Genomic DNA, 60,728 nt, shown 5'->3' on the forward strand with positions numbered 1-60,728 from the left:
GATTCCCTGTTAAGAGGAACAGAGGCCGCTATCTGCAGACCAGACATAACCTCAAGAGAAATGTGCTGTCTTCCAGGAGCAAAAATTAAAGATGTGTCTGACAGGATATCAAGACTCTTCAGACCTACAGATCACTACCCATTCCTGCTAATACATGTGGGGACAAATGACACCGCAAGAAAGGACCTGGAAACCATCTGCAGTGACTTTGAAGACTTAGGCAAGAAAGTGAAAGAATTGGGAGCGCAGGTGGTCTTCTCATCCATCCTCCCAGTGGATGGCCATGGAACAATGAGGTGGAATAAGATTCTACAGGTGAACAACTGGCTACGTCGATGGTGCCGTCAACAAGGATTTGGATTTCTGGATCATGGAATGAATTACCTATACGATGGACTACTTGCTAGAGATGGGGTGCACCTTACGAAGACTGGAAAACATGTATTTGGAAGTCGCCTTGCTACACTCATCAGAAGAGCTTTAAACTAGAACAATGTGGGAAGGGAAGCAAAAGGCCAGAAAAAGCCATACAGCTGACAAATACTATTGAGATCTCTGCTACTGGAAATGGAAAAGAAGAACAAAGACAAAAAAATCTAAATAATAAAAATATGGGAGGAAGAGAAACCAATCACAAACTAAAATGTTTTTATACAAATGCACAAAGCATGGGCAACAAACAAGGAGAATTGGAACTACTAATGCAGGAAAAGGAATATGATGTCATTGGAATCACTGAAACTTGGTGGGACGATACACATGATTGGAATAAAAGGCTAAAAGGATACAACTTATTTGCAAGAAACAGACTTGATAAATGAGGAGGAGGTGTTGCATTGTATGTTAGAAAAGCGTATATCTGCACAGAGATTGAAGCTTCAGAGACTGGGAGTTCTGTGGAAACTGTTTGGGTAAGAATACAAGGAGAGAACAACGGAAAGGACACCATTGTAGGCATTTACTACAGGCCACCTGGGCAAGCTGAAGATATGGATGAACTCTTTATGTATCAAATGACCAAGTTCTCCAAAAAATATGACGTAGTGGTCATGGGAGATTTCAACTATCCAGACATTTGTTGGGAATCTCTCTCAAGTAAAACTAACAGGTCAAGCAAATTCTTATCCTCTCTTGCTGACAACTTTATCTTCCAAAAGGTAGGGGAGAAAACAAGGGGATCTGCTACTTTGGATCTAATCCTTATAAACAGGGAGGAAATGGTTGAGGAGGTAAAGGTGGCTGGGACCCTAGGAGGCAGCGATCATGCTATTATAGAATTTTGGATAACTAGAGGAGGAAGACATGTGAAGACTCAAACTTCAAGGTTAGATTTTAGAAAGGCAGATTTTAAGAGACTCAGAAAGAGAATAGGAGGGATCCAATGGCTGGATGTCCTTAAGGACAAAAATGTCCAGGAAGGATGGGAAATTTTTAAAAATGAGATTCTCAAAGCACAATCGTTAACAATCCCGAAAAGTAGGAAGAATGGGAAGCATTTAAGGAAACCAGGATGGATGAACACAGAACTTAAACACATGCTAAAAAGAAAGAAAGAAATGTTTATTAAATGGAAAGAGGGAGGCATATCTAAAGAAGATTATAATGCAGTCTGCAGATCCTGCAGGGCACGTATCAGGTTAGCTAAAGCTGACAATGAATTAAGGCTTGCAAGAGATGTCAAAAGCAATAAAAAAGGATTTTGGGGGTATGTCAAAAGTAAAAGAAAAGTCAAAGATGCTATAGGATTTTTACAGGATGAAAATGGAGAAATGGTAAGAGAGGATGTTGAGAAGGCCGAACTTTTTAATTCCTATTTTGCATCTCTTTTCTCTCAGAAAGAAAATGTAACATCAACTGATCTTCACTGTCCTTTTAAAGGAATAGAGGAATCCAAGTTATCAGTAAACAGAAAGATTGTGAGGGAATATTTAGCTAACATAAATGAGTTCAAGTCTCCAGGTCCAGATGAATTACACCCCAGAGTACTGAAGGAGATTGTAGAAGAAATTTTAGAACCACTCTCCATAATCTTTGAAAATTCTTGGAGAACAGGAGAAGTCCCAGAAGACTGGAGAAGAGCAAATGTTGTTCCTATCTTCAAAAAGGGGAAGAAGGTGGACCCAGGGAACTATAGGCCGGTGAGTCTGACTTCTATACCAGGAAAGATCTTTGAACAAATTATTAAACAACATGTATGTAAGTACATGGATAAGAATGAAGTGATTAACCAGTCAGCATGGGTTTGTAACTAACAAGTCATGTCAGACTAACTTAATTTCCTTCTATGACAGAATCACTGACTGGGTGGATCAGGGAAATGCTGTAGATATAGTATATCTTGACTTCAGCAAAGCATTTGACAAAGTATCTCACATCATCCTTATTGAAAAAATGACCAAGTATGCAATGGACCAGGCAACTGTTAGGTGGATTCATAACTGGCTTAGTGATCGGACTCAAAGGGTGGTTGTAAATGGCTTCACATCCAGCTGGATGAATGTCTCAAGTGGGGTACCACAGGGCTCCGTCCTGGGACCTGTATTGTTCAACATCTTTATCAATGATTTAGATGAAGGAATTGAGGGTAAACTGATTAAATTTGCTGATGACACAAAGCTAGGAGGGATAGCTAATACTAGAGAAGAGAGAGAGAGGATTCAAAAAGACCTAAATAAACTGGAGCAGTGGGCAGCAACCAACAGAATGGTTTTTAACAGGGAAAAATGCAAAGTACTACATCTGGGCAATAAAAATGAAAAAAGCATATACAGAATGGGAGGAATAGAGCTAAGCAACAGTACATGTGAAAAAGACTTAGGTATACTAATAGATCATAGACTGAACATGAGTCAACAGTGTGATGCAGCAGCAAAAAAGGCAAATACAATTCTGGGATGTATTAACAGAAGCATACAGTCTAGATCACGTGAAGTCATTATCGGTCTTTACTCCTCTTTGGTCAGACCTCATCTGGAATACTGTGTACAGTTTTGGGCACCACATTTTAAAAAAGACATCGACAAACTGGAGCAAGTTCAGAGAAGAGCAACCAGAATGGTGACTGGTCTGCAAACCATGTCCTATGAGGAACGGTTGCAGGATTTGGGAATGTTTAGCTTGCAAAAAAGAAGACTGAGAGGAGACTTAATAGCTGTCTACAAATATGTCAAGGGCTGTCACATTGTAGAAGGATCATCTTTATTCTCATTTGCACAAGGAAAGACTAGAAGCAATGGGATGAAACTAAATGGGAGGAGACACAGATTAGATATTAGAAAAAACTTTTTGACAGTTAGGGTGATTAATGAGTGGAACAGGCTGCCACGAGAGGTGGTGAGTTCCCCTTCAATGGACGTCTTCAAACAGAGGCTGGACAGACATCTGTCTGAGATGATCTAGTGAATCCTGCTTTGAGCAGGGGGTTGGACCAGATGACCCAGGAGGTCCCTTCCAACTCTACCATTCTATGATTCTATGATTCTATACAATGCATTGGAAAAACGCATGGCAAATTGGCAAGTAAAAACGCTTAAAACACGCTTCAAAAACGCATCAAAAACACGTGTAAAATCCGCATGCGTTTTTTCTACCAAGGACATGCAAAAATGCTCCGGAAAATTTCTGCTTCATTTCTGCTTCGTGGGCACATAGCCTTAAGTGGAAGTTTGAACCGTTCTCTAAGAGTCTGGAAAGGAAGAATATTCCTGTTAAAGGGGTCAACAATGTCCGCGTAATAAAATAGTTGTGCTTGAAGCCATGGTTCCGTCATAGCTGCAATAAGACTATCAGGTATGGAGGGTGTAAAAAGGAAGGAGCTCATGGGGACCTGGGAGAGATCAATGGGAAGGCCCTGCTGCCCATCCTCCAAATTTTCATTGTAAATGACATAAAGCCCCGCAGAGGCACCGAGGGGCATGAACTCCCATCTCTCCATAGCGCTGACGTAAAGTAGACATGTGGGAAATGTTATTTATTAACTATTTTGTGTGACATATCTCTTTGATTTAAGGGCCTGAAAATTAAAATTTTGAAAATTGCAGAATTTTTGCCAAATTTCCGATTTGTCACATATAAACACAAGTCATCTCAAATAAATTTTACCACTACCATGAAGTACAATATGTCACGAAAAAAACATTCTCACAATCAGTGGGATCCGTTGAAGCGTTACAGAGTTATTACCTCTGTAATGCAGCTGCTTGCGGCATTACTGTAATGGTCCAGGGTGTGTTCTGGCTGACCATGTACCTCTCCCTCAGGTGACTGATCACATGACTGTGACATCAGCACAGGTCCTGTGTGCACTGGAGGATATATAAATCTTGGTGCTTTTGAAACCGTGTGAAAAAGGCGTGAGGCCTATTCCCTGCGTGTGGGACACCATCAGCCTGGAGAGGCTTAGTGAGGCCTAGAGAGGCCTGGTGAAGCCTGAAAGGCAGAGGCTGGATCCCTGTTTGTGTGGGGGATCCCAGTAGCTTTGGAAGGCAAGAGTCCTGAAAGGAAGAGGCTGGATCCTTGTGTGTAAGAGATGGCAGTAGCCTTGGAGGGCAAGAGGCTTTGAAGACAAGAGTCCTGAAAGGCAGAGGATGGATCCCTGTGTGTGTAAGAGATGCCAGTAGCCTTGGAAGGTACGAGGGCTGGAGACCCCCATCTGGGAAGTCGTAAAGCCACAGCTGTGGAAGAACAAATCTGATGGAAGTCGCTAGACCCGGCAAAAGGTAAAAGCGGTGCGTTATATGGACATTGATATAGTTACTTTGCTGAAGGCTGTAACTGGAGCCAAGTGGGCCTGTCTGCCACTTGAAAGGCTCTGGGATGTTATGTGTGTAAACATGCCGGTGAGCCACTGAGATGGACTATGTTATGAGCGGTTTATGATAAGTAATAAACTGCTGGATTGTGAAATATCGGAAAGATGTTGCATATGTGCTTTAATTGACCCGGTGAAGCGAGTGCACCTCAGCATGATGAATAGCGCTGCCTCACACCTCATAAAGTGACAGTGGTCAGAATTGTAAAAATTGGCCTGGTCATTAACGTCCAAACCACCTTTGGAGGTAAAGGGGTTAAAATCTGCTTTTCTGAAGTCCAACCTTAAATTCTGACTCTTCAGGGGTCTTCCTCCTCTAGTTATCCAAAATTCTATGATAGCATAATCGCTGCCTCCTAGGGTCCCAGCCACCCTTACCGCCTCAACCATTTCTTCCCTGTTTATGAGGATTAGATCCAAGGTAGCTGATCCCCTTGTTCTCTCTTCTACCTTTAGGAAGATAAAGTTGTCAGCAAGAGAGGATAAGAATTTGCTAGACCTGTCCCTTTTGCTTGAGAGAGATTCCCAACAAATGTTTGGATAGTTGAAATGATCACTTCTTCATTTTTTTGATAACTTGGCCATCTGATGCATAAAAAGTTCATCCATATCTTTAGCTTGCCCAGGTGGCCTATAGTAAATGCCTACATTGTTGTCTTTTCCAATGTTCTCTCCTTGTATTCTTACCCAAACAGTTTCTACAGAATTCTCAGTCTCTGAAGCTTCAATCTCTGTGCAGATATACGCTTTTCTAACATGCAATGCGACACCTCCTCCTCGTTTATCAAGTCTGTTTCTTGCAAATAAGTTGTATCCTTCCAGCCTTGTATTCCAATCACGTGTATCGTCCCACCAAGTTTCAGTGATGCCAATGACATATTTCTTTTCCTGTGTTTGTGGCTCCAATTCTCCTTGTTTGTTGTCCATGTTCAGTGCATTTGTATAGAAACATATTAGTTTTTTTTTATCGGTTTCTGTTTCTCCAATATTTTTATTATTCTGACTATTTTGTCTTTGTTCTTCCTTTCCAGTTCTAATAGCAGGGCTTTCAATAGTATTTGTCAGCTGTATAGCTTTTTCTGGCCTTTTGCTTCCCTTCCCCCACTGTTCTAGTTTAAAGCTCTCCTGATGAGTGTAGAAAGGCGACTTCCAAATATGTGTTTTCCAGTCTTGGTAAGGTGCAGTCCATCTCTAGCAAGTAGTCCATCGCATAAGTAATTCACTTTGTGATCCAGAAGTCCAAATCCTTGCTGATGGCACCATCGATGTAGCCAGTTGTTTACCTGCAGAATCTTGTTCCTCCTCCTTGTCCCATGGCCATCCATTGGGAGGATGGATGAGACGACCACCTGCGTTCCCAGTTCTTTCACTTTTTTGCCTAAGTCTTCAAAGTCACTGCAGATGGTTTCCAGGTCCTTTCATGCGGTGTCATTTGTCCCCACATGTATAAGCAGGAAAGGGTAGTCATCTGTAGGTCTGAAGAGTCTTGATATCCTGTCAGACACATCTTTGATTGCTGCACCTGTAAGACTGCATATTTCTCTTGAGGTTATATCTGTCTTATATAAGATATATATGTCTTATGTCTGCAGATAGTGGCCTCTGTTCCTCTCAACAGGGAATCCCCCATGACCACAACTCTCCGTTTCTTCTTCACAACATTTTTCTTTCTCCATCCAAGAGGACTCTAAGTGTTTATAAGGTTATTTTTTGTTGGCAAAGTCTTATCTTGATGTATTTGATTATCGTTCTCCTGCGTGAGAGCCTGGTACTGGTTCCTGAGTAGTATGGGTGCAGACTGCCTCCCTATCCTCCTGCATCTGTGGGTCACATGCCTCCATGTTTCTTCAGGTGCACTACAAATTTCTTCTCTTTCTTTATTCTGAAGAGATACTTCTGCTCTGTCTAAGAATTCCTCACCTTCCTTAATTATTTTCAATGTAGCTATTCTCTCTTCTAGACGTTGCAACTTTTCCTCCAACAGGGACACAAGCTTGCATTTCTGGCAAGTGAAGTTTGGCTTTTCCACTGGTAAATCTGTGAACATGTAGCATGCAATGCAGCTCACCAAATGGCTACTGGCCTCTTCCATGTTCTTAATCTCTATATCATATGAAAGGGGTGAAGATCATGCCAAAATGCACACGGTTTTTCGATGTATTTCTTTCCGCTGCAACTGCCAGAATCCAATGTTCCTTGAGTTCTTGGGAACTCCTCCCATGTTGAACAAAACAAATTTATGTGGATTAATGGTAAAGATTCGCTTGCCTGATGGCACGCGGTTTGATGATTCCCTTCAAGCAGCTCGATCCAGCTACACCCAAAGATCTTCTGACTCGCGGAGACTCTCCACTCTTCCCAGAATGCAAATTATCCAGGATTATGCAAATTATCTTCCACATGCTTCAATTCAATTTCCTGTCCAGGTTCGCAGCGCACCCAGGATCGTTACGTTTCCTTCAGAGGGTTCTGCGTCCCTCTTTCCCGGTGCGCCAGAGGACACGAGGCACCCTTTAGCTCCTATGCCGGGTCTTGACCTTCTGACATTGCCAGACTGTCCGTTATGGGATTCTAGTGCAGCCTCCCACTGCCTTGCACAATAGGTACGTGCTAGCCCTAGCAGCCCACTGCACTTCTTTCTGTATTTCCCTATCTGAATCACTTCCGGGAAGTGCCTGCTTTTCACTAGCACTTTTTCACTCCCACTGTGAGCTAGCCCCCAAACATTAACTGAATCTTATCTTGTACCTTCAGCTAACTACAGTTAGCATCTTATAACAGTATGTACTAAGCCTATTGCCATTATCTTATGTCCTATCCCTATACTGTACACTATCAGCATTATACATTACCAACATGTCCTATATAACCTTACCATTCACTATGCATATTATACTTCACATTACTATATTAACAGTACTAATACTACCCCATGTCACATTACACATTAGATGCACAGAAATGCATGACACTATTCACATTACACAATATTGACGCAATTGGGGTCTTCATGGGTAGTAACAAAGCAGCACAGTCCATCGCCCTGTACACTTCATACACACATGGCTCCGTTACCCTACATGTCCTACAGACATGGCTCCGCTCCCTACACCTCGTACACACATGGCATCTACATACAGCTCGTACACACACGGCTCTGCTCCTTACACATTGTACACACACTGCTCCACTCCGTACACGTCATACACACGCGGCTCCAGTCCGTACACACATGGCTCTGCTCCGTACACCTCGTACACTGCGTGGCTCCGCTCCGTACACCGTGTACACACGCGGCTCCTCTCCGTACACCTCGTACACACGCGGCTCCGCTCCGTACACCTCGTACACACGCGGCTCCGCTCCGTACACCTCGTACACACGCGGCTCCGCTCCGTACACCTCGTACACACGCGGCTCCGCTCCGTACACCTCGTACACACGCGGCTCCGCTCCGTACACCTCGTACACACGCGGCTCTGCTCCGTACACCTCGTACACACGCGGCTCTGCTCCGTACACCTCGTACACACGCGGCTCCGCTCCGTACACCTCGTACACACGCGGCTCCGCTCCGTACACCTCGTACACACGCGGCTCCGCTCCGTACACCTCGTACACACGTGGCTCTGCTCCGTACACCTCGTACACACACGGCTCTGCTCCGTACACCTCGTACACACACGGCTCTGCTCCGTACACCTCGTACACACACGGCTCCGCTCCGTACACCTCGTACACACGCGGCTCTGCTCCGTACACCTCGTACACATGCGGCTCTGCTCCGTACACCTCGTACACACGCGGCTCTGCTCCGTACACCTCGTACACACGCGGCTCCGCTCCGTACACCTCGTACACACGCGGCTCCGCTCCGTACACCTCGTACACACGCGGCTCCGCTCCGTACACCTCGTACACGCGCGGCTCTGCTACATCCACACTGTAAACCCCTCCTGACCCCACACATAAACTTCACCTCATCCAGCACCATGACAACCAGCACAGCAGAGTCCTGCATCCACTGAGGCCCCTGATCATGTGACCCCTGACTCCTCCCCTCCTGTGACCTCATCACAGGTCCTGTGCGCACAGAACAGCCATATATGTGGTGGTGGCTCTGCAGGTGGAGGTATGTGGAGATCCCCCATTACTGGGCCAGGGGGCATTAACCCCTTCAGCGGTGAGACTCTTCTGAGGTTGTTGTCTTTCTGTACCTCAGATAATAAGGAGGAGGCTTTATCTTTCTGTCACATTGTTCTGCCGTTATACCAGGTTCTGTAATAATAATCTTTTTATTTATTTAGCGCCAACATATTCCGCAGCGCTTTACAATTCTGTACTGGAGAACATAGTCATCGTCTTATAGTGAATACTTTTCTTTCCTTCTGCCAATTACCATATGAAATAAATAACACAACAGTATAAAAGAGTTTATATGGACGTGATTTCACCAACATTGTGCAAGGAGTTTGTTTACCCTATAATTAAGGATATTTCTTATTGCTAAGATGGTCTTTTCTTTTTTCACTTAAAACATCTTATAAAACTTTTCCACAACCCTCATTAGTGCGATCATACAACATACACGCCTCTGATTTCTGCGGTGATGCCCTGTACTACTGTAGTGCTGTGTATTATCCCTGCCTGTCAGTGTAATTCTAATGGCCCCATACACGTGACATAACTGTTGGCTGAATAATTACTCAGCCAATGTCTATTTCTCCTGACTCCCCCACACGCAAACATCAGGCTAGGCCGAGCTTTCCTGTGGTCTTGTATAAGAGAGCTATTAGCAGACTCCTCTAGTTGAGGATTATTTCCTTGGAGAACAAAAGGATCGGCTTGTGAAATTCAGCATCAATTACATTGTTTGTCTGGAGGCCTCCATATAAATTATACATTCACCAATGCTCCCGAAATCAGCAGTTTCAACCAGGGCTGGGAGTCGGAGTCGGTATAAAATGGACCGACTTTGACTCCTAAAATATATAATAAATTGAGTAGTTCAATGCAGTTTGTGGGGAATATTTTTCCATAAGAATTTGGGAAAGTTATGAAATGTCCTATAAATGTCTGCCCTATTCCTGATCTAAGGGTCTAGACTTTTAGCTGAGATGAATCTGTGCTACAGTAAACTTATCACTTAAACATGAGCCATGTATGAGGGCGTCTGAGTCGGAGTTGGAGTCGGTATCATGGAAATTGAGTAGTCTGAGTCAGAGGTTTGGCTTACCGACTCCACAGCCCTGGTTTCAGCTAACTTTAGTCTAATGTGTTTTGGGGGCCTAAGAGCTTATTGACTGCTGTACTGGCTCAGCGTAATAGAGTTTTATATATTTCAGACAACCACACATTACAAAGATTTCAAAACTAAAACACAGTAAATGTTGACATTTTAATTTACAATAAGTGATGGTGATGTAGTCAGTGACGGACTCTGGATACATATTTTTATAGATCTGTAGTAGAAGATGGAGATGTCGTCCTCATCATGAAGTAGTTATTTCTCATGTCACATGTAATGAATATCTCCTGCAGTATTGCTAATGCCGATTCCAGTGTCGGTAAATGAGACGAGAATTAGTTTTATGGAAGATGAGTCTATGACAGTGATTGCGAACCTTTTAGAGACCGAGTTCCCATACTGCAATCCAAAACCCACTTATTTATAACAAAGTGCCAACACGGCAATTTAACCTGAATACTGAGGTGTTAGTTTAGAAAAACAACTCGTACATTAGCTCGATATAGAGTCTATTGCAAAGAGCTTGTAAGCACTGCACTCCAAGCCTAAGATACTAGCCACCGATTGCAGTGGAGGTCTGTTCTTGAGAATGGAGAGAATTTTTAATCAAAAGTAAAATTGGAAAATTGATTGTTTTTATAACCTCTCTGAAATTGTAAATTGTTATGAGAATAACCCTTTAAGCCAGGGATGTCAAACTCAAATACACAGAGGGACAAAGTTAAAAGCTTGGACAAAGTCGCGGGCCAACCTTGATATTTGTTAAAAAAAAATTCTACAATTGAGGAAGTTTTTCCTTATCAAATAATTTTGGAATTATAGTGGTATAATATAATATGTTATGTAAGAGCAGTAAAAAGCATATTGCCTAATTTAAATATGTAGTAACATAGGATAAAAAACCTTGCATAAAACAGATAATAAACTATGTTGCAACCAAAGTGCCCCCAAGCACAGTATGATACCCCCACAGTGAATTTCTCCACACGCTCAGTATGATGACCCTACTGTACCTCCCTCAATTCCCCAACAAAGAATGGTGATCCCATCACAGTATGATTCTCCAACTGTAATCTCCACACAGCCCTCCATACAGTATAGTGAGCACAAAAAGTCCTCCATACAGTATAATGGCCCCAACATGGTGCTCAATATAGTATAATGCCCCGCATGGATCTCCATACTGTATAATGGCCCTACATGGTGCTCCATACAGTATAATGACCCCACATGGTGCTCCATACAGTATAATGGCCCCACATAGTGCTCCATACAGTATAATGGGCACCACATAGACCTCCATACAGTATAATGGCCCCACATAGTCCTCCATACAGTATAATGGCCCTACATGATGCTCCATACTGTATAATGGTCCCACATTGAAAAAAGAAAGCTACTCACCTCTGCCTGTTCCACTGCTGTTCTGGTCTCTACACATATCACAGTCCTACCTGTGGGCATGCACGCCATCCCCTCAGCACTAATGCCACCACCCTCACCCTCCTCAGCATGCGCGCAGCCTGATGGGAGGGAGTGGGCGCAGTGCTAGTGATGGGGGGGATGGCGCTCAGGCTGAGGAGAGTGGTGATGGTGCTAGTGCTGAGGGGATGGCGTGTATGCCCACTAGGAGGCCTCTGCGTGACCCCTCTGGCACGCATGCCATAGGTTCACCACCACTGGTCTATGAGAAACGTATTCAGATGCAGACTCAGAGGAAGAAACTGTTTGTTGTGTGTGTCATCTAAAATATATAGGTTTTATTAGTAGATATAAATAGGAAACTGACTACTGTAAAATAATAATACATTAACTATCCTCCCCACTGCTCCTGTGCCACCACTAATTGGGTCACCCCCAGTCTCTGTATTTTCTGGTCAGTGCTGACAAACATGTGATTAATACAGCCAATCAATGGCTGAAGCAGTGACCAAAATAACCAGTGATTAGGAGCATGGGTGAGCTTTTCTTAGACAGTAATTATACAAAACAAGATCATACATCATCTACACATTCTATCTCCTCATATATTTCCCCTTATTATCTCAAGTAATTTTTATATTATACAGGATTCTTTATGATGTTACATCGGCTCATCTTCACATTCAGGTCCCTACAATATCAGATCCTGTCAGTGGAGATCTTCTATATAAGAGAATTTTACTGATTGACTCATCAAGGATGGATAAGGGCAAGAACAAAATGGTGGAGAAGCTATTACAACTCACCCTAGAGATTTTCCTCCAACTTACTGGAAAGGTGAGAGATTCTGATGATGTCACATTACATTATTCTTACCTATGGGAATAACTGATGGACAGAACTGGAGAGGTGAGGACTCTGGAAATGTCCGTAGTGAGATTTATTAATGTGTCTCTCCATAACCAGGATTACACAATAGTGAAGAAGACCTCTAGTGAGCACTGTCAGGCCCCTGTGTCTGAGGGATGGGGAAGACCCCTGAGCCCAATCACGAGATCTCCACATCACCCACTGATACATGAGAACATCAATGAGCAGAAGATCCTAGAACTCACCTACAAGATGATTGAGCTGCTGACTGGAGAGGTGACACTGCTGGGAATGCTGGGACTTTAAACAGTATTGCTATGAAAGGATCAGGGGGATGACGGTATCATTGTATGTGTCAGGTTCCTATAAGGTGTCAGGACGTCACCGTCTATTTCTCCATGGAGGAGTGGGAGTATTTAGAAGGACACAAAGATCTGTACGAGGACGTCATGATGGAGGTTCCCCAGCTCCTCACATCACCAGGTAATAAACAGGACTAAATACACACGGCCTATAATTGTATGTGAAGAATGAAATCAGTCCCTGTATGTGTTTCCTCCAGTTGTATCCAGTAAGAGGACAACACCAGAGAGATGTCCCCGTCCTCTTCTTCCACTGGACTGTAAACAAGAAGATCCCAGTGTTCCTCAGGACCATCAGGTAGATGGAGAGAAGGTGTCATGAGATCTCCCCTATGATGTGTAGATGGCTGTGAAGGTCTTGTGCTAAGTCTTTTTTTATCCACCAGTATTATATGTTTTATACTTGTGTAATGAGAACGGTGGAGATGGCAGGATTAGAGCTGATCATAGATGTGACTTTTACAATACTTGTTTCAGGGTGAAGATCTAACCCATATTAATACTACAGAGACATATGTGAGAGATGATGGGCCGTGCGAAGAGGAGATTCTTATGGATAACCTCAAAGGTGAGTAGTAACCACTAAATGCAGAGAAGTCATAGAGTCTTCTCAGTCACTGCCTGTAGCTGTTTTATCAGCAGTAAAGTCCCACCATATCAAGTGGTCACCATTCGTCTGCTAAATCAATAAATGCTCCTTCACTCAAAACTGGCCCCATTATTTTGACAATTGGAATTCCTTCTGTTGGAATGAGACATGGAACTAGAAGATGCTGAATCTTACCTTCCCAGATCTCTAAACTGTAAAGCCAAATGACAGCGGATGTAGAATATGTACAGCTCGGATAATCATGTGAAGAATATTATTATCTGTATGGTGAACCCCTTAGAGAAAGCGGAGGGTAATGATACTGTTGCCTTCCTAGAATCCTGATACCTTATTAGATAAATCTACCCTCTCTCCCTTCAATGCTGCTCGACTCACTCGCCTTACAAATAATAACATTGAAGTAATTAGATCCTTAGTAAGACAATCTATCTTGAATCCTATAAAGTAATAAAATGATTAAAAAAAAAGAATGAAATGACAAAACGATATTCAGCCTCTCAGCATCAAATCTGATAACCGATTTCTAATATGACCTCATTCCCTGCTGTCTCAATACGTATGAAATAGATCTGCCGCCTCTGATTTATACTTGGGACAGTTAGAATATTTAATATATCCGATCTTCTGCATAAAAGCCGGGGACGGTACAACCTGTAAATAACCATATATTGGACCATTCTCTCATATGACGTAGAGAAGAACTTTAGCAGAATTTACAATTATTTCCCATTGTTTAAGATAAACTTAAGAAATGAGGGCGATTAGTGTTATCTCACAGTGAGTACTTGGAGGTCGACAGCCCACCTACATGAACTTCTTAAAAACCTTCCAAAATTGAATTTGGAAAAAAAAATGATGGACAATAGTGAATACATAAAGGTCTGATATTTTTAACTTCAACAGCCTGAAAGATATTTTCTTTGAGAATTCTACAAATGTCCTTTATATAAGAACTTGTACTGGATCTGTCCATGGTTGAGTCTGAGAGACCAGAAAAGAAAGTCTCCCGTATTACAACAGTAAATGTTGTTAATAATTTTTAACATTGGCCAATTGTTAATTTACAGTGGGGAGAAAAAGTATTTAGCCAGCCACCAATTGTGCAAGTTCTCCCACTTAAAAACATGAGAGAGGCCTGTAATTGACATCATAGGTAGACCTTAACTATGAGAGACAAAATGAGAAAACAAATCCTGAAAATCACATTGTCTGATTTGAAAAGAAATTTTTTTTAAATTTTGGTGGAAAATAAGTATTTGGTCAATTACAAACAAGCAAGATTTCTGGCTCTCACAGACCTGTAACTTCTTTAAATGGCTCCTCTGTCCTCCACTCATTATCTGTAGTACTGGCACCTGTTTGAACTAGTTGTTATCAGTATAAAAGACACCTGTCTGCAACCTCAAACAGTCACACTCCAAACTCCACTATGGTGAAGACCAAAGAGCTGTCTAAGGACACCAGAAACAAAATTGTAGCCCTGCACCAGGCTTGGAAAACTGAATCTGCAATAGGCAAGCAGCTTAGTGTGAAGAAATCAACTGTGGGAGCAATAATTAGAAAATGGAAGACATACAAGACCACTGATAATCTTCCTCCATCTGGGGCTCCACACAAGATCTCATCCCGTGGGGTCAAAATGATCTCAAGAACGGTGAGCAAAAGTCCCAGAATCACACTTGGGGGACCTAGTGAATTACCTGCAGAGAGTTGGGACCAACATTACACAGGCTACCATCAGTAACGCACTATGCCGCCAGGGACTCAGATCCTGAAGTGCCAGACGTGTCTCCCTGCTTAAGCCATTACATGTCCGGGCCCGTCCGAAGTTTGCTAGAGAGCATTTGGATGATCCAGAAGAGTATTGGGAGAATGTCATATGGTCAGATGAAACCAAAGTAGAACTGTTTGGTAGAAACACAACTCAGTGTGTTTGGAGGAGAAAGAATGCTGAGTTGCATCCAAAGAACACCATACCTACTGTAAAGCATGGGGTGGCAACATCATGCTTTGGGGCTGTTTCTCTGCCAAGGGACCAGGACGACTGATCCGTGTACATGAAAGAATGAATGGGGCCATGTATCGTGAGATTTTGAGTGCAAACCTCCTTCCATCAGCAAGGGCATTGAAGATGAAAAGTGACTGGGTCTGTCAGCATGACAATGATCCCAAGCACACCGCCAGGGTAGAAAAGGAGTGGCTTCGTAAGAAGCATTTCAAGGTCCTGGAGTGGCCTAGCCAGTCTCCAGATCTAAACCCTATAGAAAACCTTGGAGGGAGTTGAAAGTCTGTGTTGCCCAGCGACAGCCCCAAAACATCACTGCTCTAGAGGCGATCTGCATGGAGGAATGGGCCAACATACCAGCAACAGTGTGTGCCAACCTTGTGAAGACTTACAGAAAACGTTTGACCTCTGTCATTGCCAACAAAGGATATATAACAAAGTATTGAGATGAACTTTTGTAATTGACCAAATACTTATTTTCCACCAAAATTTGAAAAAAATTTCTTTCCAAATCAGACAATGTGATTTTCAGGATTTGTTTTCTCATTTTGTCTCTCATAGTTGAGGTCTACCTATGATGCCAATTACAGGCCTCTCTCATCTTTTTAAGTGGGAGAACTTGCACAATTCGTGGCTGACTAAAATACTTTTTTTACCCACTGTATGTACAATAACAGCAGAGTCTCCATTTACCCTGACTTTTTAGTTTCTGTGAGAAAAGAACGGACTAATTTCAAAGAGGATTGCAATAAACTACACAAAAAAACATTACACCTGTGCCATGATATACTGTATCTCTAAGCTGTGCATGGCTGATGGGTGAAATATTAATTTGTTCATGCCTGTAGGAGATGTGTTGGCATGGCTCGAGCGCTGGCATCACTCTGTCATTATTTCCATTATGTTTTCGATCCTAAATAATTCAGATTACTGCACAATCTCTCCGGTAATATGCAGCACTAATACCTTCTCTGCTCTTCTGGTCAGAACTCTTAGTAGCTGCAATAGTCCATCATAATTGAGGGCAATTCCAGTTAGGTGGACTATGCTAAAAAGTTCTCTCTAAATGTCTAATATTGCTTCAAGAAAATCATCTGACAGAAAATATTGTCCCCTATGATAGAAATCTATACTAAGAGCCCCCAAGCCACATACTCTAATTACTCCAGAGATCTCTAGTTACTAAATTATTGATGATGAAGACTTCGGGAAAGAGAGCGATCATTTTAGTAGATATGTTACGGTCTATAGTCATAATTTTTGCCTACAGTAGATAGTGCCCAAAATACTCTGATTTAATCACTTTCTGCCTCAGATAGTTTTGTTCCTAACCAGGTTCCGTTTTTTAAATCTTACATGTGTCAATTTACATGGTAATAACTATGTAATGCTTTATCTGATCTCAGTTTTTCTGAGATTGCTGGTTTGTTTTTTTGCATAACACATTGTACTTTGTTAGTGGTAAAATTAAGTTGATTTGTTTTGCGTTTATTTTAGAGAGAATCTGTAATCTACCAACAATTTAGAAGACTTAGAAGTGTTTAAACGTTGATTTTGACAGGAGGCAAAAATGAGGAGAGGGAGGAGGCACTGGGGGACGGAGGAGAGAATTGAAGGTGTTGAATAGTTGTTTGGGGTTGTGAGACAGGGAGGATATGAGGGATGCGAAGTATGTTTGTTTTGCTGCAGTGAGTGTGGACTTGAAGGTAGTGAGGGATTGTTTGAATGCAATGAAGTGCTCATTGGAGTGGGACTTTTTACATCTACGCTCGGCAACCCTGGAGGCCCGTCGCAGTTCTTTAGTTAGGCTGGTGTGCCAGGGTTGTCTGTTGATTGTGCAAGCTTTGATATGTGTGAGGGGGGCGACCGAATCTAGAGCTGCAGCTGTTGTGGTGTTGTATAAAGTGGCAGCAACATCTGCATCATGTAAGGAACTAATGTCTGTAAGAGGGAGGAGGGATTCAGAGAGTGAGTGTAGGTCAAGGTGTCTGAGATTTCTGCGAGGGTATGCAAGTTTGTGGAGTGGGGATTGTTGACCTGGAGAGGAGAGGTAAGAGAATGTAAGTAGGTTGTGGTCAGAGAGAGGGAGAGGTGAGTTAGAACTGTTAAATAGGGAACAGAGGCGGGTGAAGATGAGGTCCAGCGTGTGGCCGTCTTTGTGGGTGGGTGTGGAAGACCACTGGGTAAGAACTTAGGAGGAAGTGAGGGATAGAAGCTTAGAGGCAGCTGAGAGGGAAGTGTCAATGGGGATGTTAAAGTCACCCATGAGGATAGTGGGGATGTCAACGGAGAGGAAATTAAATAGCCAAGTGGTGAAGTGGTCAAAGAAAGTGGTGGTTGGTCCTGGGGGGCGGTAAATGACAGCCAGTTGGAGGTTGGAGGGGGAGTAGATTCGCACGGAGTGCACTTCAAAAGAGGGGAGAGTAATTGAGGGCGGCAGTGGGATATGGGTGAAGGAGCAGTTATCTGAGAGGAGGAAACCTATTCCTCCACCGTGCTTGCTGGTGGGGCGGGGGGTATGGGAGAGGTGGAATCCACCGTACGAAAGTGCAGCAGGAGAGGCCGTGTCAGAGGGGGTGAGCCAGGTTTCAGTGATGCCGAGGAAGGAAAGTTTGTTAGTGATGAAGAGGTCGTGAATGTAGGAAAGTTTGTTGCAGACAGAGCGAGCGTTCCATAGAGCTCCTGATAGTGGGACTGGGGAAGCAGGGGCTGGGCGTATAGGTATAAGGTTAGAAGGGTTACGAGAGTTGGGTAGGAGGTGGAAGTGATTGTAGGGATGTGTTGAGGAGGGCCAGGATTTGGAGAGATGTCGCCAGCAGTAAGGAGGAGCAGAGAAAGCGTTAGCAGGTGGAAGCAGGAGAGGGCATGAGGTGGCTGTCTGTGTTTGGAGACAAAGGATTCTATGTTGAGGAATAGCTCTGAGGAGGAGGTGAGGTGGGTAGGGAGAATGGAGGGAGAGATGAAGAGTTCATTACTAGGTGTAGGGATTAGGGGTGGTTGTAAGAAGTGAAGGATTAAGGGGGTGAGAGTGAAAACAAAGAAAACATTGTTGATGAAGGTCCAATTTTTTTTTCATTTTCACAAAAAGTAATAGAAGAAAATGGACCCCACAATTTATTATGCAACTTCTCCTGAATCCGACAACATCTGTGTCCTTCTGATTAAAATTGCCTAATACATAGTGCCCAGCTTGTGCTTCTGGAGGCACGCACTCTGTACATTTTTATGTAGGTTCTTCCGGCTTCATCAATGTTAAACTTGTGTTTGAAAAACTGCAAGGCTCAGAAGCAAGCAGTACATTTGGCTTTGAAAGCATGGCTGTTTGCTGGATTAGATTATGAAGCCATGTTGCTTTTCAATAGTCTTTCAGCTACTAGATATGTCGAAACCTTCTATTTTTCCATTGACGGAGCAGAATTTTTTGGGGTTTAATTTTTGCTCGCATAACATTATTTGGTGGTGTCAGGGCGACCCCTGAAAGATCATGCAGAATCCCACCGCTGCCACCAATTCATTTAGATCCCAAATATCACAGAGACCATCAGCTGTGAACTTTGTAGCGAACAGCTCTCTGCTGCCCCTTATCATCCGGACAATTACACGATTGGCCATCATTCAACAGAAGAGGTCACATGCTGTTCTCACTAATTAGTTATCGGAAAGCTAACAGCGAGCGAATGGCATATACACCTCCGGATTCTTACACATGGAACATGTGTATATACCCCAGTACGATCAATGTTAACTCCATGATAACCCCAGAAGGATTATTAGCTGCCTCCACCTGTCCGTTTTCTGGCTGATCGGACGCCTTATAGGTAGCATATGGCTTAGGGGTGAGGCACAATTACAGAACAAAAGAAACAGAACTATTACATTTTATATTTAATCCAAAGGGACGCAGTGTTTATGAAAAAATATACAAAATATTTTACAAAGGGGACAAAACAATACAGCATGTACAGTCACAGAAAAAAAAGGGATTAACAGAAGAACTTACTATACCAATCGCAGAGACTATTCAGTTTAGCCAAAGGAGAGCACTTTGATCGGTCGTTTCGTGAATGGGGGCCCTGCATACAAGAAAAATGTATCTCTCAGCACGAACACAGATCATAATTTGGCTTGATCTTTTATCAGTCCCTGAGTCCCACCCACACACTACCCTGTGATGACCTCACAGTATCTTCATCAGGGGGTGTCCTGATAAAGATAATGGGCGAAACGTGCATTGGGGCAGGGAGGTAAACAACAGACTGGCACAGGCTATTTACTTGTAAGTAATTATCTGTCCAAAACCTTGAAAGTGTTGATCTGAGTCCCATAGATTATTCATATGCTAGGCACAAAGCACTTTACTTCTAAGCAGTGGTAAAGTCAGTTTGTACACATATCATGAACATGCTTTGCACACAGCACTTTACTTCCATCTGGTGGTGAAACTCTGTCAACACAGACAGATTCACTACATAAGTCAAATCAGTGTCAGAAGTTTGGACAGTATATTAATCCTGTGCATACATATATTTTCAGCACAATACAGATCAAATTAGATAATATTCTTTATTCTAATTGATTAATATGTATGAAACCTAGCTAACAATTATTAGTTTCTTTACGTTTAAATCTTAGTGTTTCATAGTAGCACTTCATGGTTATTTATAAATGTTTTTAATTTTAATCAAAATATTTAATAAAAATTATTTAGGTAAAAAACTCTGTGGTAATGTAATATATTGTTATTCGAATTACCCCATTCCATAATTTAGACTCCATATGGGAATATAATTGTATTGTCTCTCTGAAAAGACTTCTCCTGTCTCAATTACCTGCCAATTGTATAGCTCTTTGTCTATGCACAATATGCATCCTCATGGTCTTTATCCTACAAGAAGCTCTTGCATGTTAGTTAATTAGGGTTGGCACTTCTCTTTGTACACTGCCATTTTGCATAAAGGCAGCTTTTAGATTGCTAGTTCCTGCAATTTCATGTGGCGTAGAGACGTTATTATCTTCTACAACACATATTTCTATGACAGGTGGCTTATCATTCCAATATTTGGGAAGCAAAATGAACAAAGAGAGCTGCTTTGAGATCTACTGTTAGATTGTGAAATCTTTTTGTTTTTGCAAATAATTACATGTTGCTACATAACTTTATTTTTTTAGATATTTTAGAACTTGTATCCTTAAATTATATTTGTATACATTATTAAAAATAATTTTTAATCTTGGCAGATGACTGTATTTGGAGATCAAAGAGACAACTGACATCTTCAATTTTGAAATCAGATGACCTTGAGATCACACAGGATACAATTGAAGTGAATGCCATTATTCCAGATATACCATCATCAATTCACAGCAAAGATCTATCATCTGATCCTTTTAAACAGGTCCTATCTTCTGATTCATTACAGACTAATAAAAAAATTAAAAGTCACAAAATGGATATTAAATATCAAAATGCTCTTACAGCAACGGAACCATTTCCAACTTTAGAATATGGAAAAATTGATAAAAAACTTCACACAGAGGAGAAAAGATTTCCTTCAGAGTCTGTTAGTTATCACAGAACTCACACAGGGGAGAAGCCGTATTCATGTTCAGAATGTGGAATATGTTTTGCACATAAAGTAACACTTGTTATACACCAGAGAACTCACACAGGGGAGAAGCCTTTTTCGTGTTCAGAATGTGGAAAATGTTTTGCATGGAAATCACACCTTGTTATACACCGGAGAACTCACACAGGGGAGAAGCGTTTTTCATGTTCAGAATGTGGAAAATGTTATTCAAATAAATCACATCTTGTTATACATCAGAGAACTCACACAGGGGAGAAGCCATATTCATGTTCCGAATGTGGGAAATGTTTTCACCGGAAATCATATCTTGTTGGTCACCAGAGAACCCACACAGGGGAGAAGCCATTTATATGTTCAGAATGTGGGAAATCTTATGTATATAAATCACATCTTTTTACACATCAGAGAACTCACACAGGGGAGAAGCCATTTTCATGTTCAGAATGTGGGAAACATTTTTACAGGAAATCGTACCTTGTTAGTCACCAGAGAACTCACACAGGTGAGAAGCCATTTTCATGTTCAGAATGTGGAAAATCGTATGCACATAAATCACATCTATTTACACACCAGAGAATTCACATTGGAGAGAAGCCATATTCATGTTCAGAATGTGGGAAATGTTTTGCAACTTAGTCAATTCTTGTTGAACATCAGAAATTTCATATAAGGAAGAAGCCATTTTCCTTTTCAAAATGTGGGAAATATTATGCATATACCATATTTTGCGGCTATAAGATGCACTGGACCATAAATGCACCCCAAATTTTGGGGAGGAAAATAGTAAAAAAGTGTTTTAAATACAACGGTGATGCATCTTGTAGTCCGATTTTACAGTATCCTACCGGGGGTGGGGACGACAGGGTCACAGGAGGCAGGGTCGCTGCTGCAGGAGGAGATCTCAATCTGCATATGCGCTGCCTCTGGTGGCCATTTTCCTGAAGCCCACTGTAGGGAAATCAATGGGAAGGGGACTCCGCTCACTGCCGACATTTTATGAAAATCCAGGGCCCGCAGCCTCGCAACGCTGGTACACCTCTTCCTCCCAGCACAGGGCCCGCATCATTGCCCCATTCCTGCCGCCGATGGTCTCCTGCAGCAACGACCCTGCCTCCTGTGACCCCACTCCATCAAAGCTACCTCTTCTTTGTAAGCTACATTCAGATTATAAGGCGCAACCCCATTTTCCTCCCAAATTTGGGGGGAAAAAGTGCGTCTTATAATCTGAAAATACAGTAAATCACATTTTGTCACACATAAGAGAACTCACTCCAGAAGAATCCATTTTTATGTTTAGAATGTGGTAAACATTTTAACAGGAATTCATATCTTGCTAGTCTCTATACTACAATAATAAATATGTTGATATTACTAGTTACATCTACGATCCATTCTTTCTTTCTTGAAACATCTACTGTGATACTTTTATTAAATCTCTTTCCCTGCTAAGTATATTAGTTTTTCCCTTCACCATGACAGCACCGTACCGAGAGTGAGCGGATCCGCCCCAAGGAACAGGAAACCTACTGAAATAAAAAGAGCGGTACCTCTCCATTTGCCCAACTGTGGTTTACTGTTCCTAGAAGAGAATACCTACGGTCTGAGAGAAAGAGGAACATACCTGGGGAGATTTCTCCTAGTGATGGTGCGAACCCCATGATGACCTGGTGGCTGGAGGGCTGTCCTATGGTTTTGGGCATTACTCTCCCGAGGACCTTCCACCTGGAAAGATTACGAATTAAAACACCAGTAGCCATAGCTCTTCCCACACCTACTTAGATAAAAAGAGTAGAAGGAGTGGGTATTTTGTCAAGTGGATGTACAGCTACAAGTGCAGCATGGAAAATCCAAGTTTGCTTGGTTATGGAGATGATCTAAAACCTACTCCTGGAGCCGTAGTTCTGGGGCCTAGGTTTGGGTGAGTGATTTCTGTTTAAACACATGCTGATTATTATTACCTGTTTTCAAAATACGCCCATGAAAGCTGTGACAAAAACAAAAAACAAAAAATGTGCAGGGAAGCATCACACAAATCCTACACTAAAGACTTTGCCACTCATGTATAGAAAAAAATTAATGGAAGAGTCTCCTTCCCTATTTCAAGAAATTAAAACATTGATTAAAGATGAAGTTAAGAGTACGGTGAAAGGAAAAATTTGTCATACCCGAGGCTCTTCCACCTCCGGGTTAGCAGCATAAACCTTCAGAGGTTAGTTCGGAAAAAGAAAAAGTGGAGTCCGGGGAATTGATTGACTCAGATTGTTCAGATTCATCATCATCTGATGGTGAATTTGGTCAACCGTGTTTTCTGGTAGAAGAAACAGGAAAGCTACTAAAAATCATCAGGTCTACTATGGGGGAGTAGAGACTCCTAAAGAACGTAGATCAGTACAGGATTCCATGTTTAGTAACTTGGAAGAGCAAAAACATCAAGTGTTTTCAAGCCCATAAAATTTGCTTTCCCTTATCAAAAAAACAATGGAAGAGACCTGTTAAGAGGATGTCGGTTCCTAGAACTCTTAAAAGGAAATACCCGTTTGACAAAGATCTGCGCAATATATGGGAAAAATCCCTGAAAATTGATGTTGCTATTGCCAGAGTTTCCAAAAATGTGGCCCTATCCTGGGATATTTGGGATCTGAAAGATCCATTAGATAGGAAGGCTGACATATTCCTCAGGGGAACATTGGAGGCAGTGTCCGTATCATTTAAGCCAAGTATAGTGGCCACCTGTACAGCCAGATCCGTGGTTAAATGGCTTCAAGAGCTAGATTCCCAGCTAAGAAATAAAAGAACAACTTTTAGGAGCATTATCCACTATTCAAAAGCAGCTGACTTCCTGGCAGATGCATCAGTGGGATAGTATTAGATTTGCTGCCCGGGCCTGTGGTCTTTCAAACTCAGCACGTAGAGCTCTCTGGCTTAAAAATTGGTCAGCAGACTTCCAGTCAAAAATGAAACTGTACTCCATTCCTTGTCAGAGTGACTATTTGGTACGGTCTTTGATCAGATCTTGGAGAATGCGGCAGATAAGATGAAAAATTCCCCCCCTCCTCTTCATAGATCCTTTCAGGGTTCAGCAACCAGAGGAAGTGGCCAGAGAGAAGACAGTGGAAGGGGTGGACGGGCTTGGGGAAGAGAAAGAGGACAAAGTAGAGGATTCATATTTAATTAGCCCAGCACCTAAAAAGGAGGATCCAAACAACACTGACGCCAGGCTTCCAGTAGGGAGAAGATTGAAAATTTGTCATCAATGGGCTTTACTTCCCACTACCTGATGAGTAGTGGATACTCTTTACATAGGCCTCAAACTAAGTTTGTCTTTCTATCCTCCACGCCGGATGATAGAGACTTGGGTAGGAATAAAGAACCAGATCTTGTTAGAAAAAGCAGTTAATAAAGAAACGGGTGTTAGAGTTCCAGAGTCAGAAAAGGAACAAGGGTTTTACAGAAATCTATTTATAATAAAAAAAACTGATGGTTCCTACAGAAACCTAATCAGTTTAAAAGCCCTGAATTGCTACATAAAAATGGAAAATTCAAAATGGAAACCTAAGATCTACAGTGAAGCTTCTGTACCCATTTTGTTTCATGGCAGTAATAGACTTAAAAGATGCGTATTACCACATCCCGATCCACCCAGACCACCAAAATATCTCAGAGCGGCGTTGAGTTTCAAAGGCGCCCTTATGCATCTACAATTCCTGTGCCTACCCTTCGGGGCGTCTTTAACTCCCAGAATCTTTACCAAAATAGTGGCAGAAATGACATCTTGTATAAGGGAAAAAAGGCATTTTAATAGTGCCATATTTAGATGATTTTCTAGTACTAGGAGCAGAAAAGGACTGTTCAATAGCAGTCAAACAAACAAGTTTTATCCATCCTGACAAGGTTAGGGTGGATAATAAAAAGAGAAAAGTCAAAATTGAAGCCCCTTCAAGTTCAGGTTTTTCTGGGCATTGGCTTAGACACTATTCAGCAACGATGGTTTCTTCCACCAGAAAAAGTTCAAAAGATCAGACTACAGTTCCTAAAAGTTGAGGAAGAACAAGTCATCTCCGTAAGAGAAGCAGTGTCCTCATTAAGATTCCTAACTGTCACGATTCCAGCGCTTCAATGGGCTCAGTTCCACCTATGATGTCTACAGTGGGAGATCCTGGCAATACACTTCACGAGAAGAGATCATCTGGATCAAAAATTTCGGCTGTCTACGAAGGTTCTAAACTAACTAGAGTGGTGGACAGATAAGTAAAACCTCTTAAAAGGGGTTCCATGGACAGTTCAAAGACCAGTGGTAATTAACACGGATGCGAGTCCAGTAGGTTGGGGTGCCCACCTAAATGATTTTTGTTTTCGAGGAGTTTGGGATTCCAATATAAAAAACTATTCCTCCAACCTAAAAGAGCTGACCGCAGTCAGGAAATCCATACGTGAAACCTTGAAATGGCGTAGAGGTAAGAACGTGTTAATTCTGTCCGACAACAATACAGCAGTGGCCTACTTAAATCACCAGGGGGAACCAGGTCAGATGCCTTAATGACAGATGTAGAGAACATTTTCTGTATAGCAGAACAGACGTTTTTATTCTAATCAGGACGACTACCCATCATTGCCGACTACCCAAGTCGCCATTCTCTCTCTGAAGGGGAATGGTCTTTAAACATGAGAATTTTCGATCAAATTTGTATGGCATGGGGTCTTCTGGAAATAGATTTATTTGCTACCAGAAAAAAATTGGAAAAAATTTCTTCAATAAACCCGAGGGAGTTCCCGAATGCGGTGGATGCACTTCTACAAAACTGGAATTTTCATCTGAGCTATGTCTTCACACCTTTTCCCATAATACCAATAGTATTGAAAAAATATGAAAGGACAAAGCCAGGGTCATATTAATTGCCCCCTTCTCAGGATACTACCTGACGATCCAGACCTACTGTCCCAGGGGCCAGTAATCCAACCTCAGGTTCCCAACTTACACCTGATGGCCTGAAATTTGAAATGGGATGGTTATCAGCCAGGGGGTTCTTGCAGAATTTGATTTCCACTCTCCTGTTAAGTAGAAAAAAAGTTACCTCTCTTAAATACACTAAATTCTGGAATAAGTTTTTAGAATTTTCTGGTCGGGTTATCACTACCAAAACACAAGTTCCTGTTTTGGAAGTATTAGAATTCCTCCAAAAAGGTCTTGAGAGGGGCCTATCCACTAGCACTTTAAAAGTTCAGATATCAGCCTTGGGAGCATTATTTGATCAGAAAATCGCTGACCACCCATGGATGCATAGATTTATTCCATTATTTTTTTTCATCTAGACCAGTAGCTCGTCCTCGGGTAGACCACTTGGGACTTGAATTTGGTTTTGAATGCTCTTACAAAAGCTCTTTTAAAACCTATATCATCTGCTACTATTAGGGTGCTTACACTAAAAATAATACTCTTGGCAGAACTAACTTCACCTAGACGGGTGAGAGAGTTACAGGCTATTTCAGTCAACCCCCCCATTTATAAAAATCTTAGAGGATAGGGTGATATTAAAATTTGACCAAGCATTTCTCCCAAAAGTGAATTCAAGGTTTCACAGGCGTCAGGAAATAGTTCTTCCTTCTTTTTGTGATAAGGTGAAATTGAATTTCACTTCCTGGATTTCAGAAGGTGTATCCTAAAATACCTGGAGGTAACAAGTCACTGGAGAAAGTCCTCAGCCATGTTTATTCTTTTCCAAGGCTCAAATAAGGGTAGAGGGGCCACTAAATCCACAATCGCTAGATGGGTTACAATGGGCCATAATCTTGTCCTATTCTGCCTCTGACTAGAATCTACATCATGGAATTAGAGCACACTCTACAAGGGTCATTGCTACTTCTTGGGCAGAAAGGGCTAATGCCTCTGTTGATCAAATTTGCAAGGCTGCAGTCTGGTCAACACCTTCCACCTTCTTTTAGCACTACAGGTTGGATCTGGGGCTTTCTGATCTTTCTTTTGGAAGAAAGGTTCTTTCAGCGATGGTTGCTCCATAGTGTTTTCTTCTATTTTAATGTCTCGGTACAGTACTGTCATGGTGAAGGGAAAAGATAATTACTCACCGGTAATTTTATTTTCCAGAACCATGACAGCACCGTGCTGATTCCCTCTCTTATATTTCTGGTGATAGGCTTTCCTCATAAAAAAAAAGTGTATATACAGGTGCTCCTCACTAAATTAGAATATCATCAAAAAATTAATTTACTTCAATTCTTCAGCCTGTGGCACTGCTGAGGTGTTATGGAAGCCCAGATTGCTTTGATAGCAGCCTTCAGCTCATCTGCATTGTTGGGTCTGGTGTCTCTCATATTCCTCTTGACAATACCCCATAGATTCTCTATGGGGTTAAGGTCAGGCGAGTTTGCTGGCCAACCAAGCACAGTGATACTTTTGCTTTTAAACCAGGTATTGGTACTTTTGTCAGTGTGGACAGGTGCCAAGTCCTGCTGGAGTATGAAATTTCCATCTCCAAAAAGCTTGTCGGCAGAGGGAAGCATGAAGTTCTCTAAAATTTCCTGGTAGACGGCTGCGCTGACTTTGATCTTGATAAAACACACTGGATCTACACCAGCAGATGACATGGCTCCCCACACCATCACTGATTGTGGAAACTTCACACTAGACCTAAAGCAGCTTGGATTGTGGCCTCTTCACTCTTCCTCCAGACTCTGGGACCTTGATTTACAAATGAAATGCAAAATTTTCTTTCATCTGAAAATAACACCTTGGACCACTGAGCAACAGTCCAGGTCTTTTTCTCCTTGGCCCGGGTAAGACGCTTCTGGCGTTGTCTATTGGTCATGAGTGGCGTGACACAAGGAATGCGACACTTGTAGCCCATGTCCTGGATACGTCTGTGTGTGGTGGCTCTTGAAGCAATGACTCCAGCAGCAGTCCACTCCTTGTGAAGCTCCCCCAGATTTTTGAATAAATAGCAGGGAAGAAGGAGAGGGAAAAAAATATCAGCTCACCCGTTAGTAGACAGCTGGAGGCTCTGTGTTAGAGGTGATCCGACAGCGGAATAGCCTTGGTTCCAGGCAATCACTTGGAATATAGAGCAAGGAAAAAGAGAGAGCACCAGGTATCCAGCGGATCTTCATTAAATCCACAGAGCATGGTAGTCCCAACTCGTTTCAGCTAGGTGTTAGCCTTAATCATGATTAATCCCATGATTAAGGCTAACACCTAGCTGAAACGCGTTGGGACTACCATGCTCTGTGGATTTGTACTCCGTGTGTTGTCCTTGTGACATGGCTGCTTTAATATGTTTCCAATAAAAGCTATATTTTAATGAAGATCCGCTGGATACCTGGTGCTCTCTCTTTTTCCTTGCTCTATATTCTAGATTTTTGAATGGCCTGTTCTTAACAATCCTTTCAAGGCTGCGGTTATCCCAGTTGCTTGTGTACCTTTTCCTACCACACTTTTTCCTTCCGCTCAACTTTCCATTAATGTGCTTGGATACAGCACTCTGTGAACAGCCAGCTTCTTTAGCAATAACGTTTTGTGGCTTACCCTCCTTGTGGAGTGAGTCAATGACTGTCCTCTGGACATCTGTCAAGTTAGCAGTCTTCCCCATGATTGTGGAGCCTACTAAAACAGACTAAGGGACTTTTTTAAATGCTTAGAAAGCCTTTGCATGTGCTTTTTTGTTAATTATTCTGATTTACTGAGATAATGACTTTTGTCAACATTAACAGAAATAAACACTTGAAATAGATCACTATTTGTAATAACTATATAATATGAGTTTCACTTTTTGTATTGAAGAATTTTAATTAACTTTTTGATGATACTGTAATTTAGTGAAAAGCACCTGTATATTAGTACTGTATATGGTGAAGGTTAATAGCTATTTTGTGTGTGTGTGTGTGTGTGTGTGTATATATATATATATATATATATATATATATATATATATATATACACACACAAAATAGCTATTAACCTTCACCATATACAGTACTAATATACTGTATATATATATATACACACACACACACACACATATTTATACACTCCCTGACAGAAGTTATGTCGCTTATCCATGTTATTTAAATAAAAGCTTATAATCTGACGTTAAATTCACCCATTGGTTTTATAAATTACTCTTTTGAAACCCGAAACCCTCTCAAATTTGGTATAGGTTAAGAAAATAAGTTGGCATCAATGCTGAAATATTGATCATTTAATGAACACAGAAAGGTCAGATTTTGGCAAGACAAAAGTTTTGTCACCCACAGAAAGTAATGTGATATTCAAACAAATAATTATCTTAAAATACAAATATATGTGGCATAACATTGGTGAATGAAGTTGTGGTGCTATTAGAGTCATATTTAATATTTTGTGTGACTTCCATGAGCTTGAAGGACTGCATCCATGCGGTTCAACAATGATTCATACAATTTATTAATGAAGTCATCAGGAATAGCAAAGAATGCCGTCTTACATGCCTCCCAGAGTTCATCTAGATTCTTTGGTTTTGTCTTCCAAGCTTCTTCTTTCATCCTACCCCAAACATGCTCAATGATGTTCATGTCTGGAGACTGGGCTGGCCGGTCCTTGAGCACCTTGATCTTTTTTGCCTGGAGGAACTTTGTTGTAGAGATGGATGTATGAGATGGAGCACCATCCTGCTGCAGAATTTGACCCCTTTTATGATTTGGAATGTAAGAGGTAGCTAATACTTCTTGATATTTTAGGCTATTGATATTGCCTTCCACCTTGCAAATGGTTCGCACACCCCCATACTGAATGTAACCCCAGACCATGATCTTTCCACCACCAAATTTAACTGTTTTCTGGGTGTATTTTGGATCCATACAGGCTCCAGTAGGTCTCCTGCAGTATTTGCAGCAGCTTTGGTGTAATTCTACTGAAGATTCATCAGAGAAATCCACCTTCTGCCACTTATTCAGCGTCCATCTGTTTAGCAGGCTGTGGGACTTTGCAAATGCCTCACTGTTTTTTATTTGCCTTTTGTTTATTGCTGGCTTCTGGGCACTGATTCAACCATGGAGGCCATTTCGAGACAGAATCCTACAAACTGTTCTAGTTGACACAGGGACTTGAGGTGACCAGGCCTGTTGGAGCTCTGTTGCAGTGGAAGAGGGGCTTGCTTTGGATTTTCTAACCAACAAACGTTCCTCCTGAGCAGTTGTCTTGCGGGGTCTGCCGGACCTGGGCTTGTCAAACACATCTCCAGTCTCTTCAAATCTTTTTTTAATTCTTTGTACTTGAAGCTGAGACACATTAAAGATGCCAGCCACTTCTGCAGTGGCTCTGGTCTTCAGCCTCTTGATAATCAAGGCTTTGGTCGCAGGGTGGATTTTTGGCATGTCGTCAGAGCTCAAGTTGCAGTTCAAGTGAAGGTTTGGGGTGCTGGGTTTCTTTTTATACACACCCACTAATTAACCGATAATTTACTGAGCACTGGTGAGGATGTCAACTAGGATTGGGTGCATTATATGACCAGATGACTAAACTTTTGTCTTGCCAAAATCTGACCATTCTGTGTTCATTAAATGATCAATATTTCAGCATTGCTGCCAATTTATTTTCTTTACCTAAACCAAATTTGGGAGGGTTTCAGCTTTCAAAAGAGTAATTTATAAAACCAATGGATGAATTTAACGTCAGGTTATAAGCTTTTATTTACATAACATGGATAAGCGACATAACTTCTGTCAGGGAGTGTATATATATGTCCTAATAAGGCTCTTATACTCTATAAACACACTGAGGCAAATGGAGAGGTATCGCCCCTGTTATTTCGGTAGGCTTCCTGTTTCTGGGGGCGATCACTCTCGCACACTCTCTCTCTCTCTCTCTCTCTCTCTGAACTGTGATGGCATGGTTCTGGAAAATCAAATTATCATCTTTTTCAGAATCATTGAAAATCGATTCCCGTCTCTATTCACAAATTCGCATATTATTTGATCTAAGGGGACTTTGATTTTAAATAATTACTCAATTGTTAGTTGTCCCAATAATCTGACACCAAAAAATTTGCACTTTAAGAAGAACCTGCCATCAAGATTTATACTCCAAACTAATGGCCTCTATATAAAGGTGCTTTAATGCTGATAAAATCCTAACCTCTCGTATGCAAATTGCCTCTTCAGAGAAAAAGAGGACTTGAACTCTATAGTGCCACCTATTGTAAGCAGCAATTCTACAATTAAATCAGCCATCATCTCTAGGGAAAGATGCAGGCTCAGTATAGAAGCCCTCATCAAAGTCAGGAAGTCAGCATATGACATAGTAATACATTATATATAGGTAAGGGGGTTAATAATACTCCACTGTTATCCAATTTTTAACTTTTAAAATATCATGAACTCCAACACAATATAAAACCTACAGGCATTTTCCTGCAATTATCAAACACCTAGAAATTGGAAAAGGAATGTTAATTTATATACTAACCTTGAAATTAGAATCAAATACTGAGGTAAAGGTAAAAAACTCACTAGAATGCTGAACGTGTGCACGTGGCCTAGTAGTTAAGATTTAGAAAACAATAATGTTAACCCCAAAAAAACAGAAAAAAACTAATTAGTTGTGATAAAAAACAACACTATCAACACCGAATAACAAACACGAAATATGTTTAATAACATAACTAATTAGTTGTGATGAAATATAAAAACAAACACCGAATAAAGTAAAATCTTCATAAAATATGTTTAGTCAATAATTTGACTTGCAAAAGATTGAAACCTTGGATTATCCCCAAAATCTCCAGTTGACTAATCTAAATTTTGAAGATGTTGTGGATGATCTTAAATGATGGGAGATAGTGGTGCAACACCTTCAAAAATAGTCAACATCTATATTTTTGAATAGTTCAGTCTTTATGTGGAGGTTTCTTTTTAAGAGGAGAAGTTAGGTCTATATTTCGGTTCATAAGTGTCGTGGATATCAGAATTATCAATACTATGTGTAACTGGCTCTTCGAAAGCATAGGTGGGGGGGTTAAAAATGACCTTCATAATGATTTCAGAGTTCAGTAGTGTGTACTCTGTCTGAGTCTCAATGGAATGAAACCCTGGTTTGGTGAAGTAATCTGGTTCAAGTACTTTTTCCATGGAGGGTTCTCTGACACTTGCGGGAATACTTAAAGTAGCCATGAATGCTCTCTTTCTTGTTCTATTTAGATCCTTCTTCAAATTTTCTGAGATTATTTTTTCACCTTCAGCCACAACAGGAAATATAGACGGTACAGCATCCTTATGTAGAATTCTTGTTTTTAGTTCGAAATAATAGCAATCATCCGTGAAATGAACAGAACAGATTCCATGCTTGTTGAGTTTTCTTTCATCAAGAATTCTCTGTGCTAATGTGTCAATATCTTCAAACTGTTGACCGGTAGCCTGTAGCCAAAGCTTAATTTTTGCAACATCACTGGGAAATCTGTGCATGATTATTTCCGCACTTTGTCCCTTTCTCCCTGATTTGTTTGAACACTGGTTCACCAAACAGGTAGGCATTTTTCTTTTTCACCTAAAGAAAACAATTAGAAAATTATTTTACAGCAGTTATTAGACAATATTTTTCATAATGCACCGTAAGAAAAAAAATTATGGTAACAGATTACATGATTAGACTGACTCGCATAAAAGGAAAAATTACGGAAAAGAGGAAAATAATAAAGAAAAAAAAATTACAAACGGTCCAAGTTAAACTGGGGCATGCTGTTTTTTTTACTCTGAATGAAAAACAGAATATTATTTTTTAATTACCAATAATGATATTTAATAAAGTATGTTTTGATTCTTTATGAAGGACAAAACTTTGTTGAGTAGAATTACAATTAGTATAATTTTGAGCAACCGCTCACCACTTTAATGAAAAAAATCTTCTATCCGAACATATACATATTGCTTTTGTAGAATGCATGCATGCAGGACATTGTACCTACCAGGCTAAGTTCAAGGGCAGGTATCGGCATCGAGGAAAATGCAGCTTTCCTCACAGACTGCACAGCTCTCCAGTCCATACGATGGCTGCTGGTTGAGGAACATGTGACCAGACCTGTGAATCAGCTTTGTCCAATTGAAGACTTCAGATGAGAAAACTGCTCTTTTATTGGAGGAGACTGATGGACAGGTCTGGTCACCTGCTCTTCCACCGGAAGCCATTGTATTGACTAGAGAGCTGTGTAGTCTTTGAGGAAAGCTGCACTAACAAGTGTAGGAGGAGAACATGTCATACCCGTATAATAGTAAGTACCACAAAGTCATGTCCTCAACACATTTCCAAAAGACATACTGATAGGGAATCTAGATTGTGAGCCCCAATGGGTACAATGCTGATGTCTGTAAAGCGCGGTGGAATTGATGGCGCTATGTAAAGGGAGTAAAATAAATCTGTAAAAATACAGAAGAAATGGCCTGCTAGGTTAACTAATTCTGCAGCCAACAATAGACCGTTTAATACACAGGCTATAGGAAGGAACAATACAAATTTTTTTAATTAAACCACAATTTTTTTTTCTGCCCCAATTGCATGCATTTAAGTAAGAAAAAAAAATGGCACCAAAGATGGACGGCCCCTTTTGGTAAGATATGACAAAATAATAGTTTTAACTTACCTGGTTGAATAGTATCTTTAATATACTGAACCTAAATTCAGACTCTGTAAATGTTAGATTCCAAACCTGTTAAATAAACATTTCCAACATTTTTTTTATTAGCAAACATAAAATAGTAAAAGATCGAAATAAAATAATTTATAATTAGATATGTAGCTTACCAGACTGGTTGCGTAGCAAAATCTCAAGAGTAAGCAATAGCCTAAAGGAACAACACTTCAAACTGAAAAAAATAGAGTAAGAACATTAAATATATTTATTTTTTAATATAGTTACAAATTTAAAAAATAATTTTCAAACCTAGAGAAAACTGGTATTTCTAATACATTACATCTAGTAAACTGACTAATTAATTGAATGCCATCCTTTTCTACAAAACTGTATCATAAGAAGGTTGTCCATGTCAATTATGTTAATTACAAATTTCTAAGGATGGCCTTGAACATTTTCTTTGGTTCTAGCCATGCTTGAAAGGGTCAAAAAAAATAGCTCTTGATTATAAAATTATCAAAATCAGGTACAACCTAGACACATTTCAATGGCCAGGCAACTTTGACTACAATATACCCTTCTCATGTTCCCACAAGTAAAAATGAAATAATGTAAAGTCTTGAATCCAGCTACGCTCTTGCCATTGGATTCGAAAGTGAGGAAAAATGCAGAAGGTAAATTATTTTTTGAAGTGAAAGAGGTTCACATTTTTCCAGAGGAGAGGTCATGAGGGAGATTTTGCAGTCTCTGGGAATGAATCCATAGAGCTGTGGGAAGGTGGAAAGGCTGAATGGGACATTAAAATTAAAAATCCAGAAGGCAAAGGAGACCGGCAAGCCATGGACCGAATGCTTGCTTTTAGCTCTTTCCTCAATAAGATACACTCCAGGTAGAAAAAAACAGGTCTCTATCCATATGAGATACTTTTTGGTTCAATACAGGTGTATTCTTCCATTTCTGACCCTGAATCAGTGTAAGGAACACATGATCGCAAGCCGGTATACTGGGTAGTCCTAAAACTACATGTGAGAAAGAGCTGTGAGCCAAGATTGGGTGGGCCATTTCAGTTTCTCGTAACTAAGGCAACTTTGGTGAAGCTTGAGGAAAATCCCACTTGAATTCAGGCCAGCCAGTTTAAAAGAGTCACAAAACTAGAAGAGTGATGGTCTTAGCTAATTGAAGTCACTAACCACAATTTTACAGAAAATAGCCGAAATAAGAGAGAAATGATTACAGGAACCTGACACAAAGAATCATTGTAGGGAGAAACATTTTCGTTCCTGAACCAGCCAATTGGATCTAAGGGGGTGGGTCTCAGAGATCATACAAACCTGTATGCAATTAGTATTGTTTTGTTTGTTAGTACATGTAGCCGTAAAAGCGCTAATCTATCTTATACCCAAGGTAATCAAGTCCATGTATAAGGGAAACCTTGTCAAAGGACTCCTGTTTGTATATTACGGGCCCCAAACAAGAAATTATCCACCGTTGTGATACAATTATAGGTATTCAGGTAGGGAACGAAGATGAAGAAAGCAGGAAAGTCCGGAGGACGCAGCTATCGCACTCCTACATACCTTCTGAAATTCCCCTCTTTTGTGACCAATTTTGGGCATGTGAAAGAACATACTCCGTTTTGTCTGTGTGTATCCATCTTCTCGTTACTCCTATTTTTTGGTGATTAAATAGCTAACAATCCTGGGAGAAGAAGTGTCACATTTCTATTCACGCTAAATTTCTTTTGACGGGAAGTTTCCTATGTTTGTAACACTATTTAAGTCTCTGCCTGGGCCAGGGTTGTGCTGCATTGATTTCCCGAGCACTCGTAAAACATATGTCTTATTATTTGGAGTTCAAAAGGCATAAAAGAGAATGGATTTAATTCAAAAGGTGCTGGTGAAGTCACAACTAAACATTGCAGCCAAAACATGTGTGCGATCAGCAGGGGTCATGAATGTCTGTTGTTAATTAGAAAATTACATGTGCATGATAACCTGCTGACTGTACATTTGTCCCAGCAGGTGTGTGCGGTCGTAATGTCACTGGTACTGCTTACCCTTGAAGCAGAAGTGAGTGATCACCCCTCTAACAGTCCAGAGGTGAAGCATTCAAATAAGTTAAAATTTGGGTCCATCAAACCCACGTCAGAAACTAAACAGTCTACAAAAAGAGAAAGATCAATCATTGAAATTTGCTGCTGAACTTATCCTTGCCAGTAGTGAGGAACAAATAATACTGTAAAAGTGACCAAGAGTCAGTGTAAGAGAAGAGTCAGACGGCCGTATAACTCGGACAAGGATCGCAATGCATTGCTTGGACTGGCCGTCAACTCTCCTGGCCCGAATGTGACAGCACGTATTTCTATGCAGTTGACACACTCGGGACAAGAGAGATGACAGCCAGTCCGAGGATTGCCATGTGATCCATGTCCAAGTTATACGGTTGTCTGACTCTTCTCTAAGCAAGATAGAAAAGTGGTAAATTTGCTGAATAAGTGAGATTTAATGAAACTCCGACCAAAGGGGACACAGAACAGAATCCGTTTCGGCCAATTTGTGGCCTTTGTCAAGGTTATCTGTCAATATTACATATAGAAAAATAATTCAATATACACTGTGTGCAGAATTATTAGACAAGTTGTATTTTAGAGGATTATTTTTATTATTGATCAACAACTATGTTCTCAATCAACCGAAAAGACTCATAAATATCCAAGCTCAATATTTTTGGAAGTTGGAGTGTTTTTTTTTTTTAGATATGACTATTTTAGGAGGATATCTGTTTGTGCAGGTAACTCTTACTGTGCAGAATTATTAGGCAACTTAATAAAAACCAAATATAATCCCATCTCACTTGTTTATTTTCACCAGGTAAACCAATATCAGACAAAATTTAGAAATAAACATTTCTGACATGCAAAAACAAAAAAAATTAGTGATCAATATAGCCACCTTTCTTTATGATGACACTCAGCAGTCTTCCATCCATAGATTGTCAGTTGCTTGATCTGTTTTCGATCAACATTGAATGCAGCAGTCACCACAGCCTCCCAGACACTGTTGCGAGAGGTGTACTGTTTTCCCTCCCTGTAGATCTCACATTTTATGATGGGCCACAGGTTCTCTATGGGGTTCAGATCAGGTGAACAAGGGGGCCATGTCATTATTTTTTCTTCTTTTAGACCTTTACTGGCCAGCCACGCTGTGGAGTAGTTGGATGCATGTGATGGAGCATTGTCCTGCATGAAAATCATGTTTTTCTTGAATGATACCGACGTCTTCCTGTACCACTGCTTGAAGAAGTGGTCTTCCAGAAACTGGCAGCAGGTCTGGGAGTTGAGCTTCACTCCATCCTCAACCCGAAAAGGTCCAACAAGTTCATCTTTGATGATACCAGCCCATACCAGTACCCCACCTCCACCTTGCTGGCATCTGAGTCCGAGTGGAGCTCTCTGCCCTTTATTGATTCAGCCTCTAGCCCATCCATCTGGCCCATCAAGAGTCATGCTCATTTCATCAGTCCATAAAACCGTTGAAAAATCAGTCTTAAGATATTTCTTGAACCATTCTTGATGTTTTATCTTATGTTTCTTGTTCAAAGGTGGTCGTTTTTCAGCCTTCCTTACCTTGGCCATGTCCCTGAGTATCGCACACCTTGTGCTTTTTAATACTCCAGTAACGTTGCAGCTCTGAAATATGGCAAAACTGGTGGCGAACGGCATCTTGGCACCTTCATGCTTGATTTTCCTCAATTCATGGGCAGTTATTTTGCGCCAACACGCTTCTTGCGACCCTGTTGGCTATTTGCTATGAAACGCTTGATTGTTCGGTGATCACGCTTCAAATGTTTGGAAATTTCAAGACTGCTGCATCCCTCTGCAAGACATCTCACAATTTTGGACTTTTCAGAGCCTGTCAAATCTCTCTTCTGACCCATTTTGCCAAAGGAAAGGAAGTTGCCTAATAATTAAGCACACCTTATATAGAGTGTTGATGTCATTAGTCAACACCCCTCCTCATTACAGAGATGCACATCACCAGATTTACTTAATTGGTAGTTGGCTCTCAAGCCTATGCAGCTTAGAGTAGGACAACATGTATAAAAAGTATCAAAGTGATCAAAATACGCATTTGCCTAATAATTCTGCACGCGGTGTATATGGAAAAAGAAGGCAATGTAAAAAACTAGTAACGGGACGGTGACATAATGAAATAATATATAACGTACTACCCAAGAACAAATATGATAATAGTCATAATAATAGCACAATAAATATACTAAGTACAGTACAGACCAAAAGTTTGGACACACCTCATTTAAAGATTTTTCTTTATTTTTATGACTTTGAAAATTGTACATTCACACTGAAGGCATCAAAACTATGAATTAACACATGTGGAATTATATACTTAACAAAAAAGTGTGAAACAACTGAAAATATGTCTTATTTTCTAGGTTCTTCAAAGTAGCCACCTTTTGCTTTGATGACTGCTTTGCACACTCTTGGCATTCTCTTGATGAGCTTCAAAAGGTAGTCACCGGAAATGGTTTTCACTTCATAGGTGTCCCCTGTCAGGTTTAATAAGTGGGATTTCTTGCCTTATAAATGGGTTTGGGACCATCAGTTGTGTTGTGCAGAAGTCAGGTGGTTACACAACTGATAGTCCTACTCAATAGACTGTTAGAATTTGTATTGTGGCAAGAAAAAAGCAGCTAAGTAAAGAAAAACGAGTGGCCATCATTACTTTAAGAAATGAAGGTCAGTCAGTGCGAAAATTTTGGCAAACTTTGAAAGCGTCCCCAAGTGCAGTTGCAAAAACCATCAAGCGCTACAAAGAAACTGGCTCAGATGAGGACCGCCCCAGGAAAGGAAGACCAAGAGTCACCTCTGCTTCTGAGGATAAGTTTATCCAAGTCACCAGTCTCAGAAATCGCAGGTTAACAGCAGCTCAGATTAGAGACCAGGTAAATGCCACACAGAGTTCTAGCAGCAGACACATCTCTACAACAACTGTTAAGAGGAGACATTGTGCAGCAGGCCTTCATGGTAAAATAGCTGCCAGGAAACCACTGCTAAGGACAGGCAACAAGCAGAAGACACTTGTTTGGGCTAAAGAAAACAAGGAATGGACATTAGACCAGTGGAAATCTGTGCTTTGGTCTGATGAGTCCAAATTTGAGATCTTTGGTTCCAACCACCGTGTCTTTGTGCGACGCAGAAAAGGTGAACAGATGGACTCTACATGCCTGGTTCCCACCATGAAGCATAGAGGAGGTGTGATGGTGTGGGGGTGCTTTGCTGGTGACACTGTTGGGGATTTATTCAAAATTGAAGGCATGTTGAACCAGCATGGCTACCACAGCATCTCGCAGCAGCATGCTATTCCATCCGGTTTGCGTTTAGGTGGACCATCATTTATTTTTCCACAGGACAATGACCCCAAACAGACCTCCAGGCTGTGTAAGGGCTATTTGACCAAGAGGGAGAGTGATGGGGTGCTACGCCAGATGACCTGGCCTCCAAAGTCACCAGACCTGAACCCAATTGAGATGGTTTGGGGTGAGCTGGACCGCAAAGTGAAGGCAATAGGGTCAACAAGTGCTAAGCATCTCTGGGAACTCCTTCAAGATTGTTGGAAGACCATTTCCGGTGACTACCCCTTGAAGCTCATCAAGAGAATGCCAAGAGTGTGCAAAGCAGTCATCAAAGCAAAAGGTGGCTACTTTGAAGAACCTAGAATATAAGACATATTTTCAGTTGTTTCACACTTTTTTGTTAAGTATATAATTCCACATGTGTTAATTCATAGTTTTGATGCCTTCAGTGAGAATGTACAATTTTCATAGTCATGAAAATACAGAAAAATCTTTAAATGAGAAGGTGTGTCCAAACTTTTGGTCTGTACAGTATATATGTGAAAAGCACATGGGAAGCGCTCGAAATATCTCCGGGAAAGGAAAGCAGAAGCATGTCACATGATTTAAACCATGTGATGTATTAATCCGCCTGCGAAGATCCTTTTGGAGATCACATGATCGTATCAATGATTATTATATTATTATTTATTTATATAGCGCCATTGATTCCATGGTGCTGCACATAATACATGTGATACATGTCTATATCTCAAAATTAATTTATAATGAAAGCTGGCACTATGTAAGGGAGTAGATTTCCAGGTAACGTGAAATGGAAAAGAAATGAATAAATAAGATGTAAAAAAAGGAAAAAAATCATGGAAAAAGAAAAAGAAGGATACTGTAACAAAAAAAAGAAAAGAAAAGCAGGGATAAAATGAAAAATAGCTGGTAAAATAAAATTAAGGGAAAAAGGATAAAGAAAAAAAGAGGAGGGGAAGAACTAAGGAAAAATGATTAAAAAAAATGAAGAAAAAAAAGGTGAAAAAATGAAGAAAAAAATGTAATTAAAATGCTGATAAGTGGGGAAAAATACGAAAAACCAACACAGAGAATGTATGTATGTATGTATATATATATTTATTATATCCAATGGATGAAAGGATATTCTGAGAAACAATATCCACAAGTATGTGGATGTTCCCACAGTATACAGTGTATGCATGGCCGAGATGAGAAGAGAAGAAAAGGAAAGTGAGAGAAGAAAAAATAAAAAAGAAGAGAGAGAAGGAAAGATCAAAGATGACTTACTACTTTGGATGTTATCTTAAGAAATCTGTGAATGAAAAATAAGGGGATAATAATGATTACAATATAATATTATGTTTTTGAAATAAATATTAAGGAAAGAATTCATATTCTCTATTGAGATCTCCCGGTTCTAATGTCCGTAAAGTGTGGATCCAAAAGGCCTCATGTTCTTTGAGTTTTTGAATTCTATTACCCCTACATCTTGCAATCGGAGTGTGTTCCAAGACTAGGAACTGTAGTTGTGTAATCAAATGCCCTGCTGCAATAAAGTGAGAGAGTATAGGTAGCATGGTCTTTTTGCAATGAATGGTAGCTTTATGCTGTGAAATTCAGTCTCGGATATGTTGGGTAGTTTCCCCAACATATCCGAGATCGCAAGGACATTTAATTAGGTATAACACAAAGGATAAGTCATGGGAAAACATTTACCTGAGTATAGATATGTGAATGAGTTACCTTTATTTATGTTAGAGCATGGTAAACAGTATAAGCAAGGGACTGTTCCCTTCTGTTGTGTAACACGAAAGCACTGCATTAACTTTCCCCGCCAGGGCCTAACTCGGCTTGTTCGAGAATGGTCCCTCAGGTTCTTGTTTTTTTTATTACAAATGAATGGAGGAAAATGAAATTTAGGTACATCAGTGTAGGCCCTCATTAGTAATGGCCAATGGAGAATACAATAGTAAATTTTATGCATAAAAGGGTGGCAAGTGTTAACAAATGCCAAACGTTTGGCCTTAGATGTAGTTGCATTAGAAATAAGTGGTGCTGTGATGGTCTTCTCCGGATAACCTCTATCAAGAATTTTTTTTGTCATCTCACACTGTCTAATGATTCGGGTATGATCATTGGAGACAATTTGATTCACTGTCCCGTTGTGATTTGGCTAAGACCATTTTGATGTGTTGTGGCTTGTGGGTGGCAGCTTGTATAGTGTAAGAGACTAATTTTGTTGGTAGTTTTAGTAAAGAGGTCAGTACTAATTTGGCCATCAGTGTTGAGTATGACAGTGGTGTCTAGAAAATTAATATTCTTGTGATGGTAATGAATAGTAAAAGTTAATTTTGGAATAGAACTGTTTAGTTCGTGAAAGAACAAGAGACGTTAATCAGAAGAGCCATGCCATATACAAAAGTCATCAATGTAACGTTTCCATAAGTTTACATGTTGACACAACATGGGATGAGAGTAGACAAACTCTTCTTCGAATCTGGCCATAAATACATTGGTATAAAGGGGGCAACATTTGGGCCCATTGCGGTCCCAGTAGTCTGAATGTAAAATTGGTCCTCAAAAAGAAAGAAGTTGTTGGTGAGGATCAATCTGATGGTATCCATACAAAAATTATTTTGTACTGTGGAAAAAGAGATGGTAAAATGAAGAAATTCTTCCATGGTGGTAATCTTTAAGGAATGGTCAATATTGGTGTAGAGACTATTGACATCCATAGTGACAAGGGGGCATTCAGATGGTAATGGCACCCAGGTTCTTAGACATGATAGGAAATTTGAGGTGTCTTTGAGGTAAGATCTAGTAGATTGTACTACAGGTGTCAATATTTTCTCTAAAGTTTGTGGAGATAGAAGAGAATTAGTTGAAGTGACTATGGGGCATCCTGGAGGTTGTGTCAGATATTTGTGAATTTTAGAAAGTGCATAAAACACAGGTGTGACTAGGTGTGAATTGATAAGGAAATCCCCTAATTTGTCGTCACCATGTTTCTTTTAGAGATAAACAAAGGTAACAATTGCTTTAGAGACATCAGTAGTAGGATCCCTAGAGATCTGTGTGTAAGTCTGTGCATCCGCCAACTGTGCACGTGCTTCATTAAAGAAATTGTTCACTACTTTAGCCTTTAGATTATCAATGTCTGATGAGTCAGGGTCTGACACCTGGCACCCCCGCCGATCAGTGGTCATCGGTGGCAGCGGCAACCACCGGACGGAAATACTCACTGGCAGAGCTGGAAATCTTCTGCAGGGTACGGCACATCCGCCTCCTATTGATTTGATAGGAGGTGGATGTGTAGTATCAAGACTTGGCCACTACCAGAAGATGGTCAGCTCCGCAAGTGAGCACTTCCGGCTGGCTGCATCGCCGACACTGATAACAGCTGATCAGCGGGGGGTGCCGGGTGTCAGACCCCAGCCGATCAAACATTGATGACCAATCCAAAAGATAGGTCATCAATGAAAAAGTAGTGGACAACCTCTTTAATATAGTAGGTTTTGTCCATCGCAACTATTGTCAGACCGTTTTATAACTAGTGTTTTCTTATTCTTTAGATTGGAGATGACCCCATGTTCCTCTGAAGTGAGATTGTGTTTTAAGTGAAAATCACCTCTTTTAATGTGATTCACCATTTCTGTGGTATCTCTTTGTACTAGGGAAATGAATGTCTCAATAGGATGAGAAGTCTTAGGAGGGTTAAGCGGACTAGGGATGGTGAGACTCAAATTTCTTAAGCCAAATTGTTCAAGTGAAATAGACAAAGAGTGTGAGTCAACATTAGATAGATCAGCCTTGAAATTGGCTTTAAGCCTCAGAGTTCTATAAAATCAATGGGAATCTTGATCCAATTGAATTTCAAATGCTGGAGAAGGGGCTTCTACGAAGGAGATAGACTATATACAGTATGATACACTTTATCGATCCCGAGGGAAACCGTAGTAGGAAATGTAATACACTATAGGAACAGTCCTACCTGGAAGCGAATTTGCTTCCTTGTGAATTTAGTGTTGGTGTCTTCTCCCGGCCCTCCTCGTCTTCCTTAGTGCAGAGCCGCCACCACATATATGGCTGTTCTGTGCGCACAGGACCTGTGATGAAGTCACAGGAGGGGAGGAGTCAGGGGTCACATGATCAGGGGCCTCAGTGGATGCAGGACTCTGCTGTGCTGGTTGTCATAGTGCTGGATGAGGGGAAGTTTATGCGTGGGGTCAGGAGGGGTTTACAGTGTGGATGTAGCAGAGCCGCGTGTGTACGAGGTGTACGGAGTGGAGCCGCATGTACGAGGTGTACGGAGCGGAGCCGCGTGTGTACGAGGTGTACGGAGCGGAGCCACGTGTGTACGAGGAGTACGGAGCGGAGCCGCGCGTGTATGAGGTGTATGGAGCGGAGCCGCGTGTGTACAAGGTGTACGGAGCGGAGCCCAACATGTACGAGGTGTACGGAGCGGAGCCGCACGTGTATGAGTTGTACGGAGCGGAGCCGAGCGTGTACGAGGTGTACGGAGCCGCACGTGTATGAGGTGTACGGAGTGGAGCAGCATGTGTACAAGGTGTACAGAGCGGAGCCGTGTGTGTACGAGGCGTATGGAGCGGAGCCATGTGTGTACGAGGTGTGCGGAGCGGAGTGGCGCGTGTACGGAGTGGCGCGTGTACGAGGTGTACGGAGCGGAGCCGTGTGTGTATGAGGTGTACGGAGCGGAGCCACGCGTGTACGAGGTGGACGGAGCGGAGCCGCGCGTGTACGAGGCTTACGGAGTGGAGCCGCGTGTGTACGATGTGTGCGGAGCGGAGCCGCGTGTGTACGAGGTGTACGGAGCGGAGCCACGCGTGTACGAGGTGTACGGAGCCACATGTGTACGAGGCTTACGGAGTGGAGCCGCGTGTGTACAATGTGTGCGGAGCGGAGCCGCGTGTGTACGACGTGTGTGAAACGGAGCCGTGGGCATACTATTAGTACTAAACGGAACTGGCTGTTTGTACATTATGTGTATGAAGCAGAGCCACGTGAGTATTGCTATTATTACTACTTATTTCTCCTTCCCCCATGACGGCACCACGGAGAGAGGGGATCCGCCCTTCAAGGACAGGAAACCTACAGATAAAAGGGCGGTGCCTCTCTCCCGCATCAGTTGGTTTCCTGTCCTTGACGGGATCCTACAGTCCAGAGGAGGCATACCTGCCGGGTGCCAGATGATGGACATCGTTGGATGCCAGGCCCGGCCAGTCCGATCCAGGCAGCGGGAGTCCCCTGCCTCGGCTGGTGCGGTGTCCTGATGCGCCACCGCTGTGGTCAGTGGGCCTTTAGTGTGTGCGGAGGGGGGGTCCAGACGAAGAGGACAGGGAATGTTGAGGCCGTCGAGGTCTTCACCAAAGTTGTTTAAGAGGTGATGGCTCATCTAAGGGAACAGAACACCCTGGTCGTCCCATACCTAGACGACTTCCTGATAATAGGCAGCTCCTTCCTAGACTGCAAATCCCATCTGGATTCCTTGACTCGCTTAGGATGGCTTTTGAATCTGGAAAAATCCAAAACAGAAGCATGCCTAATACAGGAATATCTAGGCATCGTGCTGGATTCAAAATGTCAGGAGTGTCGTCTCCCCGAAGGGAAAATTCAAAAAATCTTAGGCGAGATATCAGGGGCAAAGTCCCACTCGTCTATGTCCCTTCGGAAAGCCATGTCCCTTCTAGGTTCCCTGACAGCATGCTTTCCGGACGTCCAATGGGCTCAAATACATACCGGGACCCTTCAGTGGGAAATCCTAGAGGCAGAAAAAGCCCTAAAAGGGCGTTTAGAAGGGCTGTTAATGCTATCTGCAAAAACCACACTTTCCCTAGAGTGGTGGGGGAACATAGACAATCTAGCCTGGGGGATTCCTTGGACAATCCCAACACCACAAATCCTGACCATAGATGCAAGTCCCGGGGGCTGGGGGACTCACCTCAACAACCTGGTAGCTCAGGGGGTCTGGACAGAACGCCTAAAACTAATGTCCTCAAACATGAAGGAGCTCCTAGCAGTAGAGCGGGCACTCCGGGAGTTCATGCATATACTACAAGGACATCACGTGAGGGTCTTTTCAGACAACCGAGTAGTAGTGGCGTACCTGAACCACCAGGGGGGTACACGGTCCCATTCCCTAATGCAGACGACAGAGGTCATCTTTCGCTTAGCCGAGGAGAACTTACAATCCCTATCCACTCTACACATAAAAGGGATAGAAAATCGCACCGCAGACTTTCTGAGTCGGACACAGCTGAAGCAGGGCGAGTGGGAATTAAGTCAGGCAGTTTTTCGGCAGATTGTACAAAGGTGGGGCCGGCCCTCCATAGATCTGTTCGCCAACAATCAGAACAAAAAACACGCTCTTTTTGCTCCCTAGATCCCAAAGGGAACCCCATAGCCGTGGATGCCTTCATGATCCCATGGAATTACCCTCTAGCTTACGCTTTTCCTCCGACCGCTCTGACTCCAGCTGTTCTGAGGAAAATCAGAGAAGAGGAAGCGAGGGTAATCTTGATAGCCCCCTTTTGGCCAAAGAGGGCATGGGTTTCATGGCTGAGGAGGTTATCAATCTCCGACCCATGGGTTCTTCCGGAGCTACCGGACCTTCTTTCTCAGGGTCCGGTCCTCCATCCTCGGGCGTCAAGCTTACACTTGACAGCCTGGAATTTGAGAGGGCTCTTCTGAAAGACAAAGGTTTCTCCCCAAATCTTATCACCACACTACTTCAAAGTAGAAAACCAGTCACCACAAAACTGTACGGGAAAACCTGGAAGAAATTCCTTTCGGTCTCAGGTTCCAGGTTGGGTGGGAAGGTTCCAATGACAGCCATCCTGGAATTTTTACAGAAGGGTTTGGAGCAGGGCCTGGCCACAAGTACCTTAAAAGTTCAAGTTGCGGCCCTGGTAGCGCTCTATAATTTTGACATAGCTAGGGATAGATGGGTATCTAGGTTTATTAAGGCATCAGCTAGATCCCGTCCCATCCCATCCCGAAATACTACACCCTGGGATTTAAACTTGGTCCTTTCAGCTTTAACGGAGGCCCCTTTTGAACCCCTGTCGGAAGCATCCCTAAAAATTCTGTCCCTAAAAACAGCACTCTTGGTAGCTCTCACATCCGCACGTAGGGTTAGTGATATTCAGGCTCTATCGGCAGGCTCCCCCTTCACACAAATCTTGGAGAATAGGGTTATTCTGAAAACCGACCCTGCCTATCTACCAAAAGTGGCGTCAAGATTTCACAGGTCCCAGGAAATCACCCTTCCTTCTTTCTGCCCTAACCCTAGGAACAAGAAAGAGAAGGTCTTGCATACACTAGACGTCAGAAGGTGCCTAATCCAATATCTAGAGGTGACACAAGAGTGTAGGCAGGATAATTCTCTCTTTGTTTGCTTTCAGGGCCCTCGTAAGGGGAAGAAAGCTTCTAAGGGCACGCTGGCCAGATGGATAAGGGAGGCCATCACACTATCTTACTCCTCACGTGGAGAAGCTGGCCCGGAGAAACTGAAGGCCCACTCAACAAGAGCGGTGGCAGCCTCCTGGGCGGAGAAGGCCAATGCTACGATAGAGCAGATATGTAGAGCAGCAACCAGGTCTTCCACTTCTACCTTCTTTAATCACTACCGGCTAGACTTAAGCTCTTCTTCGGACCTTATGTAGCATCGGCGTCTCTGCCCCGTACTAGGCAGAGACGCCGTCCCTCTCACCTCCCCGCTCCTGGCGCGGCATCCTCCAGCGCTTCTCTCCCCGCTGCTTCCGGCACGCGCTCCTTCCCCGGCAGTGTGCTTAGGGCGCGCGCGCGCTCCCCCTCTCTTAGAGGGACCGCGCGCGCTGTCCTAAGGAGTCCCCGGCCAATTGCCGGAGGACCTCCCATATATAAGGCACCTCCTACAAAATGGAGGTGCCCGAGCAATGTTGTTGCAAAGCCTTCACTCTGCTTCAGCCCTCAGGTCCCGTTGCCAGTGACCTGCCAGTCACCTGCCTGATTCCTGCCTGTTACCTGCCAGTCATCTGCCAGATTCCTGCTTGATACCTGCCTGATATCCGCTTACCAGCTTGCAAGCCTGCGGTCCGACGGTCTGCTCTCCGACTCCTGTCAGTCTGTCTATGTACCAGCCTGCCCGCTCACCTGGGAGCGCTCACCTGTTACTTGCCTGCTAGCCTACCTGGAGGCTCTGCCGTCACTTGCCGTGACCTTCTGCCTGTCCAGAGACTCTTGCCCGCTCACCTGGGAGCGCTCACCTGCTACCTGCCTGCTAGCCTACCAGGAGGCTCTGCCGTCACTTGCCGTGACCACCTGCCTGTCCAGAGACTCTTGCCCGCTCACCTGGGAGCGTCCACCCGCTACCTGTCTGCTAGTCTACCTGGAGGTTCTGCCGTCACTTGCCGTGACCACCTGCCTGTCCATAGACTCTCGCCCGTTCACCTGGGAGCGTTCACCAGCCACCAGCCCGCTGCCCTTCTACCCAGAGACTGTCCCTGTCACTTGCCGTGAGTACCCGTCCTTCTACTCAGAGACTGTCCCTGTCACTTGCCGTGATTACCTGCCCTTCTACCCAGAGACTGTCCCTGTCACTTGCCGTGACTACCTGCCCTTCTACCCAGAGACTGTCCCTGCCACTTGCCGTGTCTACCTGCCCGTCTTCCCTGGGAGCCACCCGCTTCCTTACAAGGACCGCCCCCTTGTATAGTTGCTCAGAGGTTCCGCCTCCCAGACCCGTTACAGTTTGCTCGGGCCATGGAACCCGGTGGCCCCCAGATCTCCGATCTGCACCAGGAAGTCTTACGTCAGAAAACTCAGCAGGAGGTGGTACTGTCCTATCTACGGTCCGTTAACTCTCGTCTAGGCGCATTGTGTGACTTGTCTATGTCTACCTCTGGTCCAGCCGTGCCCATTCCTGCGGTACCGCAATCCAGTCCCTTCATGGTACCCGACTATGGACCTCGGCTTCTGGCACCTCCACTCTTTGCCGGCGAACCTACTTTAGCTCGGGGTTTCATAAACCAGTGCACCCTGCACTTTGAGCTATTGGCATACCAGTTCATCTCCGACCAGGCCAAGGTGGCCTTCATCATGTCCCATCTCACTGGGGAGGCACTGGCATGGCTAAATCCCCTGTGGGAGAGAGGGGATCCCCTGGAGTCCGACCTGCCGTCTTTCCTCGCTGCTTTCCGGAAAGTCTTCGATGAACCTGGACGGAAAACCTCTTCTGCCTCATCTCTGCTACGTCTCCGCCAAGGGAGTCTCACCGTGGGCCAATATGCCATACGGTTCCGCACCCTCGCTTCTGAGCTTGCCTGGGAAAATGAGGCTCTGGTGTCCGTCTTCTGGGAGGGTCTTTCCGGTCGGATTAAGGATGAGTTAGCTGGTCGGGACATTCCTACCACTCTGGATGACCTGGTGTCACTAGCTACCCGGATTGGCATCCGGTTCCAAGAACGTGCCAAAGAGACTACCTGGGAGAAAGACTTTTCTTGCTCTGCTCCTACTTCCCTGAGACCTGCCTCTCAATCAGTCACTCCGCGGGCGCTCTCGCCTGAACCTATGCAGATCGACCAGACCAAGATGGTCAGATCTCGCCAAGAATCACGCCGAGCCGAGGGAGGCTGTTTCTATTGTGGCAGTATGGAGCACTTCATCCGTTCCTGCCCGGAGAAGCCGGGAAACGCCAGTGTCTAGGACCGCTCGGAGAGGTCGTCCTAGACAAAAGTAAGCCCTCTCCGTCTCTGACTTTACCGGTCTCTATTGCTTGGGGAGAAAACCGTCACTTTGAACTCGCCCACCTGGATTCTGGAGCTGCTGGAAACCTCATCTCCCAGTCTCTGGTAGAGAGATACCGTATTCCCACCAAGTCCCTGGCTGAACCATTATCAGTCGCCTCCGTGGATGGAAGACTTCTCTCGGAGACCATCCTGCTCGTCACTGAACCCATAACCCTGCAGGTGGGAATGCTGCACTCTGAGGAAATCTCATTCCATGTGTTGTCCGGACTTTCTCACTCCCTGTTGCTAGGTCTACCTTGGCTCCAGACACACGAACCTGTATTGAACTGGCGATCCGGTGAAGTACTCCGATGGGGTCCAGACTGCCATAGGACCTGCCTGGTTCCGGTCCGCCCAGCTCGCCCTCCGCCAACTCCAGCTAATTTACCAGGTCTCCCGGCTCCTTACTGGCCCTATGCGGACGTCTTCGGTAAGAAGGAAGCAGAGACGTTGCCACCCCATAGGCCATATGACTGCCCGATCGACCTGGTACCTGGCACCACTCCTCCCCGTGGGCGTATCTACTCGTTGTCTGCAGCCGAGACCCGGGCCATGTCTGAGTACATTGAAGAGAATCTGGCTAGGGGATTTATCCGGAAATCTACCTCCCCGGCTGGAGCCGGATTCTTCTTTGTCAAAAAGAAAGACGGCTCGCTACGCCCCTGTATTGACTATAGAGGACTCAATCAGATCACGGTTAAAAATAAATACCCCCTTCCGCTCATCTCTGAGTTATTTGATCGTCTTAAAGGCGCCAGGATCTTCTCCAAGCTGGATCTACGTGGAGCGTATAACCTGGTCCGTATCCGTCAGGGAGACGAGTGGAAAACAGCATTTAATACCCGGGACGGACACTAGGAGTACCGTGTGATGCCCTTCGGTCTCTGCAATGCTCCCGCCGTCTTCCAAGAACTGGTCAACGACATCTTCCGTGACCTTCTTTACTCCTGCGTGGTGGTATACCTGGACGACATCTTGGTCTTCTCTCCGGATCTTCCCACACACCGGAGGGATGTTCGTCAGGTCCTGCTTAGGCTCAGGCAGAACCACCTCTATGCTAAATACGAGAAGTGCCTTTTTGAGCAGACCTCTCTTCCTTTCCTGGGCTATGTTATTTCCCAGACAGGCTTGCGAATGGATCCCGAGAAGCTCTCTGCTGTCCTAAAGTGGCCCCGTCCGGAGGGCTTGAAGGCGATACAGCGATTCCTGGGCTTTGCTAATTACTATAGTCTCTTCATTCCTCACTTCTCGTCACGGACTGCACCCATATCTGCGCTCACCCGTAAGGGAGCAAATCCCAAGGTATGGTCATCCGAAGCTGAGGAGACCTTCCTTTCCCTGAAACAAGCCTTCTCCTCTGCCCCTGTGCTGCACCGTCCGGACTGCAACAAACAGTTCTACCTGGAGGTTGATGCCTCCTCCTCTGGAGCCGGAGCGGTGCTCACCCAGAAGTCTTCCTCCGGGAGAATGGTAACCTGCGGCTTTTTCTCTAAAATCTTCTCCTCCTCTGAGCGCAATTACTCCATAGGAGACCGAGAACTGCTTGCCGTTAAATTGGCGCTGGAGGAGTGGCGTTACCTGCTTGAAGGGGCTCTATAGCCGGTGATCATCTATACGGATCACAAGAACCTGGCATATCTCCAAAATGCCCAGAGACTTAATCCACGTCAGGCCCGGTGGTCTTTGTTCTTTGCCCGCTTCGATTTCATCCTTCATTTCCGCCCGGCGGACAAAAATGTCAAAGCTGATGCCTTGTCCCGATCCTTCCTGTCCTCCGACCAAGAGGAGGAGCCTATGCACATTATCGACCCCTCCAAGATGATGAATGTGGCCCCCTTGGATTTGACTCGTCTTCCATCCGGCAAGACGTTCGTGGCGCCTCCAGACTGTGAGAGGGTTCTTCGCTGGGGTCATTCTTCTAAACTAGCTGGCCATGCCGGCCAAAAGAAGACCTTCCTACTCATTTCCCGGCATTACTGGTGGTCTTCCCTGCGTAAGGATGTGGTAGACTTAGTCTCTGCCTGTTCATCTTGTGGCCGCAACAAAATTCCCAGACACTTACCAGCTGGTCATCTCCTGCCGCTTCCCATACCTGTTGCCCCGTGGCAACACATCGCTATGGACTTCATTACCGATCTTCCTGTCTCTGCCGGGTGTACTGTCATTTGGGTGGTCGCGGACCGCTTCTCTAAAATGGCCCACTTCATTCCCCTGCCTGGTCTTCCGTCTGCACCTGAGCTGGCTAAGGACTTTATTCGCCATATCTTCCGTCTCCATGGCCTACCCCTCCACATCGTGTCGGATCGAGGGGTTCAGTTTACCTCACGCTTCTGGAGAGCCACATGTAAACTGCTGGACGTCACCCTGGACTTCTCCTCTGCTTACCACCCTCAGTCCAATGGTCAAGTGGAGCGGATCAATCAGATCCTTACCAGCTATCTCCGGCACTTTGTTAATGCCCACCATTCTGATTGGGTGGACCTCCTTCCTTGGGCCGAGTTCTCTTATAATAACCACGAGAGCGAATCCTCTTCCAAGTCCCTGTTCTTTATTGTCTATGGCCAGCACCCCCGGATTCCGCTTCCTGTCTCCGTTTCTGTGGACAACCCTGCTGCGGAGTCTCTTGTCAGCGAATTTTCTACCATTTGGGAGAGTACCAGGTCCGCTCTTCTTCTGTCCTCTGAGCGGATGAAGAGATATGCTGATAAGAGACGTCTGGATCCGCCTCAATTCCGTCCGGGAGACAAGGTTTGGCTCTCGTCCAAACATGTGCGGCTCAAAGTACCCTCCTTCAAGTTGGGCCCTCGATTCATCGGTCCCTTCGAAGTCCTCAGGCAAATTAACCCTGTGGCCTACAAATTACAACTCCCGGCCACCCTACGGATTCCCAACTCCTTCCACGTATCTCTCCTCAAACCCGTTGTCTTTAACTCTTTTTCCAATAATCCAGGTGCCCCTCCTGCTCCGGTTTCCGCTGATGACATCTTTGAGGTAGAGAGTATTCTGGCCTCCAAGAGGGTAAGAGGAAAGATCTTTTTTCTGGTAGATTGGAAGGGGTTTGGTCCTGAGGAGAGAACTTGGGAACCCAGGGAGAACATCAACGTCCCGCTTCTCCTTGAAAAATTTCTTTCTGGCCAAAAAAAGAGGGGGCCTAAAGGGGGGGGTACTGTAGCATCGGCGTCTCTGCCCCGTACTAGGCAGAGACGCCGTCCCTCTCACCTCCCCGCTCCTGGCGCGGCATCCTCCAGCGCTTCTCTCCCCGCTGCTTCCGGCACGCGCTCCTTCCCCGGCAGTGTGCTTAGGGCGCGCGCGCGTGCGCTCTCCCTCTCTTAGAGGGACCACGCGCGCCATCCTAAGGAGTCCCCGGCCAATTGCCGGAGGACCTCCCATATATAAGGCACCTCCTCCAAAATGGAGGTGCCCGAGCAATGTTGTTGCAAAGCCTTCACTCTGCTTCAGCCCTCAGGTCCCATTGCCAGTGACCTGCCAGTCACCTGCCTGATTCCTGCCTGTTACCTGCCAGTCATCTGCCAGATTCCTGCTTGATACCTGCCTGATATCCGCTTACCAGCTTGCAAGCCTGCGGTCCGACGGTCTGCTCTCTGACTCCTGTCAGTCTATCTATGGACCAGCCTGCCCGCTCACCTGGGAGCGCTCACCTGTTACTTGCCTGCTAGCCTACCTGGAGGCTCTGCCGTCACTTGCCGTGACCTTCTGCCTGTCCAGAGACTCTTGCCCGCTCACCTGGGAGCGCTCACCTGCTACCTGCCTGCTAGCCTACCAGGAGGCTCTGCCGTCACTTGCCGTGACCACCTGCCTGTCCAGAGACTCTTGCCCGCTCACCTGGGAGCGTCCACCCGCTACCTGTCTGCTAGTCTACCTGGAGGTTCTGCCGTCACTTGCCGTGACCACCTGCCTGTCCATAGACTCTCGCCCGCTCACCTGGGAGCGTTCACCAGCCACCAGCCCGCTGCCCTTCTACCCAGAGACTGTCCCTGTCACTTGCCATGATTACCCGTCCTTCTACTCAGAGACTGTCCCTGTCACTTGCCGTGATTACCTGCCCTTCTACCCAGAGACTGTCCCTGTCACTTGCCGTGACTACCTGCCCTTCTACCCAGAGACTGTCCCTGTCACTTGCCGTGTCTACCTGCCCGTCTTCCCTGGGAGCCACCCGCTTCCTTACAAGGACCGCCCCCTTGTATAGTTGCTCAGAGGTTCCGCCTCCCAGACCCGTTACACCTTACTTTCGGGAGAAGGGTTCTGGAAGGTGTGGTCCCCCCCTAATGAGTCACTTCTCTGTAATTCTCTCCGTGGTGCCGTCGTGGGGGAAGGAGAAAGACGTAGTTACTTACCGGTAACGGGATTTCTCAGAGCCCATGACGGCACCCGTACATTCCCTCCCTTCACGTGTGGGTGCGCACACTTATTAGTTACTTGTTGTAGCCACATGGTGTGTCTGACGAGGTCTTAAATTGTAAAATTTCGTGTTACTAACCTGGTGGTCCTCTCATTCTCTGTAAACAACTGATGCGGGAGAGAGGCACCGCCCTTTTATCTGTAGGTTTCCTGTCCTTGAATGGCGGATCCTCTCTCTCCGTGTTGCCGTCATGGGCTCTGAGAAATCCCGTTACCGGTAAGTAACTACGTCTTTTTAACCCCTTTGTGACAGAGCCAATTTTGACCTTCCTGACCAGGCCAAATTTTAGAAATCTGACCAGTGTCACTTAATGTGGTAATTACTCTAGAATTCTTCAGCGTTTCCCTGTGGTTCTGAGTTTTTTTTTTTTTTTGTGACACGTTGTACTTCATGTTAGTGGTAAATTTTAAATTATGATTTGTGTTTATTTATGAAAATATTGAAAATGTTACAAAAAGTTGGAAAATTTGGCAATTTTCAAATTTTAAATTTGTATGCCCTTAAATCAGATAGTCATACCACACAAAATAATTAATAAATAACATTTTTCACATGTCTACTTTACATCAGCAGAATTTTTTAAGCATAATTTTATTGTGTTAGGCTAAGTGCCCACGATGCAGAAATGCTCTGGATTTTTTCCTGAGCGTTTCTGCATATCCCTGGCAGAAAAAACATATGCGGATTGTACATGCGTTTTTCCTGCCAGGGACAAGTGGAAGTGAAGCGTTCTTCACATGCATTTCCGCATGCGGGTTGTCTAGCGCTTTTCAAGCGATTTTAGCATCACTTGGAAAGTGCTTGACAACTTGGTCACACTATATAAATCCATGCAACCGTGTGACCGTAAAAGAGTGGTAAAAAATAAAAATTATACTTACCTTCTGATGGCCCCCGATGTCCTTATCCGATCCGTCCAGTGTCTAGCGGTGGTCAAAAAGGACCTACCATGATGTCAATTAGTCATGTGACAGGTCACGCGACCACCGACATCAGCGGTCGCGTGACCCATCACATGACTAAATGATGTCATGGCAGTTCCTTTTAGACCATTGCGAGCTGCCGGCGAGCCAGGACGGATCGCTATGGAGACCGGGGGCCATCAGAAGGTAAGTATAATGTATATTTTTTATTTTATTCTTTTTTTTTACAGGTACTATGGAACCCGGGTCTGGAGGAGAGTCTCCTCTTCTCCAAACCCGGGTGCCATCCGCACATTGAACAGCATGATATCCGCATGTGCACACGTAGTGATGCGGATATTATGCGATTCAATGCAAGTCGTTTACGCGAAATAATTGGTAGTGCTGTGGATTTTTCCGCAATGATAATCCGCAGCAGAAATTTCCTCCACATGTGCACAGCACATGCGGATTATCATTGGGGAACATGGCAGACCTTCTACCAAGCGTTTTTAAGCGTTTCTGCAGCGGAATTGCCGCTGTGGAAACGCTTAAAAAACGCATAGTGGACACACAGCCTTAGGATGTTAGTTTAGCAGCAATTTCTATTTTTTTCAACAAATTTGCAAAACCTGTTTCTTTAGGGACTGTGAGAAGGTCACTGGTAAAATACTGGAGGGGAGATATGTGTCACTGAGGATGTTGCCCTCAGTGATATGAACCTGGAAGTATGCTCCAGCAATTATAACATCCGCCCACTGTAGATAAACGTCGGCGCTTGCTGGGCTCTGTGCAGCGCAGACGTTTATAAATGGTCGTCAGTCTCGCAGAGCTCAGGACCCCCAGGGTCCTGCAAGCGCTGCGATTGCGGTGCAGAGCGACAGCTCTGACAGGTGACATCAAGGGAACCTGATTGGATCAGGTCCCAATGATGATAACCCTTTGCTATTCTCTAGATGCCGCGATCCATAGCGTTCGTGCCATTTAGAAGATAGTGTGAGGAGAGGGGTCGCCCACTCACCTCTCCGGCACCTCCCATGCTGAGATCTGCCGTTGTCATGGCAGCCGGAGGTCACATGATGACTTCCGAGTCTGCCACATGTACGGTGTCCTGCTAGGCTCAGCCAGTGTAAAACTGTCAGGTCTCGTGCAGTGCAATACATTACTATTGCATTGCATGAGACCAGTGATCAAAAAAGTAAAAGAGTCGAAAAATGTTTTCAAACTATTAAAAAAAAAACACAACATAAATAAATAAATGAAAAAAAAAATTAAACCAATAAATCCGTATACTTATGCAAAACCGAAAAAAGTGCACATATTTGGTATCGCCGTGTCCGAAACAACCCGATCTATAGAACTGTCATACTAATTAACCCCTTCTGTGCACAGCGTAAAAAAAATTAATAAAAAGCGGAGCAAAAAACAATGCTTTATCATCATACTGCCAAATAAAAATTGGAATAAAACGCGATCAAAAAGATGACTGTAAATAAAAATGGTACAGCTGAAAACGTCATCTTGTCCCACAAAAAAAAAGTTGACATAGAGCTCCATCAGCTGAAAAATAAAGTTATAGCTCTCAGAATAAAGCACTAAAAAAATTATTTTTTCTATAAAATAGTTTTTATTGTGTAAAAGCGCCAAAACATAAAAAAAGCTAAAAATGTGGTACCGCTGTAAATGTACTGACCCAAAGAATTAAGCTACCTTATCAATTTAACCACACGCAGAACGGCATTTAAAAAAACAAACAAAAAAAAACAATTCCTGAATTGTTGTTTTTTGTTTATTCTGCCTCCCAAAAATCAGAATAGAAAGCGATCAAACAATGTAACGTGTGTCAAAATGGTACCAATAAAACCGTCAACTTGTCCCACAAAAAAACAAGCCGTCACATAACTCTGCCAGCCGAAATATGGAAAAATGTTTGCAAAAACTAGTCTTTGCAAAAAAAAAGCGTCTTTTAGTGTGTGACAGCTGCCAAACATAAAAACCCGATATGAATCTGGCATCACTGAAATCGCACCGACCCGAAGAATAAAGTCGTCTAATCACTTATACCACACGAGGAATGGCATAAAAAAATAAACGCTAGGGTTAGGGTTGGGGTTGTATTAGGGTTGGGGTTAGGGTTGTATTGTGGTTGGGATTTTTTCAAAAGTAAAGAAAAAAATGATGACGAAATGGCGACTAGTGTTGAGCGCAAATCCTCTCTATTTGAGTTTGCATCGGATTCTCGGGTCTCAGCCTCATATGCTTCGCAGCCAAAAAAACCTTGCCTGCCATGCACGAGCGATCCCCGCATGTTTTTTTTTGGGTGTCAAACAACCGTGAAACATGCAAGGTGGGGACTCGAGCATGTCACTCGAGCACCCGCGATACATGGTGCATACCCAAGTACCCGATGTAAACTCAAGTAGCGAGCACTTGCGCTCAATATTAATGACAACTCATTCAATTTGATGACCTAATGTTATCAAATTCTGTGTTATACTTCTGGGTTCAAAATGTACACTATACCCCTTGATAAAATCCTTGAGGGGTCTAGTTTCCAAAATGGGGTCACTTGTGGGGGTTTCCACTATTTAGGCGCACCAGGGGCTCTCCAAACGCAACATTGAAATCCGCACTCGATTCCAACCAATTTTGCGTTCAAAAAGTCACACAGTGCTCCTTCCCTTCCGAACCCTGCCGTGTGCCCAAACAGTGGTTTTCCCCCACTTATGGGGTATTGGCGTGCTCAGGAGGAATTGCGCAACAAATTTTGGGGTCCATTTTTTCCTGTTACCCTTGTGAAAATAAAAGAATTTTTTGTGAAAAAGTTAAATGTTAATTTTTTTCTTCCACGTTCCAAAAATTCCTGTGAAGCACCTGAAGGGTTAACAAACTTCTTGAATGTGGTTTTGAGCACTTGAGGGGTGCAGTTTTTAGAATGGTGTCACTTTTGGGTATTTTCTGTCATAAAGGCCCCACAAAATCACTTCAAATGTGATGTGGTCCCTAAAAAAATGATTTTGTTAAATTTGGTTGGAAAAATTACCAACAAACCTTTATAACTTCCTAACAAAAAAAAGATTGTGCTGATGTAAAGTAGACATGTGGGAAATGTTATTTATTAACTATTTTGTGTGACATATCTCTCTGATTTAAGGGCATGAAAATTCAAATTTAGAAAATTGCGAAATTTTCAACATTTTCTGATTTTTTCATAAATAAATGCCAGTCATATTGAAGAAAATTTACCACTATCATGAAGTACAATATGTCACGAAAAAAACAGTCTCAGAATCAGTGGGATCCTTTTAAGCGTTCGAGAGTTATTACTTCATAAAGTGACAGTGGTCAGAATGTCAGGCACTGCACTAAATAAGGAGAGTGCCTCTGACTGCGGTGCCCCTCCCCAGGCTGTGGCGATTGGTGGTCCCCTCCTCCGCCCCCTACTAGCTAGAGAGAAAATGGGAAGTCCCCGAAGAGACCAATAAATTAAAAAGGACAGCTGGCACAAACCGTCCTATAGGTATGTAAACCTAGAGATGTCCCAACCTCCTTCCTCTCCCCTGTGGTCCTGGAATCGCTTGGAAGTACTGCTACATGGAGAATTCTGGTCAGCTAATGAAGTTCCTGTGGGCTGGGTTAGCACAGCACAGGGGGGCGAGTGCTGACTTCAAGCCCTCATTTCTGGGCTCAGCGCTCATCGCCCCGTCCAGAACTCTCAACCCTCAGGTACCCCAGTCCCACCGCTTCTCGTGCCTGCTTCCACCGCGCCACCCTGTCCCCTGCCGCATCAACACGCTATCGCCCCACCACCCACGTCACTTACAGTCCTGCCTCCCACGCTCCTCATACCCGCTCCCACTGTGCCACACAGCCCCCTACTGTTCCCACATAGTAACATAGGTTTTAAGGTTGAAGCAAGACTAAGTCCATCTAGTTCAACCCATAGCCTAACATGTTGATCCAGAGGAAGGCAAAAAAAAAAACATGTGGCAAACACTAAGCTCCACATTGGGGGAAAAAATTCCTTCCCGACTCCATACGCCAGTCAGACTAGTTCCCTGGATCAACGCCCTATCAAGGAATCTAGTATATATAACCTGTAATATTATACTTTTCAAGAAAGGCATCCAGGCCCTTCTTAAATTTTAGTAGTGAATCACTCATTACAACATCATGCGGCAGAGAGTTCCATAGTCTCACTGCTCTTACAGTAAAGAATCCCCGTCTGTGATTATGATTAAACCTGCTTTCCTCCAGACATAGAAGAAGCCCCCTTGTCCCCGTCTCTGGCCTCAGAGTAAAAAGATCAGTAGACAGGTCTTTGTACTGTCCCCTCATATACTTGTACATAGTAATAAGATCACCCCTAAGCCTTCGTTTTTCCACTGTAAATAACCCCAAGTGTAATAACCTGTCTTGGTATTGCAGACCCCCCAGTCCTCTAATAACCTTGGTCGCTCTTCTCTGCACCCTCTCTAGTTCAGCTATGTCTTTCTTATACACCGGAGACCAGAACTGTACACAGTATTCTAAGTGTGGTCGTGTTAAGGGGACGGTTGCAAACAACTTTATTAATAATGGAAAGCAACCGAACCCGGGGTCCGCGATGCAGCCTGGAAGACTGCGGCCGAACACCTTCCGGGTAAGAAGGTAAAACAACCAATTAATATATAATATTCGCACTATCTCCGTTAACTGCACGAGAGATGTGCGACAAATAATGTAGCCATAGCCCTGTTAACTGCACAGAGGCTACGCCGTAGGCGCTAGGACGTGTGTGTGACTCACGCCGGCGTATACGTGCTCCCAGCCGGTGTGCTACCGCACTGCGGAGTAACTCTCCACGTGGCTAACAGGCGGTGCCAGGAATATGGAGTCCGCAGTCTGCTCGGGGTGTATAGCGATCCTTTAGTCGGAGCCAGACTGTCAAACGGAACTACCTGCCTCCCTCCAGCTAAGACTGCCTATCCCCAGCTAAACCTGCCTGTCCGAAGCTAAAGCAGCAAGAGAGCACGTGGAGCCCAAACAGACAAACGTCCTCACAGTAAAACAACCTTAGCTCAATGATCAAAGCGCCCCGCCATGTTTGTGGGCGGGCTATTTAAAGACTAAGCCCTGCCCACAGTCGCATTATTGGTCGCGCTACTGATGACGTCACCCGCGGCCAATCAGGCGGTGCCAGGTCACCGAATCAGTTGACACCAAACCACCAATCACGTTCCGCCATGTCACGGGCATGCTCAGTGCAGTGCATCCTGGACTTAGGCTGTAGCAGCCCTTTTTCCCCTCCGCAACCTATGCTTAACACTACTAGGAAAAAGGACCTGAGAGACAGCCTGTACTTCTCGTGCACTGGCTAGGCGTTGGGACTGATGGTGATGCTAAGCAGCATCTGCCCTGGCTGGACCAGCATGGGAGACCACAGATGATTCTGACCCACTTTCAGGTCCAGCAACTGCCTGACACCTAACAGGTCGCACTAGTGACTTGTATAGAGGTAAAATTATGTTCTCCTCATGAGCATCTATGCCTCTTTTAAAGCATCCCATTATTTTATTTGCCTTTGCAGCAGCTGTCTGACACTGGCCACTAAACGTGAGCTTGTCATCCACCAATACACCCAGGTCTTTTTCAGTTACAGTTTTGCCCAGTGTTTTACAATTAAGCATATAATTATACATTTTATTTAATCTGCCCAAGTGCATTACCTTACATTTATCCCCATTAAAGCTCATTTGCCATTTATCAGCCCAAGCTTCTAGTTTACATAGATCCTCCTGTAATATAAAATTGTCCTCCTCTGAATTGATTACCCTGCAGTTTAGTGTCATCTGGAAATATTGAAATATTACTCTGTATGCCCCCTACAAGGTCATTAATAAATATGTTAAAAAGAAGGGGGCCCAATACTGACCCCTGTGGTACCCGACTGTTAACTGAGACCCAGTCTGAGTATTTTCCATTAATAACCACCCTTTGTTTCCTATCACTGAGCCAATTCTTAACCCATATACATATATTTTCCCCTTTCCCCCATTGTTCTCATTTTATGTATCAAACTTTTGTGTGGAACCATATCAAAAGCTTTTGAAAAGTCCATATACACAACATCCACTGCATTTCCTTGGTCCAGTCCGGAACTTGCCTCCTCATAAAAACTGATCAGATTAGTTTGACAGGACGGTCCCTCGTAAACCCATGTTGATATTGGGTCATGATGTTATTCTTCTTCAGATACTCTAGTATAGCATCTCTTAGGAAACCCTCCAGGATTTTACCCACAGTAGAGGTTAAGCTTACTGGCCTATAATTTCCAAGTTCAGTTTTTGTCCCCTTTCTGAATATTGGCACCACATTTGCTATAGGCCAGTTCTGTGGTACAGACCCTGTTATTATGGAATCTTTAAAGATTAAAAATAATGGTCTATCTATGACGTTACTTAATTCCTGCAGTATCCCATCCGGGCCCGGGGATTTGTCAACGTTAGTGTTTTTAGACGCCGCCATACTTCCTGCTGGGTTAAGCAAGTGACATTTAATGGAGAATTTTTGTTATCACTGATCATGTTTTCTGTCATGCGATTTTCTTGTGTAAATACGGTTGAAAAAAAATCATTTAGCATATTGGCTTTTTCCTCATCCTCATCCACCATTTCACCCAGACTATTTTTAAGGGGGCCAGCACTATCATTTTTTAGTTTTTTACTATTTATGTA

At 43.5% G+C, this 60,728-nt stretch overlaps 1 protein-coding gene and 1 long non-coding RNA gene across 3 annotated transcripts; one reads left to right on the forward strand and one right to left on the reverse strand.

The window, feature by feature from the left end:
• Positions 1–8,883: 8,883 nt before the first annotated feature.
• Positions 8,884–22,293, forward strand: LOC141271799 (oocyte zinc finger protein XlCOF8.4-like). Its single transcript, XM_073681962.1, has 7 exons — positions 8,884–8,942; positions 12,168–12,317; positions 12,447–12,626; positions 12,710–12,833; positions 12,913–13,010; positions 13,190–13,280; positions 20,566–22,293. Exons 2-7 carry the CDS (start codon positions 12,240–12,242, stop codon positions 21,549–21,551), a joined length of 1,557 nt encoding a protein of 518 aa, XP_073538063.1. The 5' UTR covers positions 8,884–8,942; positions 12,168–12,239; the 3' UTR covers positions 21,552–22,293.
• Positions 22,294–30,694: 8,401 nt separating this feature from the next.
• LOC141271820 (uncharacterized) lies at positions 30,695–43,024 on the reverse strand. Of its 2 annotated transcripts, XR_012321933.1 has the most exons (5): positions 42,897–43,024; positions 40,193–40,217; positions 33,694–33,755; positions 33,533–33,598; positions 30,695–32,442 (listed from the first exon to the last, which is right to left on the reverse strand). It is a non-coding gene; the product is annotated as an uncharacterized lncRNA (long non-coding RNA). The 2 variants fall into 2 exon arrangements; XR_012321934.1 differs by lacking the exon at positions 40,193–40,217 and having other exon boundaries at positions 30,696–32,442.
• Between the last annotated feature and the right edge of the window lie 17,704 nt (positions 43,025–60,728).

This window comes from Phyllobates terribilis, unplaced genomic scaffold, assembly GCF_046119375.1.
Source record: "Phyllobates terribilis strain yellow unplaced genomic scaffold, ASM4611937v1 Scaffold_5__5_contigs__length_657084704, whole genome shotgun sequence".
Classification (NCBI taxonomy): Eukaryota; Metazoa; Chordata; class Amphibia; order Anura; family Dendrobatidae; genus Phyllobates; species Phyllobates terribilis.

Coding starts and splice junctions, on each gene's coding strand:
- LOC141271799 (XM_073681962.1), top strand. CDS start 12,240: ATGGATAAGGGCAAGAACAAAATGGTGGAGAAGCTATTACAACTCACC. Junction 12,318..12,446: donor TCCTCCAACTTACTGGAAAG/GTGAGAGATTCT, acceptor CTCCATAACCAG/GATTACACAATAGTGAAGAA. Junction 12,627..12,709: donor TTGAGCTGCTGACTGGAGAG/GTGACACTGCTG, acceptor TGTATGTGTCAG/GTTCCTATAAGGTGTCAGGA.